A 54,782-nucleotide genomic window follows, 5' to 3' on the forward strand; every position below is an offset into this window, starting at 1 on the left:
CCTTCTTTGCCATGAAAATTAACTTAATCCCCCAAAAACTTTTCCACTGCACATCATCTTGTTAATTCAGGTGAGAATGTTGACGAGCACAAGGCTGGAGATCATTATGTCAGGCTGATTGGGTTAAAATGGCAGACTTGACCTGTTAAAAGGAGGGTGATGCTTGAAATCATTGTTCTTCCATTGTTAACCATGGTGACCTGCAAAGAAACGTGTGCAGCCATCATTGCGTTGCATAAAAATGGCTTCACAGGCAAGGATATTGTGGCTACTAAGATTGCACCTCAACCAACAATTTATAGGATCATCAAGAACTTCAAGGAAAGAGGTTCAATTCTTGTTAAGAAGGCTTCAGGGTGTCCAAGAAAGTCCAGCAAGCGCCAGGATCGTCTCCTAAAGACGATTCAGCTGCGGGATCGGAGTGCCACCAGTGCAGAGCTTGCTCAGGAATGGCAGCAGGCAGGTGTGAGCGCATCTGCACGCACAGTGAGGCGAAGACTTTTGGAAGATGGCCTGGTGTCAAGAAGGGCAGCAAAGAAGCCACTTCTCTCCAAAAAAAACATCAGGGACAGATTGATCTTCTGCAGAAAATATGGTGAATGGACTGCTGAGGACAGGGGCAAAGTCATATTCTCCGATGAAGCCTCTTTCCGATTGTTTGGGGCATCAGGAAAAAGGCTTGTCCAGAGAAGAAAAGGTGAGCGCTACCATCAGTCCTGTGTCATGCCAACAGTAAAGCATCCTGAGACCATTCATGTGTGGGGTTGCTTCTCATCCAAGGGAGTGGGCTCACTCACAATTTTGCCCAAAACACAGCCATGAATAAAGAATGGTACCAAAACACCCTCCAACAGCAATTTCTTCCAACAACAGTTTGGTGAAGAACAATGCATTTTTCAGCACGATGGAGCACCGCGCCATAAGGCAAAAGTGATAACTAAGTGGCTCGGGGACCAAAACGTTGACATTTTGGGTCCATGGCCTGGAAACTCCCCAAATCTTAATCCCATTGAGGACTTGTGGTCAATCCTCAAGAGGTAGGTGGACAAACAAAAACCCACAAATTCTGACAAACTCCAAGAAGTGATTATGAAAGAATGGGTTGCTATCAGTCAGGAATTGGCCCAGAAGTTGATTGCGAGCATGCCCAGTCGAATTGCAGAGGTCCTGAAAAAGAAGGGCCAACACTGCAAATACTGACTCTTTGCATAAATGTCATGTAATTGTCGATAAAAGCCTTTGAAACGTATGAAGTGCGTGTAATTATATTTCACTACATCACAGAAACAACTGAAACAAAGATCTAAAAGCAGTTTAGCAGCAAACTTTGTGAAAACTAATATTTGTGTCATTCTCAAAACTTTTGGCCACGACTGTACATGCAACAAAAATATTGTGCAGCGTTGTAAATTACATTTTTCTCTCTGCTGTGTATCCTTCTGGTCCACCTTATTCTGCATTCAGAGGTGGACTAAAATGGTCAGTAGCTTCCCTTCTCCCTTCCCCTCCTCTTAGTGCCAGTGTAGTGATCCCATAAAGAAACAGATGAAGTGGTCCAGACACATTTATTTATCCCTTTTTCTAAATTTATAGAAATATATGGCCATATCTCTAGACAATGGAGACACAAATTGCATTATGTACCATATGTCTCTGGGGCTTCACGTGAGGGACTATTTTCTATGCAGGGGAGGAAGGGGTTAACAAGAATTAATTACAAATATGGTCTGGGCAATGACGGTGCTTGAAGAACTTATGCCTGCCCACAGGAAAGCAAGCAAGTTTAAGGCGTTTTTTGCTGCATCCAAAACGCGGCAGCACCCTAAGTGAGTTCAAATGAGTTAAAAAAAATTCATGCGAAAACCCCTGTTCCAAATCTCTGCAGCCACGTACAGTCCTGCCTTTTTAGTCTTCCCCTCCCTTTAGGATCCACTCCAAGTCTTGGACAAATTAAGCACATGCAGGAGCTGAGCCAAAACTTGCTCCAGGCAAATACAGCCAAAGCACTAGCTGAGAGTGTGATATAAAAAGATAAAGTCCACCACTTATTTCCACTGTTTACTGAAGTATATGGGGTCAGCTCTGTAACCATATAACACTTCAAGAACCCATAAGGTAAGACATACTGTAACATTACGTCTTTAACAGTTAGTATTCACTAATCGTAGCATCTGCTGTTCAAGCACAAAAAGTCAGAGGCAGGAAAGTTACAGTTCTGATAGTTGCGCGCACATAAAACGCCATGCAAATGTAACAGCTGTAAGTGGCCTTGTGCTCTCCACAGTAATATACTAATGTAGATTATATTCTTACAGTAGAAATGATATGTATCTTATAGCACAGCCACAGACTCAATCATTACTATGCTATTTTGTAAAAGAGTTTTTTTTTTATGATACAGTATCATTGTATGTACCAGTTTTTCCAGTGTCTGCCTGTGTCTCTGCTGTTGGAGCAGTGTGCTGCTGCTGCATATAGTGTTTGCTTTTGCATTAGTGATGAGCGGCAGGGGTTATATTCAAATTCGCAATATTTCACAAATATTTGGGCGAATATTCGTCATATAATCGCAAATTCAAGATTATTTTCTTGATTGCGAAAAATCGGCAATGTAATGGGCGCAAAATACAGGCGTGGCTCACTTTTGCTACATTTTCCAAGCTGCTAGAAGTTTCCTGAGACTGGAGAAAATGGTTGGTACGGCAGAACATTAAAAATCACTACTGTTGAGCGCGAATATTCGAATAGCAAATATTAACCGCGAATATCGCAACTTCGCGAATATTTCGAATATAGTGCTATATATTCACTAAATCGAATATTCGTTATTTTTTTACATCTGAAAACATGATTCCTCCCCGCTTCTTTCTTGTGGGTCAATAAGTCATTGGCCCACAAGCAACTTAAGCAGGAAGGAATCATGTTTTCAAATGGAAAAAAAATTACGAATATTCTAAAAAACTAATATATAGCAACAACGGGAATATATTCGTTATTTAGAATATTCACCTTTTTTCCCCCAATCTGTACAGTTGCTCGCATACTCCTCCCCGACAAGCGTCCCCGTCACCATGGGAACGCCTGTGGGTTAGAAAATACCATTGGATCTGAGTTTTCCCTGAGATCGTGAAAACTCAGATCCGATGGTATATTCTAACCCTCAGGCAGTCCCATGGTGACAGGGACGCTTGTCGGGGAGGAGTATGCCAAAGTGGAATAACAGTACAGTTTGAAAAAAAAAAAGGCGAATATTCTAAATAACGAATATATTCGCTATATTGCTATAACTTTTTTTTTTTTTTTATATTCGTCATATTCTAAAAAACTTAGTTCTAGCAATATAGCGAATATTCGTAAAATACACATATAGACTTAGCTAATATAGTGCTATAGTATATTTTTTTTAATAGTGTAAATTTTTTCCAAATCTGAACTTTAGAAGAGATAAAAAAAATTGACTATAAAAAAGATTATAGCACTATATTAGCTAAATTGCAGTCTATATGTGTATTTTACGAATATTCGCTATATTGCTAGAACTTAGTTTTTTAGAATATTCGTCATATTCTAAAACAAGAATATATAGCATGATAGCAAATATTCGTCGCAATACGCAAATAATTAAATCGCATATTATTCGCGATAAATAGAAAAATGACGAATATTCGATTTTGACAAATATTCACGAAATATCGCGAAATAGAATATGACACCTCCCACTCATCACTACCTAACACCCTGCACTGCAACAGCTACACTATATCAGGATATAACCTACACTGACTATCTGTATTATATATATAAGCTATCTAACTATCTATCTAATGTAGTGTGGAAAGCACAGAGCACAGCAATGACGCTGCTGTCTCTCTAAGAACTTTAAAAAACTGTAGAAAATGGCTGCTGGGGAGGTTCTTATATAGTAAGTAGTGATGAGCAAGCATAATCGGCTGAGTACCTGCTCGGCTCGAACATTGCTATGCTCGGCACGTGGCAGTACTCGGCCGAATACCACGTGTGCTCGTTGCATTGCTCGAGTCTCCTCCCCGCATGTTTGGCACCTCCTAAGCAGCCAATCAACATTCAGGTAAGTAATTCCCTTCAGTGTAACGCCATAGCCATGTTAGCTATTAGCCTTACACCGATTGGCTGGGCGGAACACATGATGCAAGTTTATATAGGAGCCGATGTCCCGTGCTCAGATCATTCAGCGCCAGGGAGAGCAGACCGAGCTTTTAAAAGACAGAAAGATTTGATATTAGTGAGATCTACAGTACGCCATCAGAAAGCAGTGTGTTTAACAGACATTATAAAAAGGGGCTTATTCACTAGAGTGTGTCTGCTAGTGAGATCTACAACGCGCCATCAGAGAAAAAAAAATAATGGGGAAATTAACCTAATTTGTACCACATCTGTGTGTGCGTTCAATCCGCAACCTTTATATTCAGTACTCCAGCAGAGAATTATTTAAAGTTTGGGCAAATTTACCTAGTTTTGGGCACATCTGTGTGTGTTTAGGCCGCAACCGTATATACAGTATTCCAGAAGAGAATTATTTGTATTTGGGACAAATTTAACTACTTTTGGGCACATCTGTGTGTGTGTTCAATCCACAAACGTTATATACAGTAATCCAGCAGAGAATACATTTTATTTTGAACAAATTTAACTAGTTTTAGGCACATCTGTGTGTGTGTTCAATCCACAAACGTTATATACAGTATTCCAGCAGAGAATACATTTTATTTTGAACAAATTTAACTAGTTTTAGGCACATCTGTGTGTGTGTTCAATCCACAAACGTTATATACAGAATTCCAGCAGAGAATTATTTGTATTTGGGACTATTTGGGACACATTTAACTAGTTTTGGGCTCATCTGTCTGTGCGTTTAGGCCGCAACCGTATACACAGTATTCCAGCAGAGAATTATTTGTATTTGGGACACATTTAACTACTTTTGGGCACATCTGTGTGTGTGTTCAATCCACAAACGTTATATACAGTATTCCAGCAGAGATTTTTTTTTATTTGGGACAAATTTAACTAGTTTTAGGCACATCTGTGTGTGCGTTTAGGCCGCAACCGTATATACAGTATTCCAGCAGAGAAATATTTGTATTTGGGACACATTTAACTAATTTTGGGCACATCTGTGTGTGTTCAATCCACAAACTTTATATACAGTATTCCAGCAGAGAATACATTTTATTTGGGACAAATTTAACTAGTTTTAGGTACATCTGTGTGTGCGTTTAGGCCACAACCGTATATATATTTGGGACACATTTAACTACTCCACCACTTCTACCTCCAGCAGTCAGCCATCAGTCTGTAGCTGGAAGCAGTGTAGCTACAAAGAGAACTTCTCATCTCTCATTCCTGTGGTGAAGAGGGCAAGTAAAATGGTGCAATACCAGAAGGTCCTTGTTAAGAAATTGCTCTTAAAATCTGACAAAGCTGGGGGCAGAGTCCGTATTTCCTTAGGCAAACGAGGAAGGCACACTCCAGTTCCAACAAAGGCAGGGCAACACTCTCCAAGGCATGGGACACTTTCATGACACCCCACCAGCAACCGCACCCTGAAGCGCGGCCTACTGTCCCAAAGATGGAAACGTTTTGGAAGATGGTGAAGGAATACATGGCAGACCATGTCAGCGTCCTTAATGATCCCTCAGTGCCTTACAACTACTTGATGTCCAAGCGGAACATGGCACGAACTTGCGCTCTATGCCTTGGAGGTGCTGGCCTGCCCTGCCGCCAGCATATTGTCTGAGCGTGTATTTAGTGCTGCACAGATAAGCGTATCCGCTTGTCCACTGACAATGCTGACTGGTTGACTCAGATAAAATTGAAAAAGGCATGGATTGACCCTGATTTTTACACTACACCAGAGGAAGCTGAGCTAATGAGGAACAAAAACACAATTTAAATGTATGCTTTATAATGTACTGAATCCACAAGATTCAGATGCACCCTTTTCACCGCAAAAAAAGGGTATATGTTTGAATCTTGTTTTGTCATCCTTCTCCTCCTCTTTGATACAGTACATATGCCCTCACTACAATGTTTTATAGGGTCCACTTACCTTCAGGCCCTCACCTCCAATGTTTTATAGGGTCCACTTACCTTCAGGCCCACACCTCCAATGTTTTATACAGTCTGCTTATCTGTAGGCCCTCACTACAATGTTTTATAGGGTCTGCTCACCTTCAGGCCCTCACCTCCAATGTTTTATAAGGTCTGCTCACTGGTAGGCCCTCACCTCTAAATGTTTTATATGGTCTGTTCACCTGTAGGCCCTCACTACAATGTTTTATAGGGTCCGCTCACCTTCAGGCCCTCACCTCCAATGTTTTATAAGGTCTGCTCAGCTGTAGGCCCTCACCTCTAATGTTTTATATGGTCTGCTCACCTGTAGGCCCTCACTACAATGTTTTATAGGGTCCGCTGACCTTCAGGCCCTCACCTCCAATGTTTTATACGGTCTGCTCACCTGTAGGCCCTTACTACAATGTTTTATAGGGTCCGCTCACCTTCAGGCCCTCACCTCCAATGTTTTATACGGTCTGCTCACCTGTAGACCCTCACTACAATTTTTATAGGGTCCGCTCACCTCCAGGCTCTCACCTCTAATGTTTTATAGGGTTTGCTCACCTGTAGGCCCTCACTACAATTTTTTATAGGGTCCGCTCACCTTCAGGCCCTCAGCTCCAATGTTTTATACAGTCTGCTCAACTGTAGGCCCTCACCTCTAATGTTTTATGAGGTCTGCTCACCTGAAGGCCCTCACATGTTTTAGAAGGTCAGCTCAGCAGCAGGCACTCACCCCTAATTTTTTATAGGGTCACCAGCATGCCCTCGCTCCGAATGTTTTGGAGGGTCACCAGCAGGCCATCAATGAGAATTTTCCAAGAGTGTGTATGATGCCCTACTTTATGTGTAAGAAAGGGTGTATTGGAGTGCCAGTTCCTTGTAATATTTGGCAGCCGAATTACAGAGTAACAAACAGTCTGGTTGGACCAAAAAAGTTTGAGATATCAAAAATCTTCTAATGTCACAGCGCAAAAGGCACTTCATAGTGCTGCTCTGCCACATCACATTAGGGGATTTTATTTTAAAAAAAAAATATATATATATATGTATATATATATTTTGGTAAGGCTGAAGTTCAGCCTGCATTTGTGGGAGGGGCTTGAGCCTGTTTAAACCCCGCTCCCCTCACCTCAGTGGGCGTTTCGGTTCTTGGATATTCACTGGCTATTGTTTTGTGTGTCTCCTTGTGCCTACGGCCGCCTCGTGCAGAGTTTGTCTCTTCAAGTGGTAAGTAGGGGGCTCTTTCGCAGGGCAGAGGACAGCGGCAGTCCGGCTCCTTCCCACCGCTTCATTCTGAGGGTGCGTTCCACACAAGCGCTTCCGGGTCCCCTTCACCGCCCGTCTCCCTGTCTGTCTGGCGGCCCGGCGACGGGGAGCACACCTGGTAGCCGGCACGGCTCTTCCGTGCCGGGGGGGGGGGGTTTGATACTTGTCTGGCCGGCTCACCTCTTCCCCAAACGCGGCGCACGGAGGCATGCGTTCCAGGGTGGAACGCACGCGCTTCCTGGTGCCGGTCCCCGGCCACTCTCCAGGCTTCCGGCGGTGGGCGGCCTGGGGAGGAGTGTGCGCACCCCGGCATCTCCCCGATCATGGGGGGGGTGTTCTTGGGGGGGAGGCTGGAGCTCGAGTCGGCACCTTCGGCCTAGAAACCGGCGCACGGAGGCGTGCATTCCAGGGTGGAACACACTCTTCTTCCGGCGCCGGCAGTGACGTCACCCGCCCCCCTGGCCGGTCTCCCTGGCTGCGATGTCAGCTTGCGTTCCACGTGGAGCGCGGGCTCACGGGCAGCCGGGCCGGACAAGGAAAAAGGGGGGAGGGGAGAGAGAGGAGGTTTACACTCAATGGCTGACTACACGGTCCTGGCCCACAGGGCAAGTCGGCCATTGAGTGTTCTAAACCCGCCATCAGGGCAAGGGAACCACAAAAAAAAAAGAAAACCCGCCATATAGAACAATTAATGAAATATAAAGCCACCATATAGGGAAAATAAAAGGTAATTAAAACAGCCAAAAAAATATAAATAAAATAAAATTCAAAATAAAACCAGCATATAGAAAATTAAATAAAATATACAACCGCCATATAGAAAAAAAAAATTTTTTTTATAAACCCGCAATATCACCCAAAAAAAAATAATTAAAGATTCCCCTGGCCTCACCACGCCAGAGTACGCCTTTGTTCAAAATACAAGTATGGTTATCCTACATAGGACTAGCCCGGCTCCGTCGCACCTCTGGCACCTGGTCACGCCCAGGGTTGTCTGGTCTTCCTGGTTCGCCCAGGCCGCCATTGTCTTCATGTCACTAGGTTTTTTGTCTGCTGGGCACAGTCGGGTGTCCGGTCACGGTTTGGTGGCGCCTCCTTCTTCCTTGGTATGCCCAGGGCATGGTACACTCCTGGTACGCCCGGGTCTTCATGTTTTTCTTCTCTAAACACACGGGTTCACGCACCTGTCCTTCGACTTATTTCGAGTCTTCTAAGGTGCCATCCTTCAGCTGCTCCCCTGGTCATTCTTGCTTTCCGTAACTCCTAGGCTCATGTCTTACCACTGCCCTTCGCGGGCTGCTGCTACGCGCAGCCTCTATCTCATGGCTACGCGCCTTCTCTCCTGTCAACTGCCTGGTACGCTCAGGTGTCTGGTCCGATGCGCTCGGATGGTTACTTGGCCTTAGGGTGCGCCCCAGCCTGGCCAGTTCGCCTGGTTCCGCAGGTTGGAGGGCACCCATTTCCTCTGCACTTTCAAATGTTTTTTCACCTATTGCTTTATTTACAGGAGTCTGTTCCTATTTCTCTGTTCCTTTCGGTCCTGTTCAGGTAAGTTCGCACTGGCGCCACCTCGGTCCCAGTCAAGTCATGTTCACGCTTTAATTATCTTCGTCTGTTCGGTTAGGCCAGGTTCGACTGAGCCGTCCCGCAAATTCTATTACCGGTACGTGTTTCTCTATCATGCACCAATCCGAATTCCATTACGTCATCACCCTCTTGTTTTTTTTTTTTTCCCCTTTATTTTGTCATGCCGTTTTTTTTTTTAGCTGCTCTGCCATGTCTCGGGCCTCGGATATGGAGGACGGCCTGTCCATCTCCGGCTCGATCATGTCAAGCCAGGCGGGTCCCTCATCCCTTCGGAGCTGGACCATCCCGAAGCTGTTGGCTGAGCTAAACCGAAGAGGCATTCTGCACCCGGCCACCGCAAGGAAGGCAGAGCTATACAAACTGCTCATGACCAGCCCCAGCACTGCGGCGGTGCAGCAGGAGGCATCGGCCATCCAGTTGTCCCTGGTGCAGCTACAGTCGACCCTAAATTCCTTGGTAGACTCGGTAGCAGATGTTCGGGCAAGGGTTGCGGAGCTCAAGTCCCGGCCACCCGTGACACCCCCGGCTCCCGTCCCGCTGATGGCTCCATCCACATCAGGTTGGCTGGCTACAGGTAAGCCAAGACCCATTCCCCAGGTGTCCCCCTCTCACTTCATTCCCGATAACCTCAAGAGAGATTCTGGCGGGAAAAGATGTCAATCTGGCATCAATCCTCATTGCCGCTCAAGATGTACCCGAGAATCGGGTGATCAACTGTGGCGATGTGTCCGTGGTCCTTCGGGCCAAGGACTCACGGCTCAACCGCAAGTTGACAATCCCAGAATTTGTCCTGGCTTTCAGCCTCTTCAGGGACATCGTCTGCACCGCGCAGCTGGAAAGGAGAGAGGAGCTGGACAGCTATTTATACCTGGTCACTGACCTGGGGCACAAGTATGGTGGGTCGGCCTTCTATGACTACCACCGTTCCTTTTCGGCTAAGGCGGCGGCAGCTTTGGCCCAGTTCCAGTATGTCACCAGCTGGTCTTTGATTGACACGGAGCTCTTTTGCCATCACTTCACTGGCCTCAGGGCTCCCAACTATGCGATGTGTCAATCGATCTTCCACTCCTCTGAATGGTGCCCTAATACCGCACACCCCTCCCAGGATAGGGCCATCCTGGGGACCTCCGGGTCGTTTCCATCTAACCCCTCCACGGACAAGCTGGGCAGACCCATTGTCTACTTGGGGAAGAGCCAGGTCTGCAATAATTTCAATTCAGGGGGGTGTTCATATGCCAGCTGCAGGTCACTCCATGTCTGCTCCCTGTGCTTCAGGGCCCACCCACGGTCCGCCTGCCCCAAAAAGTCTTCCAAAGGGTCCTGACTAGCGGACATCAACGTGGACCTCTTGGCGGCACTCCTTCGCGATCACCACGATCAGGATTTTGTGGCGTTCCTGTTGGCAGGCTTCCGCCAGGGGTTCCACACAGGGCTCATCACTCTGTCACAAGTGCCCTGGGAGGGCAGGAATCTGCTGTCCGCCACCCTGGACCCTCCAGCAACTAGCGAGTTGCTCCAGTCGGAGGTAGCCAAGTGGTTTCTCATAGGCCCATTCCCTCGCATCCCATTTTCCTCTTGGCGTTTCAACCCCATTGGCTTAGTGGCAAAGAAGAACACCAATAAAAAAAGATTGATTTATGATCTGTCTGCCCCTCATGTTTCCGGAATTCCTAGCCTTAATTCCCTGATTCCCTCGGAGGAATTTGCCATGCGTTACTCCTCGGTGGATGACGCAATTCAGGCCATCCTGTTGCATGGTAGGGGCGCTTGGTTGGCAAAGGTTGACATCGCAGATGCGTTTAAACTCCTCCCCATCCTACCTCAGTTGTGGCAGTTCTACGGCATCGAGTGGGCCGGGCAGTATTTTTTCGCCAACAGGCTCACGTTTGGATCCAAGAGTAGCCCATGGTTATTCGACCAGCTGGCCAAGGCGCTACATTGGATCCTGATCCATCACGGGGGCCTCCGATCAGTCATCCACTACCTCGATGACTTTCTAGTTGTCGAGGATCCGCAGGGCGGGTCCGGCATTCTCACCGTCCTCCTCGGGATGTTTGCCAGTCTGGCTGTTCAGATCGCCGAGTCAAAGACTGAGGGTCCCGCCACGAGGGTCTCGTTCTTGGGCATCGTCCTGGATTCAGTTCTTTTGCAGGCCAGCCTACCAGAAGAGAAGCTCACTCAGTGTCGGGAGGTCATTTCCCATGCGGCAGCCACGGGGTGCCTCACTAGAGTCGAGTTACAGTCTCTTCTTGGACGGCTCAATTTTGCCGCCAGGATTATGCCCCAGGGGAGGACTTTCGTGTCAAGGCTGCTCCAGCTTCTTCCCTCTGCACCCGAACAAGGCTGCGTCATCCGGTTGGACGGCCAGGCCATGGCAGACCTGGCCATGTGGGAAATGTTCCTATCTCGATGGAATGGCGTCTCCTTTTTTGTATCGCCTTGGTCTCCCTCCTGCCCGACCATTTTTTCAGACGCTGCTGCATCTTGCGGCTACGCAGCCATTTGGGGTTCCCATTGGCTAGCGGATCGCAGCCCAATACCATCTTAGAGGAGGTTGAATCCATCCGCACCTCCTCCCAGTTGGAGTTGCACCCCATCGTTGCAGCGGCACAGGCATGGGGTCACCTCTGGGCTAACTTGCCGGTGATGTTTGTGACAGATAACCAGGCCTTGGTTGACATCTTGGCCAAGGGCAGGGACAAGTCCCCCAAGATCATGGCACTTTTACGCCAGCTGGTTTGGCTGGTCCTGTCACACAACTTCCATGTGCATTGTAGCCACATCCCGGGTGAGAAGAATGTGGCAGCCGACGCGCTGTCTAGATTTAATTTCCAACTCTTTTTTCAGGTCATGCCGGAGGCCGAGCCGCTCAGATATCCCACCCCGCCTTTCAGTTCCCTGACAATGGACTAGGCATGCTCGTCTGTTCAGCAAGGGACCTGTCGCAGCAGTCCCTTGCCCCAATACGGCCAGGAACTATCTTTCAGGCCTGAGAACTTTCCAGGAGTTTTCGCGTCTGCACCCGCAGGCTGGCCTTGCGGACATTCCTTACATCATGGCCTTCATCGCCCATTGTCACCACCAGTTACACCTCTCCTACAACACCATTAAGTTGTACCTGGCGGGCGTCCAACACCACACTATGCTCCGCAACCCAGGGGGCGGGTCCATTTTTTCTGCGCACGCAATCAAGGCCACCTTGCGAGGGGTCCAGAAGGGTGGGTCCAATCCTCCGTCCCGCAGGCAGGGCGTCACAGGGAGATGTTCCGGAAATTGTCTTCAGCCCTGGATGGTGCTCCTTTTGGCCCCTTCTCCAGCTTAATTGTTAAAGCTGCTATGTATTTGGCCTTTTATGGCTTCCTTAGGCCAGGCGAGTTCTCATGCAGTACGGCCGGACGGTGCAGTCTGCACAGAGAGCAGCTGGTGCGGGATATTGACCATTACGCGCTGAAGATAATTACCACCAAAACTAGTCAAACAGGCCCCACTGGTAATGAATTGTGCCCGGTACAGGTGTTTTACCAGCTCATCCTCGCCCTCCGGGATGCGCCACCTCACAGCCCTCTGCTACCCCATCTCAAGGGAGCTCTCACCACGGCGCAGTTTATCAGCCACATCCGCACGGTTGCTGCTGGTTTAGGATTAGACTCAGGCGCTATCCGGTCATTCCTTCCGCATTGGAGCAGCCTCCGCGGCTTCCAGGTGGGGGGTCCCTGCCCACGTCATCCGAAAGATGGGGAGATGGCGTTCGTCTTGCTTCACCAGATACATACCTAATCCACAGGTGGAGATTTCGCAGGCGTTTCGGTCATTGGTGTTATAAGGTATTAAAGTCTTGCATCTTAACTATATTGTTGTCATTTTTGCCCCCTTTTAGGCTACTCTCATACCCGGCTCCAGGCACACCCCAGCCGGTTTAGGTTCCAGGCAGGCGCGCTGCCCGAGTTCGTATTTTAGCCTTGACCACAAGTTGGTAAGGCTGAAGTTCAGCCTGCATTTGTGGGAGGGGCTTGAGCCTTTTTAAACCCCACTCCCCTCACCTCAGTGGGCGTTCCGGTTCTTGGACCCACCCACCCATTCCCTTCATTTCAAGGGTCCTCCTTAGGGTAGCCCCCTTTTAGGCTACTCTCATACCCGACTCCAGGCACCCCCCGGCCGGTTTAGGTTCCAGGCAGGCGCGCTGCCTGAGTTCGTATTTTAGCCTTGACCACAAATATATATATATATACACACACTGCACCAGACAGGGGTGTAGCTAAAGGCTGATGGGTCCTGGTGCAAAAGTTCCCCTCCCCCTTGCCTGTGCTTTGTGCTCCCCCGTGGCAAATTCTCAACCTAACCCATTTCCTCCAGTCCTACTGTTAGGCCCCATGCACACGGCCGTTGTTCACGGCCGTGTGCGGGCCGTGGAACCGCGGCCTGGATCCCTCCTGTGAGCTGGAGCGCACGGCGTCACTGGTTGCTATGACGCCGTGCGCTCCCTGCTGCCGCCGCAATACAGTAATACACTGGTATGATCTATACCAGTGTATTACTGTACTGTGCCGGCAGCAGGGGGCGCACGGCGTCATAGCAACCAGTGACGCCGTGCGCTCCAGCTCACAGGAAGGGATCCAGGCCGCGGTTCCACGGCCCGCACACGGCCGTGAACAACGGCCGTGTGCATGGGGCCTTAAAAAGTAAAAAAAAAGAATGTACCTGGATCACACATCCTCATGTTATGCTTTGATGCAATAACTGCTTCTCAGCATAAAATAACATTGCCTCTGAGCATCATAAATGGTATACAGGCCCCTATGTTGCATAGCATACATTAGGCATTAGTATACTATCAATAATATTTTGATCAACAAGGTTTAATTAGCAGGAGACTGCATAAGGGTTCACAAATTTCTACCAGCTCTCAGCTGGAGTTCCTGAGACCTTATGTTAAGGTGAGCTTTGATAACTGTTCACATGGTCCATGTTGTTGTGCTGGTGCGTTGTTGGGGCCCAGTGCCAGTGTGGCATTGCCAAAGCAGCAGGGATGCTGTTAGGCTGCTGGGTCCCGCCGTCTGCTGGTGCAGTGCTGTGGCGCGGGTGGTCGCCACGTCAAATTTAGAGAAGGTGAAGGTTCCCACTCAAGGAGGCATTCTTGTCGTGGTGAGTGGGATTATGCTTTTTGATCAAAATGTATGCTAATGCCTCAGGTATAGCACGCAACATAGGGGCCTATATACTATTCATGACGCTGAGAAGCGATGTTAATTATGCTGAGAAGAAGTTATTAGATCAAAGCATTTGGATGTGTGATCCAGGTTCATTCTTGTTTTTGGATATTTTATAGATCCTTTCCTTTTTTGCACTCTGGTATTAGCACTCCTCCCATTCAACCCAGGTGATTTTAGTTAGCAGGAGACTGCATAATGGTTCACAAATTCCTACCAGCTCTCAGTTGGAGTTCTTGAGAGCATATGATAAGGTGAGCTTTGATAACTGTTCACATGGTGGGTTGCTGTGTGGCGGCCGTTGTTGCTGTGCTGGTGGGTTGGAGGGACCCAGTGCCAGGGTGGTATTGCCAAGCAACAGGAGTGCTGTTTGGCTGCTGGGTTCCGTCGTCTGCTGGTGCAGTGCTGTGGCGCAGGTGGTCACCGCGTCAAATTTAGAAAAGGTTCCCACTCAAGGAGGCATTCTATGACGCTGAGAAGTGATGTTAATTATTTAGATCAAAGCATAGCATTTGAATGTGTGATCCAGGTTCATTTATTATTATTATTATTATTATTATTATATTTTTTTTTTTTATACCTATTGTTAAAAGGGTTGTGCTATTTTTAATACTGATGACTATAAAACGGTCATGTTACTTTTCCCGAATGGTGAACGCCTAAAAAATAAAAAACTATGATGAAATTGAAATTTTGCCCACCTTACTTCCCAAAAAAAGGTAATAAAAGTGATCAAAAAAGTCGCATGTACGCCAAATTTGTAACAATCAAAACGTCATCTCATCCCGCAAAAAATGAGACCCTGCTTAAGGTAATCGCCCAAAAACTGAAAAAACTATGGCTCTTAGACTATGAAAACACTAAAACATCACTTTTTTTTTTTTCAAAAATGAAATCATTGTGTAAAACTTATATAAATTTAAAAAAGTATACATATTAGGTATTGCCGCGTCCGTATCGACCGGCTCTATAAAAATATCACATGACCTAACCCCTCAGGTGACCACCGTAAAAAAATAAAAACGGTGTGAAAAAAGCAATTTTTTGTCATCTTACGTCACAAAAAGTCTAATAGCAAGCGATCAAAAAGTCATATGCACCCCAAAATAGAGCCAATCAAACCGTCATCTCATCTCGCAAAAAATGAGACCCTACTTAAGATAATCGCCCCAAAACTGTAAAAACTATGGCTCTTAGACTATGGAAAAACTAAAACATTTTTTTGTTTTAAAAATGAAATCATTGTGTAAAACTTACATAAATAAAAAAAATTGTATACATATTAGGTATCGCCTCGTCCGTGACAACCTGCTCTATAAAAATACCACATGATCTAACCTGTCAGATGAATGTTGTAAATAACAATAAATAAAAACTATGCCAAAAAAGCTATTTCTTGTTACCTTGCCGCACAAAAAGTGTAATATAGAGCAACCAAAAATCATATGTACCCTAAACTAGTACCAACAACACTGCCACCCTATCCCGTAGTTTCTAAAATGGGGTCACTTTTTTAGAGTTTCTACTCTAGGGGTGCATCAGGGGGGCTTCAAATGGGACATGGTGTCAAAAAAAACAGTCCAGCAAAATCTGCCTTCCAAAAACCGTATGGCATTCCTTTCCTTCTGCGCCCTGCCGTGTGCCCGTACAGCAGTTTACGACCACATATGGGGTGTTTCTGTAAACTACAGAATCAGGGCCATAAATAATGAGTTTTGTTTGGCTGTTAACCCTTGCATTGTAACTGGAAAAAAAATATTAAAATGGAAAATCTGCCAAAAAAGTGAAATTTTGAAATATTATCTCTATTTTCCATTAAATCTTGTGCAACACCTAAAGGGTTAACAAAGTTTGTAAAAATCAGTTTTGAATACCTTGAGGGGTGTATTTTATAGAATGGGGTCATTTTTGGGTGGTTTCTATTATGTAAGCCTCGCAAAGTGACTTCAGACCTGTAGTGGTCCCTAAAAATTGGATTTCTGAAAAATTTCAAGATTTGCTTCTAAACTTCTAAGCTTGTAACATCCCCAAAAAATAAAATATCATTCCCAAAATAATTCAAACATGAAGTACATATATGGGGAATGTAAAGTCATCACAATTTTTGGGGGTTTTACTATGTATTACAGAAGTAGAGAAACTGAAACTTTGAAATTTGCTAATTTTTCCAAATTTTTGGTAAATTTGGTATTTTTTATGAAAAAAATAATAATTTTTGGACTTAATTTTTCCAGTGTCATCAAGTACAATATGTGATGAAAAAACAATCTCAGAACAGCCTGGATAAGTCAAAGCGTTTTAAAGTTATCACCACTTAAAGTGACACTGGTCAGATTTGCAAAAAATGACCTGGTCCTTAAGGTGAAATAAGGCTGTGTCTTGAAGGGGTTAAGAAACAGACATCATACTTTCCTACTTTTCCATCATCCTCCCCACCTTCTCAACACTTCATCCTGCCACCCCCAATACTTTGTCCAATGTGCTCTCCAACACTATACTGCAGAAACAGTCCCCCTGAAAATACTGATATCACACAGATAGTGAACCAGTACAAAAATCCCCCCCCCCCCTACCTTTTAGATCAGACCCCCATATCAGACCTCATGACCTCGTGGGCGTTTTCAGTGCAGCAAAAAAATGTTTGTACCCTTCTCCACATCTCTGCCACCACACAATCCTGTCTCTGAGCTCTATAGCCCTCCTCATTGATTGATTTTTTTGCTCTGATGTGGATTGTTAGCTGAGAGACCTTATATAGACAGGGGTGTGTCTTTCGAAATCATGTCCGATGAACTGAACTTATCACAGGTAGACTAATGTAGAAACATTTTCAAAGATGATCAAAATAAATGGGAGGCCCAGAGCTAAATTTAAAGTGTCACAGCAAACGGTCTGAATACTTATGTCTATGTGAAATTTTACTTTTTACCTTTCAATTAATTTGCAAAAAAAAAATATATATATATATATATATACAGGGAGTGCAGAATTATTAGGCAAATGAGTATTTTGACCACATCATCCTCTTTATGCATGTTGTCTTACTCCAAGCTGTATAGGCTCGAAAGCCTACTACCAATTAAGCATATTAGGTGATGTGCATCTCTGTAATGAGAAGGGGTGTGGTCTAATGACATCAACACCCTATATCATGTGTGCATAATTATTGGGCAACTTCCTTTCCTTTGGCAAAATGGGTCAAAAGAAGGACTTGACAGGCTCAGAAAAGTCAAAAATAGTGAGATATCTTGCAGAGGGATGCAGCACTCTTAAAATTGCAAAGCTTCTGAAGCGTGATCATCGAACAATCAAGCGTTTCATTCAAAATAGTCAACAGGGTCGCAAGAAGTGTGTGGAAAAACCAAGGCGCAAAATAACTGCCCATGAACTGAGAAAAGTCAAGCGTGCAGCTGCCAAGATGCCACTTGCCACCAGTTTGGCCATATTTCAGAGCTGCAACATCACTGGAGTGCCCAAAAGCACAAGGTGTGCAATACTCAGAGACATGGCCAAGGTAAGAAAGGCTGAAAGACGACCACCACTGAACAAGACACACAAGCTGAAACGTCAAGACTGGGCCAAGAAATATCTCAAGACTGATTTTTCTAAGGTTTTATGGACTGATGAAATGAGAGTGAGTCTTGATGGGCCAGATGGATGGGCCTGTGGCTGGATTGGTAAAGGGCAGAGAGCTCCAGTCCGACTCAGACGCCAGCAAGGTGGAGGTGGAGTACTGGTTTGGGCTGGTATCATCAAAGATGAGCTTGTGGGGCCTTTTCGTGTTGAGGATGGAGTCAAGCTCAACTCCCAGTCCTACTGCCAGTTTCTGGAAGACGCCTTCTTCAAGCAGTGGTACAGGAAGAAGTCTGCATCCTTCAAGAAAAACATGATTTTCATGCAGGACAATGCTCCATCACACGCGTCCAAGTACTCCACAGCGTGGCTGGCAAGAAAGGGTATAAAAGAAGAAAATCTAATGACATGGCCTCCTTGTTCACCTGATCTGAACCCCATTGAGAACCTGTGGTCCATCATCAAATGTGATATTTACAAGGAGGGAAAACGGTACACTTCTCTGAACAGTGTCTGGGAGGCTGTGGTTGCTGCTGCACGCAATGTTGATGGTGAACAGATCAAAACACTGACAGAATCCATGGATGGCAGGCTTTTGAGTGTCCTTGCAAAGAAAGGTGGCTATATTGGTCACTGATTTGTTTTTATTTTGTTTTTGAATGTCAGAAATGTATATTTGTGAATGTTGAGATGTTATATTGGTTTCACTGGTAAAAATAAATAATTGAAATGGGTATATATATTTTTTTGTTAAGTTGCCTAATAATTATGCACAGTAATAGTCACCTGCACACACAGATATCCCCCTAAAATAGCTAAAACTAAAAACAAACTAAAAACTACTTCCAAAAATATTCAGCTTTGATATTAATGAGTTTTTTGGGTTCATTGAGAACATGGTTGTTGTTCAATAATAAAATTAATCCTCAAAAATACAACTTGCCTAATAATTCTGCACTCCCTGTATATACAGTACAGACCAAAAGTTTGGACACACCTTCTCATTCAAAGAGTTTTCTTTATTTTCATGACTATGAAAATTGTAAATTCACACTGAAGGCATCAAAACTATGAATTAACACATGTGGAATTATATACATAACAAAAAAGTGTGAAACAACTGAAAATATGTCATATTCTAGGTTCTTCAAAGTAGCCACCTTTTGCTTTGATTACTGCTTTGCACACTCTTGGCATTCTCTTGATGAGCTTCAAGAGGTAGTCACCTGAAATGGTTTTCACTTCACAGGTGTGCCCTGTCAGGTTTAATAAGTGGGATTTCTTGCCATATAAATGGGGTTGGGACCATGAGTTGCGTTGTGGAGAAGTCAGGTGGATACACTTGAACAGACTTAGAATTTGTATTATGGCAAGAAAAAAGCAGGTAAGTAAAGAAAAACGAGTGGCCAACATTACTTTAAGAAATGAAGGTCAGTCAGTCTGAAAAATTGGGAAAACTTTGAAAGTGTCCCCAAGTGCAGTCACAAAAACCATCAAGTGCTACAAAGAAACTGGCTCACAAGCGGACCGCCCCAGGAAAGGAAGACCAAGAGTCACCTCTGCTGTGGAGGATAAGTTCATCAGACTCACCAGCCTCAGAAATCGCTGGTTAACAGCAGCTCAGATTAGAGACCAAGTCAATGCCACACAGAGTTCTAGCAGCAGACACATCTCTAGAACAACTGTTAAGAGGAGACTGTGTGAATCAGGCCTTTATGGTAGAATATCTGCTAGGAAACCACTGCTAAGGACAGGCAACAAGCAGAAGAGACTTGTTTGGGCTAAAGAACACAAGGAATGGACATTAGACCAGTGGAAATCTGTGCTTTGGTCTGATGAGTCCAAATTTGAGATCTTTGGTTCCAACCACCGTGTCTTTGTTCGACGCAGAAAAGGTGAACGGATGGACTCTACATGCCTGGTTCCCACCGTGAAGCATGGAGGAGGAGGTGTGATGGTGTGGGGTGCTTTGCTGGTGACACTGTTGGGGATTTATTCAAAATTGAAGGCATACTGAACTAGCATGGCTACCACAGCATCTTGCAGCGGCATGCTATTCCATCCGGCTTGCGTTTAGTTGGACCATCACTTATTTTTCAATAGGACAATGCCCCCAAACACACTCCAGGCTGTGTAAGGGCTATTTGACCATGAAAGAGAGTGGTGGGTTGCTGCGCCAGATGACCTGGCCTCCCCAGTCACTGGTCCTGAACCCAATCGAGATGGGTTGAGCTGGAGCGCAGAGTGAAGGCAAAAGGTCCAACAAGTGCTAAGCATCTCTGGGAACTCCTTCAAGACTTTTAGAAGACCATTTCAGGTGACTACCTCTTGAAGCTCATCAAGAGAATTCCAAGAGCGTGCAAAGCAGTAATCAAAGCAAAAGGTGGCTACTTTGAAGAACCTAGAATATGACATATTTTCGGTTGTTTCACACGTTTTTGTTATATATATAAATCCACATGTGTTAATTCATAGTTTTGATGCCTTCAGTGTGAATCTACAATTTTCATAGTCATGAAAATAAAGAAAACTCTTTGAATGAGAAGGTGTGTCCAAACTTTTGGTCTGTACTGTATATATGTGTGTGTATATATATATATACATACACACACTACTGACAAAAAGTTAGGGGCTTTTGGGGGAAATTTTATGGAAAATGTAAAATTCACACTACAGTAACTTTATATCATGAAAGTAGAGCATTTAAGTAGAAGCATGCAATGGTGATTTCCTCATCTCAAACAATGTATTGAAACAAAAGATAACAACAATGGTGGGTATACCCCAACACAAAATTTCAATGTTTCAATAACTTGTAATGTGGCCTTGAGCATTAATTACAGCTTAACAATGAAGTCTCATGCTGTTCACAAGTCGACCTTTTGTCTGCTGAAGCATGGCATCCCACTCTTCTTGAAGGGTAGCCCTCAGGTTATTGAGGTTCTGGGGTACAGAGTTATGAGCCTCTACACCATGACTCAGCTGATCCCATAGGTTTTCAATGGGATTCAGGTCTGGAGAAAGTGCAAACCAGTGTCCAGCAGGTACCCCGGTCTCCAGCAGCCATTCCCTAATGATGCAACCTCGATGAGTTGGCGCATTGTCATCCATGAAGATTAAATTAGGCCTATGTTGTTCATGCAGAGGCACATTGACTGGGCTTGTCACTGTGCCATTCACAAAGTATAGGGCAGTTCTGTATGTCCTAGACACACCTGTCCAGACTGTAACACCATCACCAAAGGCTCGTCTGGTGACAACAGTGGCTGATGAATAGTTCTCTCCTTGACGTCTCCAACATCGTTGACGGCCATCGTTTCTGCTCAGCGTAAATCAACTTTCATCAGTGAACAGCACTGAGGCCCACTGGTCCCTTGTCCCTTGGTCACACTTCGACAGACAACAGAAATATGTGTGTGTGTGTGTGTGTGTGTGTGTGTGTGTGTGTGTATATATATATATATATATATATATATATATATAATATACACTGCCTGTAAAAAAAAAAAAAAAAAAGTCGCCACCTGGATTTAACTAAGCAAATAGTTATGAGCCTCCTATTGGATAATTACCCCAGGTATGCTGGCAGTATCCTCTGGTAGCTTTATGTTACAAGATCTTGTCTCCACCACCATGACCTACAGAGAGATACAAAAAATACACTGGCTGCTTCTTTCAGCTCAGCTTTATAGGGTCCATGGTGGTTGATTACAGCCTTGACTACAGTCTTAAAGCTTCCTGTTAGATTTCCAGGCTTTCCACAGAGATTAAAATCTATTGATATAGCATTTCCCATGCTAAAATCTCTTCAAAACTGTCAACTTTCCCAATTTATTGGGCTATAGAAGAAAGCTCAGTAGAGAGCCAATAAAGAGAAACAAAAGGGAGAACAGGAATAAGGAGTATCTTAAACAGAGGGGAAGGTTTAAAGGCCAGGTTATTGGACGAAACACCCAGTGAGGCATGTTGGGGAGAAAGAGGTATGGCTGACCAATCTCAGCCCACCAAGACTGAATTGGGGCGCACGTCCACCAGATATAGAAAAAGGTACCCCAACAACAAATATCAGAGGCACTATATCTGATAACATCTGGTTTTTATGCCACCTAGTAAGGACGTTGCAACCATTCTCCTGTAGTCACACACATCTAGATGATAAATTAGGTGATAAGAAGAGTGGTGTCAGCTCAGGAGATGTACATGAGACTCCCAAATCTCTCTCCCAGTAAGTAACTATGAGGATTTAACCCATTTGTGATAGTGCTGCCATAGGACATTCAGTAAATTAAACATGTGTTTAAAATCCAAAAGAGGAGGAAGCACTCCATAAAGATAATCATTCTACTATTCTGTTAAAAATGTGTAGTTCTGCCTCATCATTTGGATTTTATTACCACAAGACCCCGCTGAGTCATTTGTGTTAGGGCAGGGATCAGCAACCTTAGACACTCCAGCTGTGGTGAGACTACAACTTCCAATATACTAAATTGGTTGGCTATTCTCAGAACTGCCATAGAAGCAGAGGCAGATTGGGGGACGCCCAAACCCTCCTCAAGGCCACTGGGCAGCTACAGAATGATCTGATTATCTTAGATTTATTTAAAGGAGTTGTCTTACTTCAGCAAATAGCATTTATCATGTAGAGAAAGTTAATACAAAGCATTTACTAATGTATTGTGATTGTCCATATTGCTTCCTTTGCTGGTCGGATTCATTTTTCCATCACAGTATACACTGCTTGTTTCCATAGTTACAACCACCCTGTAATCCATCAGTGGTGGTCGTGCTTGCACAATATAGTAAAAAGCACTAGTTCATGTGCGCTCCCACGGTCCTGGCCATCAGAGAGGCAGGTGCTTTTTCCTATAGTGTGTAAGCACGACCACCACTGCAGGGTGGTCGTAATCATGGAAATGAACAGCGTATAATGTGATGGAAAAATGAATGAAGCCAGCAAAGGAGACGATGTGGATAAGGGTCCATTCTGACGTCCGTAGAATGGGTCCGCATCCGTTCCGCATTTCCAGAGCACGGCCCCAATCTTTCGGTCCGCAGCTCCAGAAAAAAATAGAGCATGTCGTATTCTTGTCCACAATTGCGGACAAGAATAGCCATTTCTATGGGGGTGCTGGCCGGGTGTATTGCAGATCCGCAATGCACTACGAACGTCTGAATGGAGCCGAATACATTAGTAAGTGGCTTTTATTAACTTTCTCTACGTGATAAAGGCTACAGTACTTGCTGAAGTGAGACCTCTTTTATTGCTAGGAGCATCAGATACTTATGCACCTGGCTGGTGGCCGCAGGTGCCCTCCTAAGCTCAACTGCTTTGTCCTCCTTAGGACAGTGATACTGTTTAATACTGCGATGGGGGTGGCACTGTGGTATTTTGTTCTGCTGGGGTTGTATTTTGTATCTTACTATGGTACTGACTGCACTGCCTATTTCTGTTGTCCCTGCCTACTGATGTTGACCCTACTCAGTGTCGGACTAGGGTGCCTAGGGCTCACCAGTAAAATTTATTTTGGGGGTCCTCCTTACGGATACATTCAAATATTACCTGCTCACACAGCAGGAGATTCTACCAGATAATTGAAGAAGGTAGTAACTTTGAGAAGGTAGGTCCTGGGGAAAATAAGGATACTGACTAGCTTTCCTCTATACCTAGATGTCATCTCAGCTCTGATCGTGTCTAGAATAATAACCTGGGGAATTTCTTTAATAATCTATCAAGTTTTTTTATATGAACATAGGCCGGTTGAGGTGCTGTACATTGGATATATGTACGTAGGGCAGTAAATCTACTGTGTTATGTGCCACTTGTGCAGGGGGTGGGAGACTAGGGGCCCACCGGGGGATTCACCTGTACCCCTTGTGGGCCAGTCTGAGCCTGACCCTACTACAAGATTTTTTTCCAGATCCAAGTCTGCCCCTTCATAGAAGTGAATGGAACATATAGGGAGTTGTAGTTTTACAAGAACTAGAGGTTGTTGATCTCTGCCTTAGGGGAACATTTAGTCTCATCTTGAATGTTCTGCTATCTTTTGGATACATACAGTGTATGTGTGTGATGATGTGCTTACTGAATCCTTAAAAAGACTAATCCTGTATGGAGACTTACTGGAAGTACTCCATGGTATTGAGACTTATTACCAATGCTCCATGGGAAACAAACATGCTAGTAAGGATTCTTTCACACTACCGTTAGGCTTGTCCAGCAGTGTAACGGCCTGCCGGATAATAAAATAATAATAAAAATTTATATAGCGCCACCATATTCCGCAGCTCTTTACAAATTCATAGGGTTCATGTACAAAACAAAAGTAACTGGTTAATATGCAACTGAAACACTAGGAGTCAGGGCCCTGCTCGCGAGAGCTTACAATCTATGAGGAATTGGGGGTGACACAAAAGGTAGTTGATTGTGATAAGTAGGATTTGAGCCATTACGCTCAACGCTTACTATTACTAACGCTTACACACGTGTGCTTCTGGAAGTCCGGTCCGGCTCCTTTCACTATAATGGGGACGGGCAGGAGATGTGGCTGCATCACGGCAAACATGCCGAGAGGCAGCCGGATAAAAACCGCACTGCTCCGTATGCCATGTTTTGCATCAATCTGACATTTCTATCTCGGTGCGCTATATTTTTTGTCAATGTGTGTGTGTGTGTGTGTGTATATACTGTGTGTGTGTGTGTGTGTATACAGTACAGACCGAAGGTTTGGACACACCTTCTCATTCAATTTTCTATGAAAATTGTAGATTCACACTGAAGGCATCAAAACTATGAATTAACACATGTGGAATTCTATACATAACAAAAAAGTGTGAAACAACTGAAAATATGTCATATTCTAGGTTCTTCAAAGTAGCCACCTTTTGCTTTGATTACTGCTTTGCACACTCTTGATGAGCTTCAAGAGGTAGTCACCTGAAATGGTTTTCACTTCACAGGTGTGCCCTGTCAGGTTTAATAAGTGGGATTTCTTGCCTTATAAATGGGGTTGGGACCATCAGTTGCGTTGAGGAGAAGTCAGGTGGATACACAGCTGATAGCCCTACTGAATACACTGTTAGAATTTGTATTATGGCAAGAAAAAAGCAGCTAAGTAAAGAAAATCGAGTGGTCATCATTACTTTAAGAAATGAAGGTCAGTCAGTCCGAAAAATTGGGAAAACTTTGAAAGTGTCCCCAAGTGCAGTCACAAAAACCATCAAGCGCTACAAAGAAACTGGCTCACATGCGGACCGCCCCAGGAAAGGAAGACCAAGAGTTACCTCTGCTGTGGAGGATAAGTTCATCCGAGTCACCAGCCTCAGAAATCGCAGGTTAACAGCAGCTCAGATTAGAGACCAGGTCAATGCCACACAAAGTTCTAGCAGCAGACACATCTCTAGAACAACTGTTAAGAAGAGACTGTATGAATCAGGCCTTCATGGTAGAATATCTGCTAGGAAACCACTGCTAAGGACAGGCAACAAGCAGAAGAGACTTGTTTGGGCTAAAGAACACAAGGAATGGACATTAGACCAGTGGAAATCTGTGCTTTGGTCTGATGAGTCCAAATTTGAGATCTTTGGTTCCAACCACCGTGTCTTTGTTCGACGCAGAAAAGGTGAACGGATGGACTCTACATGCCTGGTTCCCACCGTGAAGCATGGAGGAGGAGGTGTGATGGTGTGGGGGTGCTTTTCTGGTGACACTGTTGGGGATTTATTCAAAATTGAAGGCATACTGAACCAGCATGGCTACCACAGCATCTTGCAGCGGCATGCTATTCCATCCGGTTTGCATTTAGTTGGACCATCATTTATTTTTCAATAGGACAATGACCCCAAACACACCTCCAGGCTGTGTAAGGGCTATTTGACTATGAAGGAGAGTGATGGGGTGCTGCGCCAGATGACCTGGCCTCCAGTCACCGGACCTGAACCCAATCGAGATGGTTTGGGGTGAGCTGGACCGCAGAGTGAAGGCAAAAGGGCCAACAAGTGCTAAGCATCTCTGGGAACTCCTTCAAGACTGTTGGAAGACCATTTCAGGTGACTACCTCTTGAATATCATCAAGAGAATGCCAAGAGTGTGCAAAGCAGTAATCAAAGCAAAAGGTGGCTACTTTGAAGAACCTAGAATATGACATATTTTCAGTTGTTTCACACTTTTTTTTTATGTATAGAATTTCACATGTGTTAATTCATAGTTTTGATGCCTTCACTGTGAATCTACAATTTTCATAGTCATGAAAATAAAGAAAAATCTTTGAATGAGAACGTGTGTCCAAACTTTTGGTATGTACTGTACATATATATCCTCGAAATAGAGGAAAAGTATACTACAAAAACACAAACTAGTCTTCCTTTTGGAACCAACTAGTCAACTTTTTGGAACTTTAAAAAATCAATAAAACTGTACAGGCCTCATAGGGAGAACACAGACTGATGGGCATACTTGGAGTTGTAGCTTTGTAAGAACCAGAGGTTAGAGAGACCACAGCAATAGAGCAATTTTGAACAGACCATACCCAGTATGATAACATTATTTATTTTTTATTTTTGTAGAATTTGTGATTCCATCATGTGTCTCCTTGTGCTGATACTGTTGGGTTTGCTATTAGTGTACAGATGGTACAGACAAAGTCAGATTCTGGAGAATCTCACAGATAAATATGTCTTCATTACCGGATGTGACACTGGATTTGGAAATGTGCTGGCCAAGCAACTGGACAAACGTGGCATGAAGGTTCTAGCATCTTGCCTGACAGAGAAGGGGGCTGAGAAGCTGAAGAAAGAAGCATCTAGTAGACTGCAAACTGTAATCCTAGATATTTCTGACTCCGAGAATGTGAGCTCTGCAGCTGAGTGGGTGTCTCGTATTGTTGGAGACCAAGGTGAGTTATATAATCCCTGAGTATGAACTGTGCCTTAGGGCATTTGACAATATCAGTTTTTTATGTTTATTGAGCAGTGTTGAATAAGAATTCATGGAAAATGGTTGTTCCAAACCTTGTATTTAGGTTTTAAAACACGCAAAGGAGAAAAGTCTATGATAATGATTAAATACATCACATAGATCAAAGAGATGTAGAAATGACATGTGCAGCAACACAAAAGAATACGATAACCTGATGTGGTTTCAGCAGCTGGCGGCAAGATACTACTGTGTTGGTAAAACTTGGCTATAACTATATTTTTGGTCAGCTGCTTCACACCCTTTCACCTCTGCTATGAGTTATGTCTTGAGCGTCCAACCAGAAAATCACTACAACCGTCAATCATAGCAGAGTAAAGAAAGAGCAGAGAGATCGCTACAACTATCAAAGTGTGAATCTGGCTCTTTGATCATTTGAAATTCATTGTATCTGATTAAACTTCTTTCCGTCTCTTCATTTCCCACCAAAAATTCAATAAAAAGTGATGAAAAAGTCGTACACACCCCAGAGAGGTATCAATAAAAAGTACAGATCATTCCGCAAAAAATTAATACTCACATAGCTCCGTATACATAACTGCAAAAAAGTTATAGGAGTCAGAATATGGTGATGATTAAAATTAAAACTGATATTTTCCAAGGTTTTTATTGTTTTATCAGAATCAAAAAACAAGACAAACTATACATATAAGGTATCGCTGGATTCATACTGACTTGTAGAAGGAAATTAACATGTTTTATTGCAAATCAAATGTCGCAAATAAAATAAAAAAAACTGTAAAAAATGTGGCGGAATTGCTTATTTTTTTTTCCAATTACACCCCATTTGGATTATTCTTTTTTTATGCTTCCCACTACATCATATGCAATAGTAAATGTTTAAAGACTGCATAAGCTGGCTACATTTCATTAGGGGATAAAGTTTTTTTGTTAAAACAGGATAAAAGCTGGACCATTTTAGCAAGTGATTGGAGTTCACTAGAGACGAGTGAAGTATTAAAAAATTCAATTTGGCTGCTTCGCCAAATTTTACCCAAAAATTTGCTGTGTGACAAATTAGTTTGTCACGGAGTGCACTTCTTTATAAGTAGTGGGTGCAATGATTGCAATGCTCCCTGTCATTGTACTCCTCAGATTCCGCATTCATACATTATTGCAGCGTTTGATAGCAATAATCGGGTGTAAAATAAAAATAAAAATCATTTGCTCGAGACAGGCCGGCTGCAGCCCTCTTGATTGAAGATATAGCGTGAAATCTTGTGTGGCCCATGATGACGTCATCACATCAGCCAGCGTGGTGACTTCATATTTCACCATGCACGGGATTTCGTGGGAGATCTTCAATCAAGATGGCGAAGGCACATCACAAGCAAATGGATGAGGCAAATAAGATTTTTTTTTTTTTTTTTTTTTTACAGTATTTCAGGGAAAATCGATTCACTACCATGAAGCATGAGGAAACTCGGCTTCACTGTGAATCAAATTTTCCCTGAAATTCAAATTGCAGATTGTCAACTGCAAAATGTCATATACCAGTTTTTTCAGGCCAACTATACCACTTTCCAGTAAAATATATTAGAACCCAGATCAAATTTTTGGAATGATTCAGTTAAGAAGTTTGTTCATTTTTACTATGTTTGTCTTGCTGTCCACAGCCTCTACCTAACTCGGTCAGTTGTTTTTCAGGGTCAAAACTGCTGTAAGACCACCTTTTCATGAAACCTTAAGTTTGACATTTTGAGTTTGATGCCCATGTTTTTTATATTCAAAATTATGTTTTGTAGGACTTTGGGGTCTGGTGAATAATGCTGCCATTCCTGGTTATATGGTTCCTCTTGGATGGCAGAAGAAAGATGACTTTGTCAAGGTCCTTAATGTGAATGTACTGGGGATGATTGATGTGACACTGACATTACTACCACTAATCCGGAAAGCACAAGGAAGGATAGTAAATGTTTCCAGTATTTGCGGCAGACTGCCTCTTATTCCAGGTGGTTACAATATCTCCAAATATGGTGTGGAAGACTTCTCTGATATTTTAAGGTAAATATCATTTATTATCATGTGGTGCTGGACTTGAAAATTGTAATAAAATTGATTGCCTTTTCCCTGATGTTAGCTAGGCTAAGTTCTGCAGTGAAACAGATAAGACGTCAAATGCCATTTTTCCCTATGTTAGGCTCTGCTCACATGTTTGGAGCCTACATCTGTACATCAGGAGGATATATCTCCAATGGAAGGCTACAACGTGTCCCACTGTATAGGCTTACCTCTTTAATAGGTTTTAATTGTTAAAAAAAAAATAACTATGCCATATGGTATGTACTTCCTATCCTTCACTGACACTTGCAGAAGCCAATGATGGGCGTTTGAAAAAGATTTAAATTATATCTACAACTAAAGAAAATGTTGTACCTGAGAAGATGGAGCACCAATACTCCATCTGGTGAACGATCATTATTTTAACGCAGCCATATACATTTTAGTCCATATTGCATATTACAGTTATTAATACTGGCCATACAAGTTGCGGCCGGACCTCCATCGTTCCCCATGATAGTCAATGGGGCTGGATGGACCTCCAGCAGTGCACAGCTGCACACTGCTGGAACAGCCTGCCAGAACCATTAATGCCAGTGTGAAGCAGGCCTAAACCTTACAATTAGAAATTAAAATATATATGTTAAACAGCAGACTTTCCAAATTACTAGGTCTCTTTATCAGGCACGGTATAACAGACCTGATGGAGAGACCTAAGTAGTCTCAGAGGTTTGCTGCTTAACCTCTTAATGGTGCATCCTAGTTTGATACTTAAAGGGCCAGTAAAGCCAGAATGCAAACAAAGACAAATAACAACCAACAAAACATAACATATTCTCTTTGTGTATTTGTTATTTGCTCTTGTTTCATCAGATTTCACAATTGCAGACCATGAAAAATAAAATAGAAAATCAGTGCATTGTTCTCTCAGGCTGAGCCATGTCTTATCCCCCTCCCTCTCTCCCCTCTGATGCTAGTGCTCATGAAACAGAAAGTTTAGAAGGAGGGGGCTGGGTTTAGTCTGAATAATGTACACAATGAGCATCAGGGGCGTAACTACCATAGCGGCAAACCATGCGACTGCTATGGGGCCCAGGGCAAGAGGGGGCTCAGTCTTAGTTGGTATTATCTCCTCTTCTACTGGAGGTAAAAACTTGGTCAGGAATCTACCCTCTAAAGCAGGGTTTCTCAACTCCAGTCCTCAGGACTCACCTACTGTACCAGTCATGTTTTCAGGATTTTCTAAGTATTGAGCAGGTGATATAATTAGTGTCCATGCATCAGGACTTACCCCAGGTATTCATTATGTGGGATATTCTCAAATCCTGACTGTTAGGTGGGACCCGAGAACTGGAGTTGAGATACCCTGCTCTAAAGGAACAACTTTTAGCAAATGAAGCAGTGGAAAAATGGCCCAATGGTCATTGAAAAGGGTTTAGGCAGAAACCCTTCTGTCCTGTGGGGGGGCTGGTTTGATCCTTGCTATGGGGCCCTTCTCTATGTACGCCACTGGTGAGCATGGCCATTTTTCGGAAGGAATCTCCGAGTAACTAATGCTACAAAATAGATTTGATAACAGCACCAGCCACAGTACCAGCTATAGAATATACATAGTACCACCTAGGGGCGTACATTGAAATCATTGGGCCCATAGCAAAACTCAGTACTGGGGCCATCCCTACCTGTAAAAATCAAGTACAATGTATGTTTATTCATATATATTGATTCCCAGCTGGTTACAATTCATTCCTGAGTTTTAGATAAAATTTTAAGGACATAAGTAGTATGTAAATGCCTTGAACTTTTTTTTTTTTTTTTTATTCTATTAAGAAATTATTATATTGTTTTACACAAGCAGACCACCTCCTTGCCATGAACTCTTGCTTGCTTCTGATGCCTAGTGTGCACCAGGAAGAGTACATGGGGAGGAAGAGGGTTCTGCCTAGGGCACAATCTCCTCTATATAAACAGCAGCAAGCTGCCGTAAACTCTGCTTGCTACTGATGCTTATATAGAGAAGGTCCCCCCCCCCCCCCCCTCAAAAAAATAAAATAAAATACTCTGGTTACTGCTGCTGAGGAAGGCAGAATTGCTGCCCCCTTCCCCCTCTAACAACCAAGTCATGACCTTTTTCACTACTTCATGCAGCGTGTTACTTACTCTGGCTATGCCGTGCCTCTAGTCCGGCAGACTGAGCCAGGCAGGGCCAGCATGGGTTCACACATGGGAGCTGGCTTCTGTATCTGACAGTTGCGCTGATTGGCCAGTTCAGCGCTCAACTGACAAAAGAGAGCTCTCTCTTCGGCTTCCAGTGGGGACTGTCTGTAACTGCAGCCGGGCAATACATTGTAAGGGGAAGCAGGACCAGCCAAAACCCCGGAGAGGGACTCAAACAGCAGCTATTGTTGTGGTATAATAATCAGGGGGCAGGGCCTCCAATCCACTCTGGGCGCCCCCCTTCAACGGGCCCCATAGCAGCTGCATGGTCTGCCTATATTTGAGGTACGCCACACCCATAGTACATACAGTGATAATTTCTCCCTTCACTGCATAATTGTGCAGATTTACCTTTTTGCAGTTTGAAGGGAGTCTTTCACCTAAAATCACCATTATAGAACACTATCAGGATCTCCATTACATTCCCCATATTAGAATGCTATAAGCCGTGTACCTGGGTGGGCTCTCCAGGATGCAGCAAAGTCACAGACAAGGAAAGTGACACTGACACCAGCTTTATATGAAAGACGAGAAAATTACTAACAATTGGAATAACACAACAATATAAGTATACACAGACTAAGTTATACCACAGGTCCACAGTCACCGTCCCTGTCCGAGGGACAGGCCTAGCTCGATGGCGCACACAGCAGAGCCTGCAAGTCGTGCTGTGCCGCTAAAGAGGACACACCTAGCCGGTGGCAGATGCAGCAGAGCCTGCAAGTCAAATACTGCGCCATAGTTCAGTATAGTAAGGCTTAGCAAAACATATAACCCTAACTACTATAAGTCCTAGGCTAGTCTCTGTTACTTCAGGCACCACAAAGTATATAATCGATCATCAGAAGTTCTAGGGGCGCTGACATGCGGATGGTCTCCACAGGGGCCTGCTGTTCAGTACTCTTACTCAGCCCACAGGATCGACACTTAAGACATGCCGCGCCCACCATGCTGGCCAGATCTGGACAGTATACTAGCCGTTGAAGCCACTTGAACGTTTTGTCGCTCCCAAAATTAGCTCCCTTTTCATGAGCTTCCCTGGCAACCTCCAGTCCCAACGACATGGGAATGACAATCTGTTGCCAGTACTGCAGCCCTGACTGTAAGTATATGATCCGGCACAGGAGGCCCTGGGTAATTGTCCCACTGCCTTAACAACTTCTGACCCCCTGGGGTCAGGCGGCATCGTTCTTCTGGCCGAGGCCAGACCTTGCTCCGAACCCATTCTTTCACTTTCCACAAATCCCGGCAGCCATTCTGGACTCTCTCCCAATCGCTCAACGTTTTCCCCAGCACCAGGGTCATCCCAGATGCCACCCCACTTGAATGTGCCACATCCTGGAACAGAGGTAAGCGACCCAGGTCAGGGTTTCAGTGTCCTCTAACTCCTCATCGGCTCTCTGAGTCGACTGTCCAACTGGAACTCGAGAGAGTGCATCGGCGTTGCCGTTCTCCCTACCGGACCAGAATTTGATGCGGTATTGGTACTTAAAAAGGCGGGCCAACCATCTTTGCTTGAGTGCACCGAGCTTGGCATTCTCCAGGTGTGCCAACGGGTGGTTGTCCGTCATCACGGTCACTTCTGCACCAGGCAGATATTCTGCAAACCTTTCGGTTATGGCCCACACCAGTGCCAGTAGTTCCAGTTTAAATGAGCTATAGTTATCAGGGTTGCGTTCTGATTCTCTTAGGGATCGGCTCCCATAGGCGATGACTCTCTGCCATACATCCTGGACTTGGGATAGTACGGCCCCCAGACCATGTAGGCTTCCGTCAGTATACATCAGTAATGGGGTATCAAACCGTGTGTAAGCCAGGATCGGGGCATTAGTCCGCGCCTTTTTCAACGCTTCAAAGGTCTCTTGTTGCTGGGGCCCCCAGTCGACGGGACATTTCTTTAGGCCCCCAGCCGTGCCTCTTAGCAACTCATTTAACGGGCCCACCAGATTTGGGTATAAACCTCCTGTAGTAGCCGGCCAGTCCCACGAACGCCTGTACCTCCCGAAGTGTACTTGGCCGGGGCCAATTCTGAATGGCCTCCACCTTGCTGGGGGCCAGCGTTACCCCCTCCTGGGTGACCACATGTCCTAAGTACTCTATCTGCTGTCTGAACAACTGGCACTTTTTGGGATTGATCTTGAGACCATGGTCTCGTAGCCGTCCCAAGACTTTTTGCAGCTTCTGGAGGTGATCTTCAAAGGAGGCCCAAAACACTACTAGGTCATCCAGGTATATCAACACTGATTTGAAGTTGAGGTCCCCCAGACAGTGTTCCATCAATCGCTGGAATGTCCCCGGAGCATTGGAGAGGCCGAAGGCCATCCGGTGGAACTCGTAAAGTCCCATAGGTAGAATGAAGGCCATCTTGGCTTTGTCCTTCTTGGCCACCGGCACCTGCCAGTACCCACTAGCCAGGTCAAGAGTCGAGAAGAACTTTGCTTTGCTTAGGTCTGACAATGACTCCTCAATCCTCGGAAGGGGGTAGGCATCCTGGCGGGTCTGAGCATTCAGCTTCTGATAATCCACACAGAACCGGAGACTCTCATCTTTCTTCCACACCAAGACTACTGGAGCAGGCCACGGACTTTGACTCTCCTGGATCACCCGGTTCTCCAACATGCTGGCCACCATATCTTTTACCTCCTGATACATCTTAGGTGGGATCTGCCGATAACGTTCCCTGATCGGTGCAGCATCGCCGGTTGGGATTTCGTGTTCGCTGGCAGTAGCACACCCAAAGTCCTCATCATGTCTCGAAGGCCTCCTGAAATTCCCAAAGGGTGTCCTCCAGCATATTTTGTTCCCCCGGGGTCAGGATTCTGCAGTCCACCCCCATACGGGCCATGATCACTCGAACGTTCCACTCTGTTGTCGGGGATTCCCTTAAATGGATCTCCACAGTATAGGTCCAGGCTGATCTCCTATCCGGCTGTAGCGTGAAGCCCCTTCGTCGAGCGATACCACCTTCGGACACAAACTTTGGCCAGCAGGGTATTTCCAGCGACTGTTATCTCACAGTCCTCAACATTACAGCAGCATATAGGCACACATCCGTCTTTCACAATGGCTAGGGCCCGGGCTACCAGTGGGCGAATCTGTGTTTCTTCTTGATAAGCGGGCTCGATTAGGACCTGCAGTCCATTCAGTCGTCGTCCCCCACCGGCAGCATCAATATTAGCTCTTGTCGAGGTGGGATCTTCAATGGAGTCCTCCATAGCACCCTCACGTCTCTACTGGCCCTACTGGACAGGTTACTCTTTCTCAGGCTACAGCTCCTCACCAATTGTTGTAAGAACTTCTGGGTAGGCCGGTGTGCGGTGGCCCGTTGCCAGTACTTCGGCCCTTCCCTGGCATACAGTTGATGGTCTAGGTCTTTCAGTACATTCATGCCCAGGGTCACGTCCTACCCTTTCTGGGACAAATGGTCCACCAGCACAACCCCTTTCTTGCCGATGTCCTGCCCAAACAGTCGGATCCGCATCCAGAATATCCCTCGAACATCCATCTCTCTGTTATCTGCAGCCGTCAGCCTGATGACGTTCCCGTCTTTGGGCTCCATCATATGCCTGAAGTGTCCCTCTAAGAACTCCAGGGGCATAAGGGTGCATTCTGACCCTGTATCAACTAGGCAGCAGACCTTCCGGCCTTCCAACTCGGCTTCTAATACGGGGCTGCTGGCGTACAGATCATGTTCTTCACGCAGAGGGCTTAACTTCTGGTGCACCGCCGCAGGACTCCCAGCTACTGCAGCGGTCGGAAGTTTAACGTCGGCTCAGATGCTACCTGTTCTGGGCACTCTCTAGCTATATGGCCGCACTTTCGGCAAGCCCAACAGAGGGGCCCTCTTCTGACCGGCCCCCTCACCTGAGTTGTTTTGGATGGAGTGGCACGAGGTGTGGGATCAGTTTCCGGAGGCCGGGACAGCTCTGCCTTCATCTGGGACACTTCCAGCCGAAGCTCTTTCACTTCCACCCACAGGGTCTGGACCACATCCTCTAAGGATTCTGATTCTTCAGACCCACAGCCGGTCCCTTGTAACATGGGTGCTATTCACTACTCTCGCCTCCGCAGGTATGGGCTCTTCCTCTCTCTCTACGGCGGCTAAGTAGATGCTGTAGAATGTTATTGTACAAAGAGGACCAGCACTCGCTGAAGTAGAATGATTCTTATAATTATTGGTCACATACAGAAGGCAAGTGACCATTAAATATAAGAATCATTCTACTTCAGCGAGTGTCGGTCCTCTTTGTACAAGTATGTGAGGTTTTACCCTGGATGCGTGCACCGCATCTCTGATAAACGGAGTGCCGACTGTGTTTTCTCCAGAGCTGTAGAATGTTATGTCAGCTATTGTTCGGGTCATGAATTTATTGGAGACCCCCACTATGAACTGATCTCGTAGAAGCCGGTCAACCTCCCAGAAGGCACCCATGGCATCAGGGTATCGTCGTTGTATCTCATTCAGCGTCTCCTGTAGAGCATTGGAATATTGCATCAGGGTCTTGCCCTCACGCTGGGGTCAGTTAAAGAAGTGACTCCGTAATGGTACCACTTTGGACTGCCCCTCTTGGGCTCTAGCAGGGAGAATATCTTCTCTAGGGTATCTCTCTCGGAGTAAGGCCTTAACATCACTGTCTGCCTGACATCACCCTCTAGGGCTCCCGACGCAACCTTTCCCCCGCAGTTCGGGGGTCAGGTTGCACATTTTAATTGCACTGTCATGTTTCTACCTATACTTTGGCAGATGACGCAGCAGTGCCCCTACGGGGATGTATCCTACTGGAGTAGCCATATTGTTGGGGGCAAGCAGGACTTGCGCCTGTGCACCCTGGGCTGGGTCCTGATCCGGCACCACTGGCGCCGGAGGACGGTCTCCCGCAAACACATTCCCGTCTATAACGGTTGCTGTATCCTGCCGACTATGCCAAGTTGTAAGCCGTGTAACAGTGTGGGCTCCCCAGGATACAGCGAAGTCACAGACCAGGAAAGCGACACTGACACCAGCTTTATATGCAAGAACAGAAACTTTACTTTAACAATACTAATAACACAACAATATAAGTATACAGACTAAGTTATACCCCAGGCCAACAGTCACCGTCTCTGTCCGAGGTACAGGCCTAGCCCGATGGCACACACTGCAGAGCCTGCAAGTCATGCTGTGCCGCTAAAGAGGACACACCTAGTGGGTGGCAGATGCAGCAGAGCCTGCATGTCAAATACTGCACTGCAGTTCAGTACAGTAAGGCCTAGCAAAACGTATAACCCTAACTATCTAACTACTATAAGGCCTAGGCTAGTCTCTGTTACTTCAGGCACCACACAGTATAATACAATCAGTAACCAGGTGTATTGGCCACCAACCTCTCACCAACCGTGCGGCCTTGCTTGATAATAAGACTTCTGCCCACACGCTGTAAATGGTCTTCCTGGAACAATCTCTCTTTCAAAGAGCCGGATCCAGTAAGGGGACAACAGCTAATCTCTTTCCTCTGCGTGTCCATTCACTCCCGGACATCCGCAAGCCAGGATGGAATCGGATTCAGTCTCTCACAGAACAATCCTTCCATCATGTCAGATCAGCTCACACTTCCTGGTTCTGTCTAGAAGCAGACTGCATGAGTCAACATCTGCTTTGCATATTCAAATCCCAGAGTGTGCTGGCTGTAGCTGCAAAACAGTGGCCTCTAGTGCCCAAAATGCCAAATGACGGTTTCAATACAATTAGGCACAAACATCATACAATAAGAGCTTTTTCACACAATGCTACCTTCCATATTGCTGTTCATCGCCGATTTTCTAAGAAAAACACTTTTATTCAATATGTTAATTAGCTTCTGAAGGTGCCCAGGGGTGGCGTTCATGCAGCTGTTGCCCAGGCCGCTCGGCGCTTTTCATACGAAACCCCACCCTTTTCACCCCTCCCCTTTCACCCCTCTGGCCCACCCTAGGTTCTTCTCATTACATCCTCCTCTTTGTGAGAAATCCAGCGCCAGTGCCATTCAACAGATGCGCCGTGCCTGCGCACTTCATTCCCCATTATGGCCAGAGGCACAAGGCCGGCTCGATCGGGATGTACAGGCCGACACATGCACATTAAATACTCCTGTGCCTCTGGCAATAATGGGGAATGAAGTGCGCAGGTGCGGCGAATCTGTTGAACGGCGCTGGATTTCTCACTAAGAGGATGGAATCAGAAGAACCTAATATCAAAATTGACATTAAACCCTTTTGGATGCAGAGTTCCCATTGAATAAATCAAGTATCGTTCTTGCTGATTAATGTCCACCTTGCTATTTTTTGTGCTCTACCTCCAATCCCTGAATTTTCAAGCCAGCATGTAAGGGATGCAAAAATGGCAGTCATAACCATAGAAGGATGGAAACCAGTATAGTCTGTTCTACCAGCAGCAAAAAAGTTTTATGTTTTGGGTAATTTCAGTTGTGAGAATGCAGGATTTGTCTATATGCTGGAGTGCCCTTATGTCCTCCAGTATATGGAACGTACCCTGCACAAACCCATATTCAAAAGCGCATTCATAATATTTTCTTGTTATATATCCTGTTAATATGCAATGTTATTACACCATATCTGTACTCCACTGTGGAAAGGGTTAAGACCTAGCCAGCTAATACTGAGAGACTTTAAGACTTTCTACCTATGCAAAGTTTTGGAGGGAAAAAACAGACACACTGACCTTCTGACTGTCTGGTATAGCTCTGATGTTTATTTCTGAAGACTATGTCTGGAAAAACTGCTTAGAGTTGCAATAAAAAGTTTGCGAACGCTTTGGAATGATATGGATTTCTGCACAAATTGGTCATAAAATGTGATCTGATCTTCATCTAAGTCACAACAATAGATAATCACAGTCTGCTTAAACTAATAACACACAAAGAATTTAATGCTACCATGTTTTTATTGAACACACCATGTAAACATTCACAGTGAAGGTGGAAAAAGTATGTGAACACTTGGATTTAATAACTGGTTGAACCTCCTTTGGCAGCAATAACTTCAACCAAACGTTTCCTGTAGTTGCAGATCAGATGTGCACAACGGTCAGGAGTAATTCTTGACCATTCCTTTTTACAGAACGTTTTCAGTTAAGCGATATTCTTAGGATGTCTGCTGTGAATCGCTTTCTTGAGGTCATGCCACAGCATCTCAATCTGGTTGAGGTTAGGACTCTGACTGGGCCACTCCAGAAGTCGTATTTTCTTCTGTTTAAGCCATTCTGTTGTTGATTTACTTCTATGCTTTGGGTCGTTGTCCTGTTGCAACACCCATCTTCTGTTGAGCTTCAGCTGGTGGACAGATGGCCTTAAGTTCTCCTGCAAAATGTCTTGATAAACTTGGGAATTCATTTTTCCTTCGATGATAGCAATCCGTCCAGGCCCTGATGCAGCAAAGCAGCCCCAAACCATGATGCCCCCACCACCATACTTCAGTTAGGATGAGGTTTTGATGTTGGTGTGCTATGGCTCTTTTTCTCCACACATAGTGTTTTGTGTTTCTCCCAAACAATTCATCTTTGGTTTCATCTGTCCACAGAATATTTTGCCAGTACTGCTGTGGAACATCCAGGTGCTCTTGTGCAAACTGTAAACGTGCAGCAATGTTTTTTTTGGACAGCAGTGGCTTCCTCTGTGGTATCCTCCCATGAAATCCATTCTTGTTTAGTGTTTTACGTATCGTAGATTCGCTAACAGGGATGTTAGCATATGCCAGACACTTTTGTAAGTATTTAGCTGACACTCTAGGATTCGTCTTCACCTCATTGAGCAGTCTGCGCTGTGCTCTTGCAGTCATCTTTACAGGACGGCCACTCCTAGCAGTGCTGAACTTTCTCCATTTATAGACAATTTGTCTTACTGTGGACTGATGAACAGCAAGGCTTTTGGAGATACTTTTATAACCCTTTCCAGCTTTATGCAAATCAACAATTCTTAATTGTATGTCTTCTGAGAGCTCTTTTGTGCAAGGCATCATTCACATCAGGCAATGCTTCTTGTGAAAAGCAAACCCAGAACTGGTGTGTGTTTTTTATAGGGCAGAGCAGCTGTAACCAACACCTCCAATCTCATCTCATTGATTGGACTCCAGTTGGCTGACACCTCACTCCAATTAGCTCTTGGAGATGTCATTAGTCTAGGGGTTCACATACTTTTTCCACCTGCACTGTGAATGTTTACATGGTGTGATCAATAAAAACATGGTAACATTTAATTATTTGTGTGTTAATAGTTTAAGAAGACTGTAATTGTCTATTGTTGTGACTTAGATGAACATCAGATCACATTTTATGACCAATTTGTGCAGAAATCCATATAATTCCAAAGGGTTCACATACTTTTTCTTGCAACTGTATGTATTCCCATAAACTTGCATTAACCCCTTTCCAACATCCACCGTACATGTACAGCGGATGTTGGGTCTTTAAAGATGGTGCCAGGTTCCTGCTGTTTCATAGAGCAGGCAATCGCAGATAATGTCCACGATCAGCAGTGGTGCTAACTGTAGACAAATAATGTGACCACTGCATCTGAGGAGGCTAAAGCCTGGAACTTCCGGGTCAGGCACGCTTTCCCCTGGTGGAGATCCATAATGAGCTGGAACCTGTACTAGGCTTCCAGGCTTATTAGTTTATTCCAGGTCAGTCCAGCAGATGGCAGTATATCCCACTGAACTGGGATATAATTATTTCTGTACAGAATAATGGAACAAATTACATTATTATCTGATGATTGCAAGTTGTGGTCCACTTAAGGATCTAAGTTAAAAAAAAAGTTAAAGTTTTGAAAATATATAAACAATATAAAATAAATAGCTTTATGGGTTACATCAGGTTATCCCATACCATGAATGGCTAAAAAAAAAAATGGCCTACTCACCATTTTTTCATCACTTCATCTCCTAAAAATTTGAATAAATAGTGATTAAAAAGTCACACACATTCCAAAATGGTATTATGAAAAACAAATTGTCCTGCAAAATAAATGAGCTCCCACACATCTCCGTAAACATAACTGAAACAAAGTTATGGGGGTCAGAATATGGCGAAAAAGAAAAGAAAATCATTTTTTCAAAAGTTTATATTAAGTATAAAAATGCAACAAAAACTATAATTATATGTATGCCATATTAAATAGTGGCATTAGAAAGTACAACTTGTCTCGCAAAACAAAGCCCTCATACAGCTATGTGAACTGAAAAATAAAAAAAGTTATGGATCTGTGAAGAAGGGGAGTGAAAAATGAAAATGCAAAAACTAAAAAAGTGTCACGGCAGGAAAGAGTTGAAGCTCTATACGGGTCTATGATAGACAGAAATTGTAACAATGTCTCTGTTTTGGCTGTGCTTCTGAACTCCTCCTCTCCCACTAGAAAATTCTAGTTCAGCTAGAAATGGCATATAAGAGGCTCTGCAGATAGAGACCAGTGTTTAGTAGGAGAGACTGTGCCAGACTGTGTGATTTACCAGAAGAAGACACTGACAGGGGGAGCCATAGACCTCAGGTTACCAGCCCATTGACCAGGAAGCAAGCCAGAAGTCTGACCCACAGACCATGGGCCACTAACCTTTGGTCAGGCTACCAGCTTTCTCAGAGAGACAGCTAGCTTATTTGCACCAAGTCTTACCACGCTGAGCTGACATTTTGGCGGTGTCTGGAGGACCCAACATGACATATGGGCCACCCTGAACCCAGCCAGGAAATGTGACAAAGCCTTAAAGAAGAATACAGTTGGATCTATGGATGTAGTCTGCACGATGAATGGCGATATTGTCTCAAGGTCTTGAGACTCCTGGGCACATATGTAAGTCACACAATTTTATTCCAATATTTGTGACTGTTTGTATGCCAGAATAAGGAGAGGAACATGCACCTATTTTTAAACTAGACTGGTTTATCATGAGATTAGAACCCTGTAAGATAATGCTGGAGCCTGGAAAATGAATAACCCAAATATACCAAAGATCCCTAAAAATATTTTCTGGCGTTCGTGTACTACAAAGAAAAATATATTATATTATTAAAATTTGATTTGTAGAAATCAGATGCACCTGAATACTTTCATTGACGCATATATTCATGTTTTTAGGCGTGAAGTTAATGATTTTGGGGTGAAAGTTTCAATAGTTGAGCCGGGGGCTTTCAACACGGCCCTTACCATTTTGCCTCTCATTAAGAAGACTGTAGAGGATAAATGGCAGATGGCGTCAGCTGAGACCAAGATGCTGTATGGAGAGCATTACTACAAGAAACGTAAGGTTACAACAAACTCTACCCTAGAACATTTACTGTAAACATGGGAATCAATCTGCCCGTTTCCAAGTAAACCTCTGCAGATTGAATACTATTTTGTCATCAGAAATCAGTTGCTCTCATTCAGTTCTCAGGCACCTGACTGCAGAACATGACAGACACTTTTCTTATTATGAAGATATAGAAGGGCACTATGATTCCATTCACACCAAACTTGTGCCCATATACTGTGGGGGTCAATTATTATTAGATATAAGCCAATTTTTGGCGTATATCTGTCGAAGATTCGGTTGCAAAGGGGATTTTCGGACGAATCTGCAACTTTTCCCGACACACATCAGGTCTAAAAAAAGACAGGCGTAGTGTGGGCAGGGAAGAGGGCCGGGTGGCTGCCTCATCTCATTTATCATTTTCTATACCTGTTTTATGATCTAAATCAAGGGGGGCTGCCATTAATTTAGGCCTTAATAAATGACCCCATTTATGTGTAAATCTATGCCAAAAGAGTGTCCTTTTGTGAATAAGCAACCAATGCATTGAAAATTAAACCTGAATAATATATAACATGCCCAAGATCCTAGCTGTATGAATTGCTTCACTTGTCTGTCTTTAAGAAAACTGATACTGGACAACTCCATTATAAGTTTAAAAAAAATAATCCTAGAATGACAAAAGATCATGATAGTCCTATCAATTAGATCATGACAGATCATAAGAGATCTGTCATGGATCCTTAAAAGCAGAAGCAATTACTGTATGCCAGTGTGAACAGAGCCTTACTGCTCATTTTAGGCCTCGTTCACACTTCAGTGTTTGGTCAGTGATTTCCATCAGTGATTTGTGAGCCAAAACCAGGTGCAACTCTAAACACAGAACAGAAGCAGCTCTTTCCCTTCTACCTCATGTCTGTGGAGGCTCCAGTTCTGGTTTTGGCTCACAAATCACTGATGGAAATCACTGACCAAACACTGAAGTGTGAACGAGGCCTTACTCTGCGCTTGAAGCTATCTACATCGACCTACGCTCTATTCTCAGTTTCTGCAGTTTCTCAATGGAATGGAAACTAGCATTGATAGGAACAGTACCCAAGCGGTATAGCTGAATGTAGTATAGCAAAACATACACGTTAAAGGGTCCATTCACACGTCCGTAAATGGGTCCGCATCCGTTCCGCAATTTTGCGGAACGGGTGCGGACCCATTTATTTTCTATGGGGCGGAATGGATGGGTACAGCACACAGTGTGCTGTCCGCATCCGCATTTGCGGAGCGCGGCCCTGATCTTTGGGTCCGCAGCTCCGCAAAAGATAGAACATGTACTATTCTTGTCCACAGCTGCCAACAAAAATAGGCATTTCTATAGGGGTGCCGAGCGGGTGTGTTGCGGATCCGCAATTTGCGGGTCCGCAACACACCACGGACGTGTGAATGGAGCCTTAAACTCTGTAATTTTGCACTGACAGTTAATGCAGTAAAGCCTTTATCCTAGTGATGACAAACCTGAGGCTCTCCAGCTGACTACAGATATCTGCCTACTGCAGGGGCATGGTGGGAGTTGTAGTTTTACAACAGCTGGAGAGTCGCAGGTTGGCCATCTCTGCCTATCTATTTACATAAAGTGCATCCATAGTGAATACATTTGACTGATGACATTCATTTATAATAAATATTGAAATATCATAATACTTGCATATGCTTAAAGAGAATCTGTCAGCATGATCAACCCTATTCAATACGGCAGGCATACTTCCTGGCAGGGTTGACTGTGCTGAGTGTAATGTTTCCTGTCTTGTAGCAATCCAAGCAATAATTTTTTTTGGGGGGGGGAAATGTTATGCTAATTATGTGCTCTGAGCACTGTGGCCCAAGCCACTAATCAGATGCCCGGCCCTTGAAGTCTTGCACATGTGCTGGTGAGAGTTCATTCGTCTCAGTTCAGATCTCGGGAGCGGGGACAGTCAAATGAGATCTACTGCACATGTGTTGATTGAACTCACATGCATGAGATTTCAGAAACCGGCGTCAGAACAGTGATGCTAGAGTGGTGTTGTTGCAGTCATGTATCAGGTCTGCATAAGGCCTCATGCACACGACTGTTGTGTGTTTTGACGTCCGCAAATTGCGGATCCGCAAAACACGGATGGCGTCTGTGTGCTTTCCGCAATTAGCGAAACGGCACAGACAGCCATTGATATAACTGCCCATTCTTGTCCGCAAAACGGACAAGAATAGGACAGGTTTTTTTATTTTTTTCCTGACCACGGAAACGGAGCAACGGATGCGGACAGCACACGGAGTGCTGTCTGCATCTTTTGCGGCCCCATTGAAGCGAATGGGTCTGCATCTGAGCCACAAAAACTGCGGTTCGGATACGTACCAAAACAACGTTCGTATGCATAAGGCCTAAGAATGTGTTTTAAAAAAAAATATATATATATTTTATGTTTTTTTTCATTCAGATCTACAAAATATGGACCAAATGGTTACACAAAGTTCTCCCAAAAGCTACTTGGTCACAAACTGTATTGAGCATGCACTGACCGCCTATTATCCCTGGACAAGATATTCTGCTGGATGGGACGCTAAGCTATTCTACTTGCCTCTATCCTACTGCCCAACATTTATTATTGATTATATGTTATCACTGAATGCACCAAAACCAGCTCAAGGAGTGTACTGATGCCCAGGAGCACATAGGTGGGTAAGACTGAAAGCACTCTATAGCAGATTCAACACCAAGCCATTTTTCACCATAAGGACCAAGCCACATTTTGCAAATCTGACATGTTTCATTTTAGGTGGTAATAACTCTGGAATTCTTTTACTTATATAAGCTGTTCTGACATTGTTTTCTCGTGACATATTATACTTCATGTTGGTGGCAAATTTGAGTCAATATGTTTCACCTTTATTAATAAATAAATAAAAATCCATAATTTGCAGAAAATTTGCAAATCAGACAGGTGTCACTTTATGTGGCGATAACTTTAAAACACTTTGACTTATCCAGGCCATTCTGAGATTGTTTGTTTGTTTGTTTTTTCATCACATAATGTACTTCATGACACTGGTAAAATGGAGTAAAAAAAATTCATTTTTATTTATAAAAAAATACCTAATTTACCAAAAATGTTGAAAAATGTGTACATTTTTAAGTTTCAATTTCTCTACTTCTATAATACATAGTAATACCTACAAAAATAGTTATTACTTTACATTCCCCATATGTTTACTTCATGTTTGGATCATTTTGGGAATGATATTTTATTTTTTTGTGGATGTTACAAGGCTTAGAAGCTTAGAAGTTAATCTTGAGATTTCTCAGAAATTTTAAAAAAACAACTTTTTAAGGACCAGTTCAGGTCTGAAGTCACTTTGTGAAGCTTACATGATAGAAACCACCCAAAAAATGACCCCATTCTAGAAACTACACCCCTCAAGGTATTCAAAACTGATTTTAAAAACGTTGTTAACCCTTTAGGTGTTCCACAACAATTAATGGAAAATAGAGATACAATTTCAAAATTTCACTTTTTTGGCAGATTTTCCATTTTAATATTTTTTTCCAGTTAAAAAGCAAGGGTTAACAGTCAAACAAAACTCAATATTTATGGCCCTGATTCTGTAGTTTACAGAAACACCCAATATGTGGTCGTAAACCGCTGTACGGGTACACGGCAGGGCGCAGAAGGAAAGGAATGCCATACGGTTTTTGGAAGGCAGATTTTGCTAGACTTTTTTTTTTTTTTTTTTTACATCATGTCCCATTTGAAGCCCCCTGATGCACCCCTAGAGTAAAAACTCCACAAAAGTGACCCAATTTTAGAAACTACGGGATAGGGTGGAAGTTTTGTTGGTACTAGTTTATAGTACATATGATTTTTGGTTGCTTTATATTACACTTTTTGTGAGGCAAGGTAACAAGAAATAGCTTTTTTGGCACAGTTTTTTATTTATTTACAACATTCATCTGACAGGTTAGATCATGTGGTATTTTTATAGAGCAGGTTGTCACGGATGCGGCGATACATAAATAAAAAAATTGTATACATATTAGGTAAGTTTTACACAATGATTTATATTTTTGAAACAAAAAAAATCATGTTTTAGTGTCTCCATAGTCTGAGAGCCATAGTTTTTTCAGTTTTTGGGCGATTATCTTGGGTAGGGTATGATTTTTGCAGGATGAGATGACGGTTTGATTGGCACTATTTTGGGGTGCATATGACTTTTTGATCGCTTGCTATTACACTTTTTGTGATGTAAGGTGACCAAAAATGGTTTATTTAGCACAGTTTTTATTTTTTACTGTGTTCACCTGAGGGGTTAGGTCATGTGATATTTTTATAGAGCCAGTCGATACGGACGCGGTGATACCTAATATGTATACTTTTTTTATTTATGTAAGTTTTACACAATAACAGCTTTTTTAAAACAAAAAAAATTATGTTTTAGTGTCTCCATATTCTGAGACATAGTTTTTATATTTTTTTGACAATAGGGGCTCATTTTTTGCGGGATGAGGTGACTGTTAGATTTGTACTATTTTGATGGGCGTGCTGTTGTACTTTTTGCTATGTAAGGTGACAAAAAAATTGTTTATTTAGCACAGTTTTAATTTTTTACGGTGTTCATCTGAGGGGTTAGGTCATGTGATATGTTTATAGAGCTGGTCGATGCGGACGCAACGATACCTAATATGTTTATATGTCTTTTCCCTATTTTTTTTTTACAATTTTTTTTTTACTTTATTTTTGGAAAATGACGCTTTTTTTTTTTTTACCTGAAAATTTAAACTTTTTTGTAAAACTATGGGACTTCAACATTACAGGGTCTGATCCTTGATTCAATACAGCACAATACATCTGTATTGTGCTGTATTGAACTGTTAGAGACACTAACAGTTGCCTAGGAGACCCAGTCTGGGGGCTGGGCCTCTTTGGCTTCCGTAGTTAACAGGCCACAAGCCTCGGAATGACTTGGGGCTGCCATGACAGTGATCGAGTCCCCGCCACAGCACAGCGGGAACCCGATCCATCAGGTAAGTGAGTGCAAACCTCCCATATGCCGCGGTCATCGCTGACCGCGGCATATGAGGGGTTAATCCACCGACATCAGCGTTATCACCGGTGCTGGAGGATGCAGCAGGGATCCGGCGGTCAGTAACCTCCGGAACTCTGCTGCTGACCGAGGGGGGGGGGGCGCACGCGGGGGAGGAACGACTCTAGGACGAGATAGCTCGTCCTCGAGCGCTAAGTGCCGGCGTTTGAGGACGAGCTATCTCGTCCTGGGTCCTTAAGGTGTTAAATGCTGGGCACCTATGAATACTTAAGGTGCCCTTCCCGTGGTGCTTAAACAATGGGTTAATCTGGCTTGCTAGTTCCTGCAGAAGTGATATAATCTGTCCGTCTACCTGTGTACCAACCACTGTCTGATTCCAGGATTCTGACTTTCTGCCACCTGTCATGACACATGCCTGCATCTCTTGTCTGTGCTGCCTGCCTTGACCGTTTACCTGATTTTTAGATTAGCATAAACTGTCTGCCGTGAATTTGGCCTGCCACAAGCTTAGCTTGATCCTTGGTGCTTTGCACCTGTGTCTGTTATCCCAATGAGTCATCAGCTAACCATACCAAGACTATTCTAAGAGGAAGCTGGTGGCTTCCCTGCAATGAAAGCCAGATCCCTGTCTAGGGGTTAAAGGGTGAAAACCAGGGGACTGACAGGATAATGCCCTCAGAACTAGTCAAACAGGTTGGTTGGCATGGTTTGCTACATAAACACACATGGGAAAGAGAAACACTAGGTAGTGCTACTACACATAAATTCATGTTCATATGGAATACCTGGATTAGTCGTCCTAACTGTATATCATTTTGACATTTTGTGACCACCTATTAATCTTGCTGTTCATCTCTCCCTCAACATATTCTTCCTGATTTCTCAGATCAACCAATGCTCTCTTTTTTCTTTATTCTTGCTTAACAGTTTTCCTGCTATATATGAGGTTACAGACAGTGGCCTAATGTTTCTGTTAGCTAGATTTATGCTTTCGTATTATCCGAATCAAAGTACTTACAGCGTTGTATGTGAATTGACTTGTTTTTCAATCTGTATTTGTACACTTTCTTGCCTTTGTATGTTTCTTATATATGGTCTATAAATATATATAAATAACTGACAAGTTCTCCGAGATGGCCAGGACCTATTCTGGTTTCCACTGTATATTTTCAATCTCAATAACTTGCATTTTATCTCTCAAATTAGTAGTCGCCCACTTATTTGAGAAACACTACTCAAGTTATTAAGATAATTGAAAATGCAAGCTATACATTTTCTCAGGAACAAAAATAACAAAGCAAAATCATTCTAGGGGGCTTTAATCTAGTCTTTAATCTAGCCTGAAGAGAACACCTTAAAAACTAACAGGGACATTTATCAAAGTGGTGTAAAGTAGAACTGGCTTAGTTGCCCATAGCAACCAATCCGATTCACCTTTCATTTTCCAAAGGAGCTGTGAAAAATTAAAGGTGGAATCTGATTGGATGCTACGGGCAACTAAGCCAGATCTAATTTACACCAGTTTGATAAATCTCCCCCTAAATTTTCAATTCTGTTAAAACCAATTCCCTGATGTTAGCTTGGCCTGATATTTTTTAAGGTAGAACAACAGGAACATCATTCAGTCTCAACTGATTTATTTCCAGCTTGATACATATAGTAGGTAATTGTAATATCCAATAAAATACAGAGTTTCTTTATTTCAATATATTAAAAGCACCAGGAAGTCAAATACATAAGATGTTTTGGACAAAGCAACCCATCCCTAGTCATATCCACAAACTGAACACACACACTAGTCTTTCCTGAAGCACAGGTGTGACCACAAGTACAAGCCTGACTGGTCAACCCCCTTGCTTGACAAGTTGCAAACAGAGCAGCCTGCATTTTAAATTCCAAGATCCAATACACCTGTCTATTGTGCTCGCCCATAAACCTGAAGGTGTGTGCAGTAGTGTTGAGCGAATCGAAGTGAAACAAATGGAATTCATTCCGAATTTCAGAAAAAAATTGATTTGCAACGTATCAGAAATTCCTTGCGCTTTATGTAAACAAATAGTTTTTTTCCTAAAATGACCCAGGAACACAATATAACCCATAATTTCATGCAACCAGCCAATCCGCAGCTAGCCATCTTCTGTGATGTCATTGCCCTATAAAAGCCTCATCCCGTGCGTTCGTCGCCATTTCACTGTGAACTGAGTATAGGAACAGATGTGTTTTAGAAAGCTTTTAATTGTAGAATATTGGTTAAGGAGAGTGCAAGGACAGTGTAATGAGATCGGCCAAACCCATCGAACCCCAACATTCAAGGGTTTGCTCATCCCGAATCATCTACATGATGCAGAAGGGTACCCACCCCCAATCCCCATAACTTTGGTTCTGTAAAAGGGCTGCAAAACAAAGCAAAATGGGGGTAAGAGCAGGAAAATTGACCTGCAATCAAATGTTGATTGGGAAATGACTTAAAATAACACAGGAAAAAAACAATTTAAATAATAATCTTGAACCAGGAGGCGCCCTCCTTCTGTTGATTGACAGGGCCAGCCGCGATCTCCTCCTCAACACTGGCGCGCGATTTTTGAAATGCTGACAGGGCCGGCCGGAGGAGGAGATCGCGGCTGGCCCTGTCAATCAACAGAAGGAGGGGGCGGTTTTCTGCAGCTGCTACCAGCAAGTAGACTGCAGAAGACAAACGGTTTAAAATGTTTAATAAATCCCAATTACAAAAATCTTTAGCCAAAAATGCACACATTTCCATGAACAACATACCCCAAATGTGTCCATAGCCTTTAAAGCTTTTATTTTTTATTTTTTATTAACACTACTAGTTCCACTGATAGTTCTAGTGCTTATATAATTATATTGTCTTTTTTTCCTCTTTCACAGATGTTTTGTTCCTCAGAATATTCTTCAATTATAATCTTACTAGCTTCATGTCATCACTTGATTCTCCTTGATGGCCTATATATGATGAGAGCTTTTGTTTCAGTCCTTTTATATGGAAATTACTGAACTATTTTTATTAGCTGATGATTAGATAATAAAAATGACCCATATATAGCTTTTCTATGTGTTGCTAACAATGAGATGGGAATGTGAAGTATATTCTGGCTACATTTTCTACTGTGACTAAAGCTGAACATCAATAAACAGTTAACATAAAAAATGCTTCTTTTCTCCATGTTTAAATTCATACTTCTCGTAGTTTTAAAATAGTTAAAACTATATTGTAAGACTAAAGCCTCATGTGACCATATCCGATTTTTCAATCCCCCCCAAAAAAACAGGTCTTTGAAAAATGGATATCGTCCATATGCATTCCATTATTTCTCACTCTCAAAAATAGAAAGGGCAATTCTGATCCACACAAAATAGACAAGAATAGGAATTGTTGTGAGAATACCTGATGGAGCACACAGATCCGTGTAAAAAAAACTGATGTGTGAACAGTCCCTTTGACTTCTATGGGTCAGTGTACTATCCATTTTTAAATCTGAAGTAAAATATGGTTGTGTGCATGAGACCTAAGGGTATATTTTCATGATACCTTTTTTTGCCTAAGTAGTTAAAGAGCTTCAAAAACGTCATTTAAAACTGCATGCAATTTTACCATGATTGTCATGTTAGGTCATGTTTTTATAGGTGAACACATTCTTTTCATATGTTTCACTAACTACACCGCAATACCATAGCAATCACAGTAAAACTGTGTGCAGTTTTATTGCGGTTTTGTCTGCGTATTAGAAATGTCTCATTTAGGGTATGTTCACATCTACGTTGGAGGCTGTGTTCAGAGCCTCCATCACAGATTTTGTCATAAACATCAGAGGGAAAAGTCCTGCATTCACGAAATGTTCTCCAGAATGGAAACCAAACAGATACCTTTACAGTCAACTAGCAGAAGTATCCGGCTTTGCACGGGTATATTTCATCTATTTCATTTCATGGTTGTGTGTGTCGTTGAAAGATATCAACACTATCCACTAGAACAGTGACCTCTACAGCGGCCGCCCCTTTATTAGTGAACTCCACAGTGGCCGCCCCTTTATTAGTGAACTCCACAGTACCCCGTCTTGTTACACACCCAGACCCATTAAGTGAACTCTACAGCATCCCGCCCCTTAACACTGACCTCCATAGCGGACCGTCCCCTTTAACTGTGACCTCCACCGTTCCCTGCCCCCTTAACAGTGACGTCCACAGCGGTGCCCCTTTATTAGTGACCTTCACAGTATTCCATCTCCTTAACAGTGATTTCCACCACACCCTGTCCCCTTAACAGTGGCCTCCACAGCAGTATGCCCCTTAACACTGACCTCCATAGCGGAATGTCCCCTTAACTGTGACCTCCACAGCAGCCTGCCCCTAGGATGGACAGAGGTCCCGTTTTAGGCCGGACAGTCCGGCTTTCAGCCTCCCTGTCCTCTGTCCGGTGCAGGGCCTGGATGGACAGCAGCACTGTGCTGTCTGAGCATGAGCTGCAGGGAGAAAGTCACCCTCCCTCCCACCCCTGCAACTGACAGAAGTTAATTTTTACCTAATTTTATCAATCCCCGTTAGCTGTGGAGTGAGAGGGGTGTGGCCTAACCAGCTCAGGGCATGGCTTAGTGGGACCTGGGGATGGCCACCCTACCTGACCCCTTAACTGTGAACTCCACAGCTGCCTTAACAGTGTCATCCACAGCGCCCTGCCCCTTTAAAGCGGACCTACAGCATTGAAGAAAAATGGCTTAGTTTTTATGGAAACCTGGTGTAAAACTGTGTATGTGGAGACTAAGGGCCTTCGAGCTTCTATTGGTTCATAAGGGTCACGTGACCTGGCTTCTATTGGCTAATGCATTTTTTGGGAATATCTCAGGAACGGTACGTGCAAGAAAGCTGAGACCCTGTCTAAAACCTTACCGGACACCTGATGTACCTGTGTGCCAAATTTAGTGATTGTAAATGCGATGGTGTGGATTCCTTTAGCTGACATACATACAGTTGCAAGAAAAAGTATGTGATCCCTTTGGAATGATATGGATTTCTGCACAAATTGGTCATAAAATGTGATCTGATCTTCATCTAAGTCACAACAATAGACAATCACAGTCTGCTTAAAGGGATTCTGTCATCAACATTTCACCTTTGTAACCCTTCCCATAGCTTTCTAGCATCCTTACAGTTAATAAAAACGTTACCTTTATGTTCAATCCTGGACTTGTAAAACCGTCAAAAAACATCTTTGTAGCATATGCAAATGAGGACTCACAAGTGCCCAGGGGCGGCGTTAGCCTCGTAGGTGCCCTGCTAGCTCATCCTTTTCTTCGCTTCCCCCCGCCCCTTCCTTCCCTCCACCCGCCCATCCTTTCCCTCTGACCGCCTATCTACTAACTTCTTGTTTCGCTAATGGCACGAAGCCGGCGCATGTGCATTAATTACTGTGATGCCATACAAAGAATGGGCATCGCAGTGCGCATGCGCCGGCTGACGGACTGAGTGCGCAGGCACGGGATCTCGGCGAAACAAGAAGTTAGTAGATAGGCAGTCAGAGGGAAAGGATGGGCGACCACATTAATTTTACATGGTACCTTATTTTACCCTCTTCTGTGGCTGCAGTCTTCCAAAACTTAGGTGTAAACCATATGAAAACGGGATTTGCAACTGCCCAGGGAGGGCGTTTGCATATAAAAATGTTTATAACTTAGCTCATCTTTAATTACCACCACTAACACTGCTATACAGAAGGACCCCAGCCTCCTCCAGAACCTTCTCCTCAGGGCAGCCCAAACGGTGATGACTCTCATACAAATTGTCAACAGGGAAATTCTCTTGACTATCTGCTGTAGGGAGTGGTGGGGTTTTCTTGCCACTTCTTTAGAAACCTTCTAGGAATGTGTAGTGAAGACTGAGAGGGCCTTCTCTGGGGCTATAAGGACCAGGAGGAACGCTGTGACCTCTGGCTCCATGGAATGGTGTCTGACTCCAAAGTCACCTTCACTTCATCCTGCTGCGACTGAGAAGAGGACTGAGCCATCCACAATCTCATGCTCTTTGTCCTCAATAATGATGTTGCTCCTTTCTGAAGCCAGGGACAACTGCAGCCTACTACTACTACTACTACTACTACTACTACCAACTACCTGGTGCTGCTACTACCCATATTCTGGCTCTGGGTCATTCGTTGGGAACCCTGACATTTTGGGGCCTCACATATAATCTTGTGCGCTACCCTTTATATTGGTGTACTGATCATATATATGCTGAATGGAAATGTGTGGAGACAAAACTAAATGGAAAAGGATTTAGGCCTAAATTCGTTATCACCCACAGATACATTTGTACATTGCCCTGTGTATTGGTGTAGTAATCACATATATGCTGATTTTATTAGGTTCAACAACCCCAAAAAATCTGATTGGAAATGTGGACATAGAAATAAACGAAAAAGGATTTAGGCCTAAATTCGTTATCACTATAATTCTGTGTGCTACCCTTTGTATTGATGTAGTGATGACCTATATGCTGCTTTCAATAAATTGCTGAATATCACTCACAGATCATGTGGTGCACTACCAGACATCCCAACCTGCAAAAACTCATTTCAGGGAGGTGCACTTCTCATTTCCGGGAGGTTTTCTTTTCTTTTTCACGAATGCGCTGATGACGGAAGCTTCGATTCACTTGCTGAGACTCTTGGCCTGAGTCAGGAAGTTTATTCTTTAAAACCTTGTGTGTAAATGTGCAATTATCTACCCCACTGTAGGGAAAAAAACAAGCATCCGGGGGGGGGGGGGGGGGGGGGGAATTTAACACTGGGGTAAATAATATAATTAAAATGAAGGGTTAAAAGTGTAAATGTATTTAAAAAAAATACATCTCTCTCAATAGTTATATAGCTACTGTAAGGGATCGTCTCTTTTCAGGGGGTCACATTCACAGATATCTCACCAGACAACGGATTTTCATGTCCAAACTGTGCATTTATTTTGACAGTCTTCTTATAAAGGATAGTCCAGTTATACATCACTGGGTGGGGTGAGGTTTCCGCACCGCCAACACTTAAAACACAAATAAACTCCTGCCGTCTAGGCGCTACCTAAACACAGTTGCAGTTTTACAACAGCTGGAGGGCCGCAGGTTGAGCATGCCTGCTCTAGGACACTTCTGCAGCACCGATGAGATCCAGGCTGTCGACCTGGGAGCCAATCAGGGCAAGCCCTCTCCCCAATTCCTCTCAGGGTCATGTGAGAACCCTTCTTCTTCCTTCCTAGAGCTTTTTCCCCTCCTACATGCTCACTAAAATGAAAAGATTCGGGTTCGTCTGCCTTCCGAAAATTAGCAAAGGACGGACCAAACCTGGTTCGTCCGAACTGGTTCGATCATCCTTAGCGCTAACGCATTACAGACATTACCATGGTTTGTTGTCTCCAGTGAAGCTCCCAACCTCAGTTCCATATCACTATGTCTTTGGAGTATGATACTGTTGCTAATGCCCTTACACATACGACTGTCTGCAGATATAGCAAATGGACTTCAACCTGCTGAATTTATCATTTACGTTGTTATCTGTGGATATTGGTGTTTTTACACTATGTGCTATAACGTAAGTCGCTATCTGCCCTATTTACTTATCTGAGTCATTTGTGAAACTGATCTTGTGGATTGCAATACAGATCCATTCAGATCTTGTATATGGGTATGGATAAGTTCTTAGTGGATCGCTATTAGTATCTTCTGTTGCATGGACTATGTGAATTGTCTCCTGCTCTATTCATTAATACATCTGGCTTTACATACATAGACGTGCGTATAGCGACACACTGTCCTTCCTAACAGACAGCTATTAGCACTTTAAACTTTGATTTATACCTACCTGCAATCAGGGAATGGATATACCTTAAAAGAATTACAGATAAAGAGATTCTAATAGGGGTAAAAATGCTAAAAGGTAAGCAAGTCACCAAATCCAACAGTCTTAGCAACACAGATAAAAGAAGGGACTCCGATAGGTTTAGCCCTCTGGCAACAAGACAGTTATGCTGGGTTCACATCACTGTTTCATTTTCTGTTCTTCTGATCCATCAGAAGAACAGAAAAACAAACAAAAGGATCCTGAATTTTAAACATACGTTTCATCTGTTTTAGCAATTTCCTTCTGAGATCCGTTCTCTTAGATGGAAAAAAAGTCCTGGTCACATTTTAATAAAAAAAAAAAAAGCAAAGTTAATGGACAAGAAAATATTCCCCATTCTGTCTGAAACTATAAATCAAGCTAGCTGGAGCACTGTTAAAGGGAACCTGTCACCGGGATTTTGTATATAGAGCTGAGGACATGGGTTGCTAGATGGCCGCTAGCACATCCGCAATACCCAGTCCCCATAGCTCTGTGTGCTTTTATTGTGGGGAAAAAAAACGATTTGATACATATTCAAATTAACCTGAGATGAGTCCTGTATGTCAGATGAGTCAGGGACAGGACTCATATCAGGGTAATTTGCATATGTATCAAATCGTTTTTTTTACACAATAAAAGCACACAGAGCTATGGGGAC

At 43.8% G+C, this 54,782-nt stretch overlaps 1 protein-coding gene across 1 annotated transcript; it reads left to right on the forward strand.

Annotated features, from left to right (window-relative positions):
- Positions 1-1,963: 1,963 nt before the first annotated feature.
- LOC122932457 (retinol dehydrogenase 7-like) lies at positions 1,964-49,416 on the forward strand. Its single transcript, XM_044286870.1, has 6 exons — positions 1,964-2,115; positions 26,292-26,620; positions 28,446-28,704; positions 41,022-41,185; positions 43,644-43,881; positions 49,135-49,416. The coding sequence occupies exons 2-5, from the start codon at positions 26,308-26,310 to the stop codon at positions 43,862-43,864; spliced, it is 957 nt and encodes a 318-aa protein (XP_044142805.1). The 5' UTR covers positions 1,964-2,115; positions 26,292-26,307; the 3' UTR covers positions 43,865-43,881; positions 49,135-49,416.
- The last annotated feature ends 5,366 nt before the right edge of the window (positions 49,417-54,782 follow it).

This window comes from Bufo gargarizans, chromosome 3, assembly GCF_014858855.1.
Source record: "Bufo gargarizans isolate SCDJY-AF-19 chromosome 3, ASM1485885v1, whole genome shotgun sequence".
Lineage (NCBI taxonomy): Eukaryota > Metazoa > Chordata > Amphibia > Anura > Bufonidae > Bufo > Bufo gargarizans.

Coding starts and splice junctions, on each gene's coding strand:
- LOC122932457 (XM_044286870.1), top strand. CDS start 26,308: ATGTGTCTCCTTGTGCTGATACTGTTGGGTTTGCTATTAGTGTACAGA. Junction 26,621..28,445: donor TCGTATTGTTGGAGACCAAG/GTGAGTTATATA, acceptor TATGTTTTGTAG/GACTTTGGGGTCTGGTGAAT. Junction 28,705..41,021: donor GACTTCTCTGATATTTTAAG/GTAAATATCATT, acceptor TCATGTTTTTAG/GCGTGAAGTTAATGATTTTG.